At 43.8% G+C, this 67,172-nt stretch overlaps 15 protein-coding genes across 15 annotated transcripts; 7 read left to right on the top strand and 8 right to left on the bottom strand.

Annotated features, from left to right (window-relative positions):
* Nucleotides 1–12,821: 12,821 nt before the first annotated feature.
* On the top strand, nucleotides 12,822–14,034 carry K441DRAFT_674686 (uncharacterized protein; the record flags this gene model as incomplete). The annotated part of the gene is made up of 5 exons (XM_067650780.1): nucleotides 12,822–12,834; nucleotides 12,891–13,034; nucleotides 13,148–13,321; nucleotides 13,408–13,655; nucleotides 13,708–14,034. The coding sequence occupies 5 exons, from the start codon at nucleotides 12,822–12,824 to the stop codon at nucleotides 14,032–14,034; spliced, it is 906 nt and encodes a 301-aa protein (XP_067507526.1).
* Nucleotides 14,035–15,424: 1,390 nt separating this feature from the next.
* On the top strand, nucleotides 15,425–16,625 carry K441DRAFT_703586 (zinc finger protein-like protein RTS2). Its single transcript, XM_067653483.1, has 2 exons — nucleotides 15,425–15,666; nucleotides 15,717–16,625. The coding sequence occupies exons 1-2, from the start codon at nucleotides 15,539–15,541 to the stop codon at nucleotides 16,411–16,413; spliced, it is 825 nt and encodes a 274-aa protein (XP_067507525.1). The 5' UTR covers nucleotides 15,425–15,538; the 3' UTR covers nucleotides 16,414–16,625.
* Nucleotides 16,626–17,351: 726 nt separating this feature from the next.
* On the top strand, nucleotides 17,352–19,215 carry K441DRAFT_654932 (glycosyltransferase family 32 protein). The gene is made up of 5 exons (XM_067647758.1): nucleotides 17,352–17,860; nucleotides 17,923–17,963; nucleotides 18,016–18,130; nucleotides 18,182–18,541; nucleotides 18,621–19,215. The coding sequence occupies exons 1-5, from the start codon at nucleotides 17,582–17,584 to the stop codon at nucleotides 18,813–18,815; spliced, it is 990 nt and encodes a 329-aa protein (XP_067507524.1). The 5' UTR covers nucleotides 17,352–17,581; the 3' UTR covers nucleotides 18,816–19,215.
* Nucleotides 19,216–19,438: 223 nt separating this feature from the next.
* Nucleotides 19,439–20,866, bottom strand: K441DRAFT_341707 (uncharacterized protein). Its single transcript, XM_067641271.1, has 2 exons — nucleotides 20,570–20,866; nucleotides 19,439–20,486 (listed from the first exon to the last, which is right to left on the bottom strand). Exons 1-2 carry the CDS (start codon nucleotides 20,733–20,735, stop codon nucleotides 19,594–19,596), a joined length of 1,059 nt encoding a protein of 352 aa, XP_067507523.1. The 5' UTR covers nucleotides 20,736–20,866; the 3' UTR covers nucleotides 19,439–19,593.
* Nucleotides 20,867–22,005: 1,139 nt separating this feature from the next.
* Nucleotides 22,006–23,171, bottom strand: K441DRAFT_693864 (uncharacterized protein; the record flags this gene model as incomplete). Its single annotated transcript, XM_067652679.1, has 4 exons — nucleotides 22,585–23,171; nucleotides 22,417–22,521; nucleotides 22,246–22,319; nucleotides 22,006–22,015 (listed from the first exon to the last, which is right to left on the bottom strand). The coding sequence occupies exons 1-4, from the start codon at nucleotides 22,864–22,866 to the stop codon at nucleotides 22,006–22,008; spliced, it is 471 nt and encodes a 156-aa protein (XP_067507522.1). The 5' UTR covers nucleotides 22,867–23,171.
* A 1,076-nt stretch (nucleotides 23,172–24,247) lies between these two features.
* Nucleotides 24,248–25,795, bottom strand: K441DRAFT_544934 (uncharacterized protein; the record flags this gene model as incomplete). Its single annotated transcript, XM_067642786.1, has 2 exons — nucleotides 24,248–25,683; nucleotides 25,738–25,795. The coding sequence occupies 2 exons, from the start codon at nucleotides 25,793–25,795 to the stop codon at nucleotides 24,248–24,250; spliced, it is 1,494 nt and encodes a 497-aa protein (XP_067507521.1).
* A 424-nt stretch (nucleotides 25,796–26,219) lies between these two features.
* K441DRAFT_604785 (Serine/threonine-protein kinase) lies at nucleotides 26,220–31,857 on the top strand. The gene is made up of 4 exons (XM_067645352.1): nucleotides 26,220–26,579; nucleotides 26,715–27,213; nucleotides 27,464–28,957; nucleotides 29,023–31,857. Exons 1-4 carry the CDS (start codon nucleotides 26,349–26,351, stop codon nucleotides 31,695–31,697), a joined length of 4,899 nt encoding a protein of 1,632 aa, XP_067507520.1. The 5' UTR covers nucleotides 26,220–26,348; the 3' UTR covers nucleotides 31,698–31,857.
* Nucleotides 31,858–32,127: 270 nt separating this feature from the next.
* On the bottom strand, nucleotides 32,128–33,395 carry K441DRAFT_545931 (uncharacterized protein; the record flags this gene model as incomplete). The annotated part of the gene is made up of 2 exons (XM_067642837.1): nucleotides 32,128–33,099; nucleotides 33,150–33,395. The coding sequence occupies 2 exons, from the start codon at nucleotides 33,393–33,395 to the stop codon at nucleotides 32,128–32,130; spliced, it is 1,218 nt and encodes a 405-aa protein (XP_067507519.1).
* A 2,033-nt stretch (nucleotides 33,396–35,428) lies between these two features.
* K441DRAFT_703582 (ATP-binding cassette transporter ABC4) lies at nucleotides 35,429–40,166 on the top strand. The gene is made up of 5 exons (XM_067653482.1): nucleotides 35,429–36,026; nucleotides 36,081–36,758; nucleotides 36,818–37,582; nucleotides 37,633–39,485; nucleotides 39,545–40,166. The coding sequence occupies exons 1-5, from the start codon at nucleotides 35,628–35,630 to the stop codon at nucleotides 39,900–39,902; spliced, it is 4,053 nt and encodes a 1,350-aa protein (XP_067507518.1). The 5' UTR covers nucleotides 35,429–35,627; the 3' UTR covers nucleotides 39,903–40,166.
* A 413-nt stretch (nucleotides 40,167–40,579) lies between these two features.
* Nucleotides 40,580–41,339, bottom strand: K441DRAFT_674677 (uncharacterized protein; the record flags this gene model as incomplete). Its single annotated transcript, XM_067650779.1, has 2 exons — nucleotides 40,580–40,945; nucleotides 40,998–41,339. The coding sequence occupies 2 exons, from the start codon at nucleotides 41,337–41,339 to the stop codon at nucleotides 40,580–40,582; spliced, it is 708 nt and encodes a 235-aa protein (XP_067507517.1).
* A 130-nt stretch (nucleotides 41,340–41,469) lies between these two features.
* K441DRAFT_341627 (uncharacterized protein) lies at nucleotides 41,470–43,652 on the top strand. The gene is made up of 5 exons (XM_067641270.1): nucleotides 41,470–41,764; nucleotides 41,822–41,899; nucleotides 41,953–42,795; nucleotides 42,856–42,985; nucleotides 43,054–43,652. Exons 1-5 carry the CDS (start codon nucleotides 41,615–41,617, stop codon nucleotides 43,263–43,265), a joined length of 1,413 nt encoding a protein of 470 aa, XP_067507516.1. The 5' UTR covers nucleotides 41,470–41,614; the 3' UTR covers nucleotides 43,266–43,652.
* On the bottom strand, nucleotides 43,592–45,517 carry K441DRAFT_693857 (peptidyl-tRNA hydrolase; the record flags this gene model as incomplete). The annotated part of the gene is made up of 4 exons (XM_067652678.1): nucleotides 44,702–45,517; nucleotides 44,443–44,645; nucleotides 44,091–44,187; nucleotides 43,592–43,619 (listed from the first exon to the last, which is right to left on the bottom strand). The coding sequence occupies exons 1-4, from the start codon at nucleotides 45,400–45,402 to the stop codon at nucleotides 43,592–43,594; spliced, it is 1,029 nt and encodes a 342-aa protein (XP_067507515.1). The 5' UTR covers nucleotides 45,403–45,517.
* A 375-nt stretch (nucleotides 45,518–45,892) lies between these two features.
* Nucleotides 45,893–49,375, bottom strand: K441DRAFT_629892 (uncharacterized protein). Its single transcript, XM_067646250.1, has 4 exons — nucleotides 48,386–49,375; nucleotides 48,017–48,331; nucleotides 46,615–47,960; nucleotides 45,893–46,550 (listed from the first exon to the last, which is right to left on the bottom strand). The coding sequence occupies exons 1-4, from the start codon at nucleotides 49,003–49,005 to the stop codon at nucleotides 46,351–46,353; spliced, it is 2,481 nt and encodes an 826-aa protein (XP_067507514.1). The 5' UTR covers nucleotides 49,006–49,375; the 3' UTR covers nucleotides 45,893–46,350.
* Nucleotides 49,376–49,508: 133 nt separating this feature from the next.
* Nucleotides 49,509–51,134, top strand: K441DRAFT_604771 (uncharacterized protein). The gene is made up of 7 exons (XM_067645351.1): nucleotides 49,509–49,777; nucleotides 49,896–50,102; nucleotides 50,176–50,184; nucleotides 50,268–50,293; nucleotides 50,348–50,385; nucleotides 50,442–50,499; nucleotides 50,566–51,134. The coding sequence occupies exons 1-7, from the start codon at nucleotides 49,727–49,729 to the stop codon at nucleotides 50,690–50,692; spliced, it is 516 nt and encodes a 171-aa protein (XP_067507513.1). The 5' UTR covers nucleotides 49,509–49,726; the 3' UTR covers nucleotides 50,693–51,134.
* A 2,480-nt stretch (nucleotides 51,135–53,614) lies between these two features.
* K441DRAFT_654918 (HET-domain-containing protein) lies at nucleotides 53,615–55,488 on the bottom strand. The gene is made up of 2 exons (XM_067647757.1): nucleotides 55,334–55,488; nucleotides 53,615–55,276 (listed from the first exon to the last, which is right to left on the bottom strand). The coding sequence occupies exons 1-2, from the start codon at nucleotides 55,467–55,469 to the stop codon at nucleotides 53,988–53,990; spliced, it is 1,425 nt and encodes a 474-aa protein (XP_067507512.1). The 5' UTR covers nucleotides 55,470–55,488; the 3' UTR covers nucleotides 53,615–53,987.
* Nucleotides 55,489–67,172: the final 11,684 nt, after the last annotated feature.

Genomic DNA, 67,172 nt, shown 5'->3' with positions numbered 1-67,172 from the left:
ATCTCTGCTTGTACGTAGATGATATCATAATTGCGGCGGCGACGATACTGGTGATCGAGGCCCTTAAGGAGCTCCTGCGGAAACAATATGAGATCAAGGACCTAGGAGAGCTTCGATTCTTCCTAGGGATTCGTGTGGTACGCGACCGAGTCAATCGAAAGATCGCGATCGTGCAGGACGCCTATATGGCGAGGATCCTCGAGTCCTTCAAGCTCACTGGAATCAACCCAAAAGCGACACCAATGGCTACTGGCCTTCAATTGAGAAAGCGCCATCCAGAAGACCTCGCAGATGAGGCCTACAAGAAGTGGTACCTGGAAGCCATTGGATCCTTCACCTGGCTCTCGTGTCAGACGAGGCCAGACCTATCTACGGCTACAGGAAAGCTATCACGATATTCAGCTAATCCACCTGACGAACATCAGGCGCATGTCAAGAGAGTATTTGGATACATCCAAGGCACGAAAGACCATGGAATAATATATGGCGGCAAGCAGTACAACCCCAGGAGACTTGACCTAGAGGTGTACGTCAATACAGCTCACGGTGATGATCTGGATGACCGCAAATCGACTCAGGGCTGGTTCATCAAACTGACTGGAGCTCCAATCAAATGGGCTTCAAAGAAGCAATCAACAGTGGCGACGTCATCCACGGTGGCAGAGTACCTAGCTGTCGATCGGTAGTCCGTGCACCGATTGTAAGGTAAGATTAAGGTGTCAATCGGAAGTCCGTGCACCGATTATAAGAAAAGAAGAACTCGTGTGTCGATTGATCTATGAAGAAAAAGAGGCTATATATACATAAGGTAGATGCAGGTANAGGGGGGGGGGGGTACGTAATAGGGAGTCGGTGACTGAGTCGGTGACCGAGTCAAGGAGTAGGTAACTGAGTCGGCGGCATGACACCCGACTCAGGTCGACACACCCTCCCAGCTTAGCAGCAGTGCTGCTCAAGCTGATAATCAAAATCAAATCCAAATCCAAATCTCAGATAGGATATCGTCGGTAAGGCCATATATAGGCCAACTTTGTTGATAAGGCCGCAGGTCAGCAGCCACGTTGTCAGTCTTCGTCCGGTTAATGCTAGCCGTACTGGTGTTTAGATCCTTGTATACAGTTCAGCAATCGTCCATCTATGCCTAGATCCTCCTATGCTGTCCATTAATTGTCTATCTAATATCCAGCTACGCCGTAGTAGCTCGGTTGTTGTCTTGTCCTTAGCAGTACGGTGCTAGCGTCGATATAACATAGCAGTAAGGTGCAAGCTCTAGGTAAAAGCGGCAACGTGCCAGCTCTGGGGTAAAGCGGCAATGCGCCAGCTTTACGATAACGTAGCAGTAAGGTGCAAGCTCTGGGTAAAAGCGGCAATGCGCCAGCTTTACGATAACGTAGCAGTAAGGTGCTAGCTCCGAGGTAAAATAGCAGTACGATGCTAGCGACTGGCTGGTATCCGTAGGCAAATCGGCGCGGAGTCTTGTCGGTCCTTAGCAGTACGGTGCCAGCGTCTGGTCCTATCTGATACTGGGTCGCTGCCCCACAAGCTTAAACTCTTAAGCGGCTTCGTCTCTGACTCTTGCCTCGTGTCTAGCACCCGGCACCTGCCTCGTGTCTGGCTCTGCTGCCTCGTGTCTAGCTCCTGGCACCTGCCTTGTGTCTGGCTGTCTCGTCTCTGGCGCGCTCTACTAGCTGTGGCACTGTAGGCATCGTCGGTCGTAATATTGGTGGAAGGACGTCGTTTAATGTAAAGGTAATCACGAGTACGTTAATGACTGAAGTACCCGGACACGAGCCTGTAGGAACAGCTGATTAAAAGAATAATTGGCGCATAGGAAACAACCCCGGGCTCATAACTGTCAATCGGAAGTCCGTGCACCGATTATAAGAAAAGAAGAACTCGTGTCTCGATTGATCTATGAAGAAAAAGAGGCTATATATACATAAGGTAGATGCAGGTACAGGGGGGGGGTACGTAATAGGGAGTCGGTGACTGAGTCGGTGACCGAGTCAAGGAGTAGGTAACTGAGTCGGCGGCATGACACCCGACTCAGGTCGACATAAGGACTCTGTCTATTCAAACTATGAAGGAAAAAGACTATATATACATGAGGTAGTACCCCCCATAGGGGTCCCTAGAGAATCGGTAAAACTAAATTAAAACCAGGTTAAGACAAATCTAAAGCTAATATCTAACAGTACCCGTCACGGTCAATATACCCCCCCAGCTTTAAGCTATCCTATAGGTCAAAGCTATATCATAAGTCTTGGTATAGTATTAAGTCAAATTTACCTTTATTAATTTAGATCCTCTCCTTAATATTAACCAGGTTCAATTAATAAACAAATATCTTATACTTCTGCCTTAGTAGAGCTTTAGTTAGGCCATCTACTACCATTACTGCAGTAGGCATCCAATTAATCTTAATTTAATCGTCACGTACCTCTTAACGTAACTAGTAGTAGTATATATCAACATATCGGAGCTTCATAAATAGCTCTAGTCCGTCTTTTATAAGCAGTTAAATCGTCTATAGATTATCATAGTTAATCGTCTACCTATCATCTAAGGTTAATCCGATTTCTTTAAAGAAGCAACTCCACTAAATTAATTCCGTGCCTATATATAACAGAGCCATAAGCTCTACCTTAGTGCTTAACTTTATTACTAACATCTACTTAGTAGAGCGCCAGTTAATTAGTCCCCTAAATAGGGTAAACAAATATCCTTCCGTACTACATCTACTTATTAAGTTATCTCTAAACGCTGCGTTACTTACTCCCATAAAGACTTAACTCCCTATACTATATCCTAAGTATTTAATCGCAAGAGTCCTCATTTAATAGAGGTAGGCAATTACTTAACAAGCTACGGCGTTATAGAGGGGTAAAAGATTTTGTAGAAATTCTAATAGCTTACTTAAAGCTTAAGCTGCATTAGGTCTTATAATATAGGTCATATAAAGAAGTAATCCAATTATCCTCTAGTAGACGTAGGTGTCTTAATTTAAAGCTTCCTCCGGGTTTGGTAGGAGCCTATTAGTACTTATAGGTATACTAACTAAGCGTATATTAGTTAAATAAAAGTTATTAGCAATCTTTTTAATATAGAAGTCTTAACAAAGCTATAGCTTCCTCTAACTCCTATCTCTTAAGACTTAAATTCCTAAAAACTAGGATAGTTTACCTAGGTCCTTTATCTTATATTTCTTTATAAGCGCAGTCTTAAAGCTTAAAAGCTCTAACTAGTTCTCCTTAGTGCTTACAGCATAGATATCATCTATATAAAAGAATATAATTAGCCGATTGTTATAGTAGAGACACAGCTCTCCGCTAACAGGCTTTAACCCTAATTTAGTCAGTTCCTAACTTAAGTTATTATACTAAAGACATAGCAATTATTAAAGTCCATAGAGAGCTCTACGTAGTAATAGACATTTACCCTTAATAATAAATCCATCTAGATACTTAATATAAACTATTTCGTTAATTAAGCTATTTACAAACGCGTTAACAGCGTCGCCCTACTAAACGTCTAAATTAAATACTATAATAACTGCTATAAGAGCCCTAAAGACCTTGGCTGCTAAAGTCACCGCATAGGTATCCTTATATATTAACTCTTATAGATCGCCTCTTATACAGAGTCGTGCCTTAAACTTTATTAAATATCCGTTAGTATCCGTTTTATAGGTAAATCTCTAAGTAGTAGGCACTATTTTAACTAACGGAGTCTTATCTATAACCTTAAATGTTCCACAACCCTCTAGGTTAGTATACTCTTTTATAGCAGTAGTAAGGAAATCTTCCCTATACTAGTGTCTTATAAGCTCCTTCCAGTTCTTAGGCGGAGGTAGTAACTTATTATAATAGATTTTTCTATAATATTTTAGGCCTATATAGAAGGCTACCTAAAGCGCTTTAAAGCTATCTACCTCCTTAAGGTAAGTCAAATAAGCTATATATCGTTTAGGTAGCCTCCTTAATCATTTACCTTTTATAATATTGTCTTCCTTAACAGCTGCGCTATCTTTATCCTTTAAGTCATCCTCTATAGGTATATATTTATAATACAGTCGTTAACGGGTAGAGGGAGCTAAGGAGCTTAAGGATTCTTTAGTAGAAATTAACTAAGGTTCTAGCGTCTTATCTAGGGTAGAAAGGGCAGGTAGAAAATCGTCCTTTAAGGTTTATAAGCTTACTACGTCATCATCTTAATCGGTCACTTAGTCTTAATTTCCACTAAAATCTGCCTATTAATTTCCACTGTTTTCCACTTAAATCTTATCTAAAGTCTCGTTGTCCTTATCTAACGTTTTATTAAGCTCTTCCTAAAGCGTCCTATTAATATATAACATATTAATTACCTCCAAAATTTAATTAGCGCGTTTTTAGAGCAGATTCGCAAGATTTAGCTAACCATTATTATAGAGCAACTGCTTATTAAATGTCACGTCTCTTATTTAAATTACCTTCTTTTCGCTAGGTATATAGACCCTAAAAATATTTATTAACTAGTACCTAACTAGGTATCTAATATAAGCTCTTAGCTTAAGCTTTTAAGTGTATAGAAGGTTATATTTAAGCAGATAAGCTCTATAGCCGTATATATATAAATAAGCTATATTTAGCTTTAATGGCGAGAGCCCTAGTGCTAACTAAAGCTTCTTAAAAGGTGTCATCCAGCTAAGCTAGGCGTTTAGTGTCCGATTAATTAAATACGCTATAGCTCTAATAATCTCTAGCTAGAGCTCTTCTAGTAATTAAGCTTTAATTCGCATACAACAAGACTTAATAATAATTACCCCCCCTAAAACGTTTAGTAGAACCATTTTAAGACTTCGTATATAGAGCCAATTACTCCACCATAATTCCTTTTTAGTTTATCCAACTATAGAAGTCGCCATTAAGGGAGATCTCGCCATTAACTCGGATAACCATAATCTTCTAATTATATCAACGCTTCACCCTGTTTAAATATCGTATAATTACTTACATCAACAATAACTTTCGGGCAAAGGTCTCCACCTCATTTATTTATAGAAATTCGTCATAGAAATATATCATCTATTTATAACCGTTATACGCCATAATCTCCTAGAATAAGTCAATATACACTTAGTAAAAGGGCCTCGTTACCTTATTAGTAGGTACTCTTCTTAATACAATTTCATAAGCCTTGCTAACAGCATAGGATTTACATTTAATTGTCGCTAGTCCTTAAAGCTTCGCATTACCTACCTCCTAAGGTAGATACTTAATCGCGTTAAGTCCTGCATGACCTAGTCTCTTATACTAAAGCCTTCCTACTACTTCTTAATTAGGAAGGGGGTCTCGCGATTAGATTGCAAATAAGGCTTTTAGCTTATTATATTTAAGCATATTTTAGTTACAATATCGCCCACAATAGGCGAATGTCTTATAATCGTCTTTATAATATAGTAGGTTCTTTTTATTGTCCTACTATATATTCTTATCGTTAAACCTATCTAGATAGGCCAAATTTATATAAAACGCTAGTATATATACTGCATTAGCTAGTAGGATCCTCTTAAGTCCTATTAGCGTCTAGATTATAACTACTACCATCCCTATACCCTTAACTAAATCTAGGCCTATTCCGGCGTATATAAAGTTATTACTTAGTTAGAGCTCGTCAATAAATCTCAATTAATCATTAATAACGTATATCGTGGTTCCGTTATTAAGAATAACGCTATTACACAGCTTATAGTTAGAACCTATATTATAGGCGCCTACTTAGTATACAGTAAAAATACCATAGTTATCTTCCTTTTAACTTCCGTCTAGGTTCCATACAGCTTCCTTTTATAAAGCTTCCTTACCTAAAGCCTCCTTCCTTATCTTCTTAATCTTTAACTTAGTCTAATCTAATACACTTACAATCCTTTCCTTAACTTTTATAGCTATAGCTTTATTAGATTTCCAATCCTTTAATTAAACCGATTTATTAATATAAGGACAATCCGGAAACCAGTAAATATCTCTGCAGTAGCATATTAGGGTATCTTTCTTCTTTAATATCCTAAATAGTATAATAGGGACCTTATCCTTAGGAGCCTTATCCTTAAAAGCCTCGTCTTTATAAAATCCGTTAATTAACTTGCCCTAAAAGCCTACTACATTAGCGCTAAGTTAATCCTTTCTCTTTTAGGCAGTCTCTATTCGTTAATAATTCTAATATATTTTAACTAGTCAATCTATAGATATTATCTAGTCACTGGCCCAGTCATATTTATTAAATTTAACCCTCCACATCAAAGCCTAGTTTGGTAATGCTAGCTCTATAGCTAGCAGAAAGTCTCTAATTACTTAGTCGCCATTTACGTCTGGCAATTTAATCTTTTTGCAGTCGTTATATATCTTCTCCTACTACTATAGCCAGGCCTTAAAGTTCTGGTTCTTTAGGCCCTTTTTAACCTTAGTATATTAAGTGGATAGGTACAACTTATATGCTATATCAGTAGGGGCAACCCTCTCCTTAAGAGCCACCAGGATGTCATATACCGAGTTAATACCCAGTATATAGGTATTAAGGTTCCTAGCCACTACACCAGTGATATAGCTTCGTAGGGAGGTCAAAGCTGCCTTCTACTTCTTATATTCCTTCTTTACTATCTTATACCTCTTACAGAGAATTTAAAGCTTGTCCTTCTCGTCCTTAGAGAGAGCTACATATAAGGTCGTTCCTATCTTCACATCTTAAGGCCTAGGAAAAACTGGTTCAAGCAAACAGGGCAACTAATTCTATTTAGTTAAGGGGTCAACATATTCCTATACGTCTCCTATTCAAGCTTAAAGCCTAATAAGGTTAATCCATTCATCCCAATCGGCTTAGTTCGATAATATCACCGTTATAGTAACAGCTTGGGTAGCTTAAGAAGTCATATTAAAAGGTACTTACAAGGACAAATAAAGTATTTAATAAGGGATAGGGTCAATTAAATTAATAGGTGCAATATAGCAAGTCACCCGGGCTCATAACTGTTAATCAGTAGTCCGTGCACCAATTATAAGGTAAGATTAAGGACTCTGTCTATTCAAACTATGAAGGAAAAAGACTATATATACATGAGGTAGTACCCCCCACAGGGGTCCCTAGAGAATCGGTGAAACTAGATTAAAACCAGGTCGAGACAAATCTGAAGCTGATGTCTAACAGTACCCGTCACGGTCGACACTAGCGATCAAATCGGCAGCACAAGAAGCGATCAAGATCACGACCTTCCTAAGAGCCCTTGGCTACAACGGCACGGATCTAGCTCCAGTTCAGATCTACACGGACAGTGCGAACGTTCAAGCACTCACCAAGGGCGAGCGACCGGTGCTGAAAGAGCGCCATGCGGATATCAAGCTCTGCAAGATCAAGGATGATATCGAACAGGGCAGGATTGAACTACACCATATACCGGGCGTGGACCAGCCAGCAGACGGCTTGACGAAGGCTCTACCAAAAGTCGCCCATGAGGCGTTCAAGATAGGTGTCGGAGTCACCAAAGTCTCCTGGGTCACCTAGGCCTAATTAGGAAATCATACTACGACCGGCGGAACCTCGGAATTGATGTCAATCGACTCAGTTCCAAATTTCAAAAGCTTACTAATACTACTTTTCAGCATGGGAGACGTTACCTCAGAAGCTCAGACTAAGAAATCGATTGCGCTGGCGCGCTAATCTCCTTCGGATATTTGATCGATTTCTTGGTCTGAGGCACTTTGGCGAGATTTGTATGGAAACATAAGCATTTTTAGTAAGGAAAACTCACAAACCCCAACAAAATTAATCAACATCCCCACAACATATTTTAAGGTAAAAATTATATCAAATTACTCAGGAGATTGAGCTCTATAGATTATGAGATTTTAGGCTTTTTATATTTTTATATGGGCCCGTACGGGCCTATACAAAAAGTGCTTATGCTTTTAACAACAGGAATTTTAACTTTAACGAAATTAATCTCAGATTCGGGAGGGGATAATGCAATTTAAAGCCCTTTGATGTATAAAGTAGCGCCCTAAAATTTATGTATTAACTTTTAGAGACTTTATTTTATTATGTCGTGGAGGAAATCCCCTTATAAAATTGCCAAAACTAAGATTTTTGCTTATGCTTTTAACAAAACTCGCCAAACGCTCTCAGACGTGATTTTGGTGGATGTTAGTCAACTTGTTGACGGGCCGAAGGAACATCCGCTCCAATCAAATTCACGTCTGAGCTCGCTGAGGTAATGGGAGACGGGCGATCGAGCGTCGTCGATATTCGAAATTTCCATTTTCCCAATTTCATTTCTTACTACTTGTACTACCCCTACCTATTAACCACAACCTTACGGAGTATGGTATAGTCATCCCGGAGGAGTTTCCTATTCGCTAGAGCTCATAGAGCCTGGGGGGGTGTGTTGGTAGGGGGGGGGTACTTGGGCAGTCTCTTTGAGCTCAGCGACGTGTCACGTGACAGCGCGCGGGCCATCGTGTAGATATCTTCTCGGGGCCTTCGAGCCTCTGAGATTCTTCCTCATAGAGTATCATATGTATCATTCCATCAGCCTGCTCAGTGCCCTGACATAATACTACAGTAGAGGCCTTACTTAACGTCTTAATTAGTAAGCACCCTATATAGATATATTATAAAAGACTAGACCTTATCCTTTTTATACTACCTCTTAATTCCTGCCTATAAGAAATGGCCTTTTGCCCTCTTATTAAATCCTTATTACTCTACCGCGTGGCTTAAAAAGTTACTAAAGTTATTCTATAGTTTAGCTTTAAATTAATAAGCATGTAGCTACTACTTTAAGTTATAAAAAGAAGCTTTAATTAGATTAAAATTGGGTAAGTAAGGAGGAAGATATTTAAGCCTAATACTAGCAGTATCGTAGAGGCGTTAAACTTCCTAGGTTAAGTAAGTAATAGTATTAAACACCTATCCTTTATAGATACTATATACCTTATTGCGATAGATTAACGCATTACTTATTATTAGAACTAAATAAGGCTATAAATAAGGCTATATACAAGTAAGAACCTTATTCTTTATCCACTTAATAAACATTAGCCCATTAATAGCGCCCTAGTGTATTAGCTAGCTAGGCATATAGCCCTAATAGGTATATGCTGGCAGTACATCAGGAATTTTTTTTTTTGGGGTCGTTGTTGCGGTTTGCGGCAATTTGCCGCAAACCGTACGATCGCGGCAGATGTATATGGTTGATAGCAATTTGCGTAAAACGCACGTTTTGTAATAAGTTTGCAGCATCTAATAGCAAATTACGGCAAAACGCTACCCTATAAATAAATAGTGCGTAAACTGTACGAATTGTACAAACTGTACGAATTGTAAAAACTGTACAAATTATAAAAACTGTACAAATTGTAAAAACTGTACAAATTGTAACTATATAAATTATAATTATATTATATAATATCCAAATTATCATATATTCCCATAGATTTCTATAATATACTTTTAAATATATTTATATTATAACTATATAAAATGTAGAGCTATCTACTTTAGGCGTTAAGGGGGAAGCCTCTCGCAGAGGCTCTAAATTATCTACCTACCTACCTGCCTGCCTGCCTACCTACCTGCCTTACCTGCCTGCCTGCCTGCCTACCTACCTGCCTACCTGCCTGCTTGCCCTACCTACCTGTCTGTCCGTCCGGTCTATTACCTACCCGTCTTATGCCTACCTATCTGTGTCCCTACCTGTCTGTGCCTACCTGTCTATGTCACCTTGATTCGATCGATCGAATCGAATCGTTTATCGTGTTCGCTGGGCTGGTCGTTTGAACGGTTGTCGTGTGGCTCTGGCGACGGTCGTGTGGCGATGACGAACGGTCGTCTAGCTCTGGCGACGGTCATCTGGCCTCCGGCGACGGTCGTCTGCTGGCTGTCGTTCTGGTGTCTTCCTAGGGTAGGGAGGATGTAAGGAAGGGTAAAAAAATGAGGTGGCTACCTAGGTGTTATATAGGGGTATACTTGGCAGAGGCACGTGTAGAGGCTATCGGGAATATAGGCGGGGACCCGATAGTAGTGTGTCACGCGCACACACAAAGGCTTTGTGTAGAGCTTCGTGCTAGAGCCTCTGTACGCAGAGCTTCCGCGCAGAGCCTCGTGCAGAGCCTCTATATGTAGAGCTTCGTGTAGAGCTTCGTAGAGCTTTGTGCAGAGCTTCGTGTAGAGCTTTCGTGTAGAGCTTCGTGTAGACGCTTCGTGGTAGAGCTTCGTGTAGAGCTTCCGTGCAGAGCTTCGTGTAGAGCTTCGTGCAGAGCTTCGTGGTAGAGCCTCATGCAGAGCCCTTAGTACGCAGAGCTTCGTGTAGAGCCCCGTAGAGCCTCGTGCAAAGCTTCGTGTAGAGCTTCGTGTAAGAGCTTCTCGTGTAGAGCTTCGTGTAGAGCTTCCGTGCAGAGCTTCGTGCAGAGCTTCGTGCAAGAAGCTTCGTCGGCAGAGCTTCGTGCAGAGCTTTATGCAGAGCTTTATGTAGAGCCTCGTGCAGAGCCTCTGGCCATCAGGAAAAAAAAATTTGGGCACGTTGTTGCAAGCGAAAATCGGGGTCTGCGTAAGTCGCAATTTTGGCAATTTGCTATAAACACATAGATAGGCCAGGCGCGTGCATAGGTAGCCTATATGTTTGTAGCAAATTGCCAAAATTGCGACTTACGCAGGTTTTGCAGACCCCGATTTTCGCTTGCAACAACGGGGCCAAAATTTTTTTTCCTGATGTAAGCTCCATCTTTTAGATCTCTTTAATTCCGATATTCCTTTAGCGGGCTTACTAATTAGCGCCTATCTATACTTCCTATCTATTATCTTCTCGTTATAAGCTAATTTGTTAATAAAGATAAACTAATTACGTCTATAGCTATAGATTTAAATAATCTAGTTGTCCCTTAGGCCTAGATTACGCTATTGCGCAATTATCCTTATAACCTTTCTACTCTATTTTCTTCGCTTTAATCTAGCCGACAGTATACTTCGTGCTACTATTATATTACATTCGTCGTATAAAAACTAGAGTATCTCTTTAAAATAGGCGTCCGAGCCATATAAGAGGTATTTAAAGAGGCCCTAATTAGTACGCGTTTGTTAATAAAATTAACATTAATATTACTACCTAACGTTATATATCTAGAGCCTTATCTATAAGCAGTAGTAGCCTACCATTCCCCCTAATTGGTAGATTAATCTAGCTATACCTCTTTAAATTCGCCCTCTAGCGTTAAAGAGTAGATTAAGGAACGCGGGTCTTAATTAGAGCTTATACAATCGACTTCTATTCGGTTGACTAGGCGGGATTGCCCATGGCTTTAAATATAAGATAATAATAAGGCAATGGGTGGTGTCATGCGCGGGTACAGAAAAGTGGTTCAAACAGGTGAGGATTCGGTAAATTTCTGTACTTGATCATGGTTTCTGACATAAACCCATCCTTTTCCGAAGCGACTGTAGCAAGCGTCGTCTTTAGCGAGAACGCGACAGAGTTTAGCCTTCGAGCGTCTACAGCGGCACTATAGCTTCATTATCTACCTAGCAGCCTAGTTAAAATAATCCCTACGACACCCTTTCCCTCTGTCGAACCCAGCTTTCTTACATCACCTGCTCTCAAGACCGGACCGCAGTTAGATTATCTTCGTCCACAAAGGTCGCTACTCCATTTCCGTCCTCATCAGAAAGGTTATATCTGTTCTTTTTCCACCGCCATTCACTGGTGGATATACAATGAGTTCTGGAGACAAGACGTACCCGCCCTTGCCAGACGACTTTGTCTCCAACGCAGTATCGAGGCTATTGGGTCAGCACGACGCAAAGTGGTTCGGGCTAGGAATTCTCCATACTGGATTTGGGTGGTTTGGGGGATGTGGGCCCACACTGGACATCTGTGCAGCGCTTTAAGATGTTCAATTAAAATGTTTAGGCCAGATGTTGAGGGTGGTAGAAGGAGAGGAAGTGTATTGATTGACTAGGTGGACTATTGTACGTGTGTAGTGTCTTATACCCAATATGGACTCTTCAGAAGGTTCTATTAGGAGAGGAGGCTTTCATCATAAATTCCCTAATCTGGTAGACTGTGCATTGACAACCAGACTGCATCGTGTACGGGGCTTTCTATCCCATGCACTGCCAGAATGGCTGCCAAAGGCCGTACCTTGCCAAGAGCTAATATAGCCAATCAGAGAGCAAAGATCTTACATTGGTAAGCGACCTGATTGGCTATATTAGCTCTTGGCGAGCGCACGGCCTTCAGCAGCCATTCTGGCAGTGCATGGAGCAACTAAGGTTTGTGAGATTAGTTGCAGGGATTAGCTGACAAGTATGCCCCGTGTTAGCCTTGTTTCGGCGGCACGTGAACCTGGCGAATACGAGAAAGCCTAACCGCCGGCTGCAAAAGACTCGACGCCATGCTACTGGATTCCTGTGGTGGTGGCTCGGCCTGCCACTGCATTAGAAAATGCCTTGTGTTATCGCCCCGCATTGAAACGGATAAGCCCAGGGCTCTTTAAGTTGTTACTCTGTAAGCCCGCATGGAGTTATCACTAAGACCGCATTTAAACTGAGGCTTCTTTAGTGTAAATTTCTCAACTTCCTGAAAATCCGTCTATTTATAGCTGAAGACTTGAGTGGCATTTTGTCCCTTTCGCCGCATCCTTAGGAAGAAAGTCAGGCTTAAACGCAAGATACTACGAACTCATTGTACCAGGTTGAGTCGCAATCGTTTCGCTCGCGTCCTCGTAACTATTTCTGCACCGTGGATGGGCACATGCGTCTAAAGGCTATGTAAAGACAATCTTGTAGGACGTCTAAAGATGGCCCAAAATGGTATAAGCAGGGTGTTTCATCGCCTTGGATGTATGCGGGAGCTAATTATCTCAAAGTCGAAAATGGGCAGCGCGATGGGAAAACTCCTGGTCGGGTTTCCGCTTTATATTATGCATTTTCGGCCTGGAAGGGGGCATTTCGATCACTTTTGGTCGGACCGTCATGCCAGGATTGGCGTAGGCCGTGGGGTGAGAGAGAAAGTAAGTTTTGCTTTGGGCAGTCGAGTAGTAATTTAACTAAGCGTTATGGACCCAAGTCGAACGTTACCGTCCTGGCTATCCATTATATTCGTCATGGCTCGCTCGTCATCCAGATTATCAAAATTTTCGCCGCTTTCGGACCACTAGAATGAGGATGCTCCTTGCGAAGCAGGACGAGATATCAAAGCTTGAGTCACAATTACATGCCATAGATCAAGACGAGCCGGCAGAGCTATTTTTGGGGAGTATGCGACTTGACAAAAATCCCAATAGAAAAGATGTCCTGGGTAGGCTTGATACGGCATTTAAGGAATATGGTGGGCCAATATTCAAGGGTTGCATAACCTGGGAATGCTAATTTTTGTCCGCTTAGATGATTTCTTATTGAGAACGAAGGAGATCCTCAATGTACCGGACTCGACTATAGGGAATTTGAATGCGATGGATATATGGCTGAGCAACACCGGTTGCATAGCGAGAAGCGAAACTGAATACGTCAAAGCAGATGATTGGGATCTTCTTAGCCTATGCAGCGTTGGGGAGCCTATATACAACGACCATTCCATCCTCGCGAACCGCATTAAAAATGCCATAGGAGAGTTCCGTAGGCGTCAGAGACTAGTAAGTTATTGCAATGACTAGGTCTTCCTAAAGAGACTAAACACTAGCGCAGGGCACTTCCTATAAGGATCGCGGCATAGATATCATTAATGTCCCAATAAGACTGATTCGGTCAATCATGAAGGTTATAACGGCTGCCATAGCTATTGCCCTACTGCTAATGCCAATGGTGGCATTGAACGTGGTCCGCACGAATGGAATCCGGTTTCTCGTTATCTTTTTCTCGACATCATCCTTTGTCACTGCTCTTATATTCACCACTCCAGCTGGTATGCTTGAGACACTGGCTGCAGGGGCCGCTTATGCTGCCGTGCTCGCTGTCTTCATAGTTGGGAATGGCGCTGTCGGGCAAGCGATGGATAGAGCACCGGCAAAATAGAAGATTCTGCACGGTTCGAGCATGAGGCCATTACCTTTATCAGACTCGCTGATTGGCGCCGTGGTCTTGAGCAGCGGCTGATGCGTCCTCTTTGTCCTTTGGCTCTACCAGAGCGATCCTGCTGTACGTCCCTACAAGATTAATCGCAGCAGTCGAGTTCTGTGAGGTGATGAGGATCGATCTATTAGTTGTTTAAGGAAGGAAGCTCTTCAGTGCAACTTCCTATGTTTCCGAATAGTCCTATGGAAGAGCCTCTTCGCCCGCGCTGCTATTGTATAGAGCTCCAGGTCTTCCCTTCCTTGCCGCCGCGTTATGCTGGCTTTGTTTCTCTAGTACGTGTACGACTTCCTTAGGGCCGTGAGGTTTTCGTTCCACCATCTCTTTAAGTACGGGGAGGGCTTTTAACAGGGCTTTCCTGGTGGCTATAGCTGTTTAAAGGGAAGGCTGGCTAGGTTGGCTGTGCCAGGTGGGCCATACAAGGTTGTGTAAGCTGAAGCGGGCGCCTCCACGTGTTTGGGAGCTGACAAGCTAGAAACCCATATTACGATTGAGGAGGCTACGGATATTTATTCGGAACTGGTTAATGCGGTCGTAAATATCCTTTGTAAAAAGCTTCATGGTCTTTAGTAGGAGACGGTTACCTTTAGCCTATAGAAGTTAGATCTGAAGTTTAAAGGCGTTTAACTCTCGTAGGGCTATAAGATAACTAGCTAATATATCCCTCTACTCTGCCAACTAATAGAAGGATTATCGGCACGATTAAGAAATAATAAATCGCGAAATCCGCACCTAGGGCGGGTTATTCTTCTTACGTCTATCCTTTCGTTGGGTCGCGCTCGAAGCTCCGCCGACTATTTTGCTCGGCTTCTTAGTCTTCATCTTCAAGGCATGGGTGTAAGGCGTCAGGCTCTACCACTGCTTCATGGGCTAGGGCTTATTGACGGATACAAGACACTTAACTGCCGGGGGATGGGATTGGCCGAACGCCCTAATGAAGGTCACAATGCCAACGGTGGATGAGGTTTCAGGGTGTTACACACCACAGCGTGGACACTATGCCCGCCGGACTATAATGGGTTCTTTGGGGTGACTATTATAAATCTATGCAGGTTTTATATATATTAGCTGGTGTTTAGTAAAGTTATATAGAGGTCTGCTGTCCTTAACAACGCGGGTTTTTTTGACGAAAATGATCACAACTGAAAATACCTGTGTGATAAAAATGATATGTTCTAGAAGCCTAGGTTCTGTTGTATAATCGATGAATCTCAGCAACGCGGATATCGTTTACAAATTTTGCGAAAGCGCCTCAGACGTGGTTAGCGTCCCTTGCGGACCGATTGAAAATCCGCACCAACGGAATCACGTCTGAGCCTGCTAAAGGTGTTTTGCCACTTCATTCTCAGCATTCGACGCGCTACCTGCCTCCTTCCACTGACACTCTCCCTAGATGGCCTGAATCAACTAAATACACGAGTCCCAGTTAACGCCTGCAACCGCTAAGATGCCGCGCGCCGAAGTAGGTTCAACTAAGCACCTTAGCAATAAGATGAAGTCCAAGGGTCTTCAAAGATTGCGATGGTATTGTCAGGTTTGCGAAAAGCAGTGTAGAGACGCAAATGGCTTTAAATGGTAAGTAGAAAAATTATCCTGTATCTATGACTCTTGCTAATAGTCTATAGTCACGTACAGAGCGAATCGCACGTTCGTCAAATGCAGGTTGTCGGCGAGGACCCAAAGAAATACATTGAAAAATACTCAAGGGAATTCCAACACGACTTCCTTCAACTATTAAAAACCTCCCATGGCGAAAAATCCATCGATGTGAACCATTTCTATCAGGAATACATCTCTCACAAAGAGCACATACATATGAATGCAACAAAATGGCCGAGTCTGACGGAATTTGCGAAATATCTTGGTCGCGAAGGGATTTGTACCATCACTGAAGGGGAAAAGGGAGGGCTTCTCATAGCATGGAAAGATGTCAGCCCAGAAGCTGTCAGGCGTCGGGAGGCTATTCGGCAGCAGGAGTTACAGGATGCTGGTAATGAGCAACAAGAAGAGCGGCTAATGAAGAAAATGGTGGAAAGAGCACGGCTAGAGGCTGAAGCAAAGGCTGCCGAGGCCAAGGCTGCCAAGGAAAAGGCTGTGGCGGCCAGAGAAGCTGGAGGAATCCCTTCAGAAGAACCCCAGGCTGAAGCGAAGGAGATGCCAAAAGCAGACAGGGAGAAGGTCAAATTGAACTTCTCCATCAAGAAATCAATTATATCGACTACTAAAGGAACGCTAGGGACTATGAAAAGCAAGAACGGTATCTTTAAACGCGCTCGGCTAAACAATGGGGAGGAGAAGCCCAAGAAGAAGCTGAAACTTTGAGATAAGCCGAACTGAATTTTTAATGCAGCATAGCGTGGAGTTCTGGCGTTTGGATAGCAACTGAGACCGATAGAGGCTATTGCACTTAGGGAGATATTAAATGCTTACGAGATCTATAGTAGAAGGCTTGTATATAATTCTAAGCCTCAGAATTTTCTCTTTTAAATCCATAGAAACATTTTACTCTGTAGATTTGCATTGTCGAGTAAGACCAAGAGGGACTTTTGTTGGTTGGTAGAGGAGTAACTAACAAATGAAGTATCCAGGTCAATCTCTACCCCGTCATCACCCACCAATAACATTTCGATCATGTCTCTTAGGACACCAATCTACCAATATCTGCGGTATGGTGCACCAAACTAGTTTCTTTCCTTATTCGTACTTTCAAGCCCGGAAGTATTTTGCTCGTGAAGTCCAGTTACGGAGTAAGTTCCGTGTAGCTCGTGGATGCCACCAAGAACCTCTAATTGGTGGTCTGTATTCCAAAACACAATAAAAACCCACCCAACACACTCTTGAGGTAGTAGTCGCTTTAGCCGGAGCAAGGCGGAGTTCCTCGGCATGGGCGCGGCAGCTAGCTTATGGTCTATGATTACCAAAAGGAAGCATGGCAGAGCTGGAGTTCTTCAAAAATACGCGAAGCATCGTCATCAGATGCGGGCGGCACGGCTGGAGAGGCTGCGCCTCTCACGCAATAGATAAAGACAGATGGAGAGACTAACGTTTCTCGCAGTCATGTCCGCTACAACGGCTAGGTGATTCGAAGGCTTCCCACAAGGTGCCCGCAAAAGCATGCGTGGTAGAGGTGATAATGGCACCACATCCGATCGGGGCTTATTCTCCAGTCGCAAAGGTTTCCTGATTCTGTCCGTTGGTGTGGCTGTTCCACGGTCTTCTAAGCGGGCGAGGCGTCTTGGCCAAAGCGCTGGCGCGTCTTCCAGAAACCCAATTTCCGTCCCCTAGCCCTTAACAACTCTTACCCACCATCACCATTTCTTTTCTGTCACGCCCGACTTGCGCTGTGCTGTACTCTTAAACTAATTCTCTATGCCTACCTGACCGCCTTCCTCGCACCCCTCTTCCCCTGCCTCTACGTCTCCCGGTTGCTACCTCGTGCTCAGCCCTCCTTACGTCGATTCGCACTCCTGGAAAGAAGCAGATATTCACTATGCGGAAAGGCGTACTCATCTTCCTGGTAATAAACATCATAATCATCGGTTTTCTCGTTCACAGCGTCTGGACTCTCCTTACCTTGCTCTTCATCGATGGATCCGAGGATCAGATCTCCCGCGCAGAGCTGCCCGCTCCCAACTCAGGCAAAATTAGCGAACGGCCGCGATTAATACCCAAGATCATACATCAAACCTACATTAATGAGAGCATACCTGAGCACTGGCAAGCCCCGCAGCAGAGTTGCTTAGACTTGCATCCTGATTACGAGTATAAGGTTGGTGGCGCGGCTGACCTGGATCTGATAACAAAAAGACAAAGGCTGACGGCGTGTCACAGCTATGGACGGACAAGAAATCGCGAGAGTTTATTGCTGCAGAGTTCGAGTCGCTCCGGATACTGTATTTGGATTGTATAGCTAACTGTTCATAGATATCCGTGGTTTCTGGAAACATTTGATGGATATGAATTCCCTATCCAGCGAGCGGATGCGATTCGATACTTTGTCTTGGCCCACTTCGGAGGAATATACATTGATTTAGATGATGTATGTCCCTCAATTGTTCGAACCTGTCTCGCATTCACCAATTCGTATTAGGGATGTAATCGCAGCCTTGATCCGCTCTTGGCCTACCCAGCCTGGGTGCGACGCACTACTCCCACCGGCATCTCTAACGATGCAATGGGCGCTATACCCCGCCATCCTTTTTTCCTTCGAGCAATTGATTCCTTACCAGACTATAACCGCAACTGGATTCTACCATATATTACTGTCATGGGTTCAACTGGCCCCCTCTTCTTGAGTATAATCTGGAGGCACTACAATAGCGCGGGACCAACGGATCTAGACAGAGTGCGCGTGCTTTTCCGAGATGAATATAACAACCATCCTTGGAGTTTTTTTACGCATCATCGAGGCAGCAGCTGGCACGGTAGTGACGTTGGGTTTATTTTCTGGGTGAGTTTCCCCTTTAGTACCAACCGCTTTCCCGGAACCTTTCCCGACAACCCCCAACAACTGTACTGATTTGTAATAGATGGCACAGCATTGGATCTTCCTTACCGTCTGCGGCTTCACTCTCGGCTTCGCCGCCATCTTCTTCATCTGGTGGTTCTGCGGGCGCGTCGTGCTCTCCGGCACTCCCAAAGGCCGTGCCATCACCAGCCGCATCCCCTACTGGAAGCGCGTGAGCCACAAAGACTATGAGCTCGTCGACCGTCATGAGGTCTAACCTATTACCTTTTAAAAATCGTCTTACTTTTAATGAGCAAACGCCCTCGCGAGTTCTGTTGTTGTATTACTGCATTTCCACGGCGTATCCGGTTTCCGGTCTGGGTTTGAATTGTCGATGTGCTATTCTGCAGCTTCAACCTTCTACTCTATTTTGATTCACTGACAATATTTCGATATGGCCAGACTATGCAGTGGCACGGGGTGTGCTCTGCTGGCACCTTACCTATCACTTACTGCAGAAGTCGCCCGGTGCAGGCGTTCTGGATATCTTTGTAATAATCCCTTATTGCGAGCAAGGGCATTGTGGAATGGGCAGGGGGTGGAGAAGCAGGCTCCATCGTTGTTAGGTTAGAGGAGAGCACTGCATTGGATTGATCTAGGCCTCTTGGATAAGGCGATCGGCACTCGATTATGTCAATATGCGTGTAAGCTTTGTAAATAGCTGCTGTGTCTGAATGCCGAACCATCTGAAGTTCGCAGCATGGTCTTGATACAATTGTTGGATATGTTTGCGAACCTGTTTAGTGAAGTTATCGATACGCCAAGAGGTAAATCAATGCCACAGAGAGACCGATTTACTTATCCGAGAATAGTCTTTTGAGCTCGGCGACGCGAGCTACATTGTAGATATCTTCTCGAGCGATCAAGCTCCATAGATTCTTACTCAGTCTCCCATACATATTCCGCGCCATGCCTATTCAGTGATTTGATATTACAATGCCATTGTACCCGCAACCATTATTACAACTCCCATTACGCCTCCAGCAATACCAAGCCTAAGCCAGCTCCATCCTCTGCGACATCCTCCGCTCCTGCTTTTGATACACCGGCAGCTCGTACGCGCTCGGCTCCGTATACGCACCCGGTTGGGCATACGCGCCCGCAACCACCTGCGCTCCCAGCTCCGTCACTTGCGGGTAGCCATTCGTGTCGCTGTATCCCGCCGCGGGCCTCGCCTTCTCCGCGCCCATCAGCTCGACCATCCTAGCATCGCTAGCCGTGCTTGCATTCCCCTGGCTTGGCGGGGGTCGCGGCGCCGCTGGGCCGGGGATGTTAGGGGTGTTCGGGTTGTCTCGCGTCCGCTTTTTCAGCAGCAGGAAGACGATGCAGGAGATGACGGCTACGGTGGCGATGGAGACGCCAACGCCCGCGCCGATGGCAGTGCCGTTGCTGTGGGATGTTTGCGTAGTGGCGGCGGCGCTTTGGGTGGATGCGGAAGGTGCGTTGGTGCCGGAGAGTGTGGATGCGGGGGAGACTGAGGTGGCGAAGGTAGTGCTGCCGGAGTTTTGAGCGGTGGATCCTGTTGCTGCTGGGATGCCTACAGCTGCGCTGCTGGTTGGCGAGGTTGTTGCTTGGGCAGAACTAGCACTGCTTTGCGCCTTGGGGCTGCTCGTTGAAGCAGCATCTTGGGAGGAGGAAGGCGCCTTTGTGGATGCAGCAGCCTGTTCAGTTGTAGAGGCTGTTGCGGTGGATGAAGCTGCTGCTCCACCCCAAGTCGTTTGTGTTGCAGCGGAAGTAGTAGAGAATTGGAAGTAATCCCCGTTTCCGCCAGATGAGTCGTTCTCAAAGGCAAAGTGACAATTGGCACCATTGATTGAAGGCTCAACGTCTTTGGTAAACTGGAAGATGCCTGGAGAACTGTCGTATGAATTTTTAGCCAGGTAGAATGCTGTGTAATGTTAGCATCATTCTAACATGTTTTTAAACTACTAGAGGTATGAGAGGGTTTCAGGTAAGATAGAGGACACTTACTGCCTGTGGGCTCATCGCAAGCAAAGTCTATGGTCACATTTTGGTCCGCGGGTGACCATTGGAGTAGTATTGAATCCCCGAGATGTACAGGGCCAATGTTGGCGGCTATGTCTGAAGTTGCATGAGTTGTCCCTGAGGGAAACACCCACTGAATATCGGCAGTCATTTTTTATCAGATAAGATGAGACTGTCTATATCCTTTCGAACTCCCAAAAGGGGGATCCGGTAGTTAATAAATGTCGAGCCAGTATTCCTAGGCGTCACTCCTTTCATGCGCATATTTCGAAGCGTCAAACCGAGTGGTTATAATGTTGTGGGGGCCAACAAAAGATCTCTGGCGTAACGCGGACGGGCTCCAATCTCAATGCTCTATTTACGGATTTTCGTGTCCTCGAATCTACGATAGTCGGTAATGTAGGATTCGCAAGCATGCTAGCCAGAGAATCTTGTGGCATGTGGAGCCAAGATATGCAGGTACCATTTTTGTGGTGGCTTTTTCGCAAGGCTGCAACCTTAGCCGTAGCGCTATGTTTAGGATTGAGAGGGAGTGGTGAATTGGAGTGTCAAAGGAAGACTAGAAACATATTTCCTTTAATTTTCACCAGGAATAGATATTGAAAACGGTGTTGTTTGTTTGGGGCGCTCAACCTTGAAACACTCAGCCCCAAAATGGGATGATAAACGCACGTGGACAGGGAATTAGAAGAAACCGGCTGAAGGCAGAATCTAGTTAGGGCCCTAGGTCCCCGCCTGTTCCTCCAATAAGGAAAACACGGCTGAAATTGAGGGACATTTCGGCTGCCTATGCTTTTAGCAATCCGCCTATCTTTCAGACAAAAATGCCGATATGTAGGGCTTATTGGAAATTGGTGGTGGGCGATTTCTAGTTGCTAGAGAGTTGACAGGAAATTAGCGCGAGGTTTGATTCGTTAAATTACCTCCACGTGTCAAAATCAAGATCAAGAATGAAAACTCTGTCCCTTTGAGAGCCTCTATATATACACTACCCTGGCGCATCCGGTTGAAAGCGCGTGTTGATCACGCTAATCAAAATACGTAGATTTATACCTAAAAAAGGTAAAAATACGTTAAAGTGGCTGTGCGTATTATTTCAAAAGGTATAAACTCTGCCGTTTGATCACCAAGATCAACACACGCTTTCAACCGGATGCGCCAGGGTGGTGTACAGTCAAGATCAGCTGCCAAGACACCTGATCTATACCCAATATAGGAAAGCGAAGCTGATGGGTAGTCACGGTACGCAAAACGTCTGAAAGGCTCCGAGAGACTTTTCAGAAAAGACTTTCTGGACCTAAACATAGAAAACTTCCTTTTTTGCTCTGATGAATAGTAACACACTTCTATTATAGTTTAACGAGCAATTTGTCTATTTATTACCATGCGATATACGATATTTTTTATACTTCTAGAGATCTCTAAAAGAGCCTAAGAATAAAATATATAAGTGCCCTTTGCCGCTTTGAGCTCTGTTTAACGTTGATACCATATATCCCACTCTGGAGTTGTTTACGGGTTTCTCTAGAAGATATATGACGTGGCAAACATTGCGAAGAGCACCTTAAGGTATGATGGTTTTCAAGGTTTTCACGAAGATTAACTATTTGAAGACGGTTCATCCACTCTATACATTCTCCAACATTCTCTAAACAACCTACATCCCAGCTGCAGATTCGCACAGCATCTTCGCGGTAGTAATGCAAGCACAGAACTCCTCCACATTCTCCATATTCTTGACGAAATGTCCAATTGCGGCCCAGTCTCCCTCAGAGCACCCCTTCATGACCCCGAAGGTCTCCTCAACATCCCAAGCTTCTCCTTCAACTCACTGATCTGACGCTTGAGGTTCCCCTCCCGCGTCTCTCCTTCGCCGGCGTCGTACTCGCAGTCCAGCTTGTGACACAGGCGCCGCAAGTGGGACGCTGCCCGTCACACTGGTGGGAATTAGTGAAACCGATCATGGCATCTAGAGAGATAAGTCCGTTGAGAGAACTTACTTTGCTCTTGCGTCTGCGACAGCAGCCGCACGCGGAGGTCACCTGTCTGTGCTTTGGTTTCTCGACCTCGACTTCGGCTTCAGCGTAGAAGAAACTCACAGTTTTCTTGACTTTCGGAACAGTAAGGGTATCAGACAGCTCCTCAGCCTTCAGAAGCTTCCCCGGCTTCTCGATCTTAGTGGTTTTCTTGAGCTTCTGAATTCGAGCACCGGAGACGGCTTGCTTGGCCTTCTGAGTCTTTAGGGAAATTATGGAAGATGACCTAGAGCGAGTGAATGCCATTTTGGTATGTTCTTGGCAGTGTGAGGGTATTTAGAATCTGTCTTTGTGAAGTTACGGAGGTGGGAGTTTGAAAAAATGAAATAGATGTAGAGTAAATTGCGTCCAGCACAGATGAGATGAATGATGAGATGCAGCTGAAAGCTAGGCGTAGAAAGGAAGGATTTTGAAGGATTATGGCCACAGCGCGTAGGAAACTGAGAAGACTGATGTAGGTGGTTGAGGTTGAAGAGGTCCAGAGGGTGCAGCGTGGGGAATTATATACATCTAATTCAATAATAGGGACAATTGAGACCATTGTTGGAGGCCAAGACAATCGAAGAATATAACAATAGACCATTGTGAATATGCTGTCAGTGTGTTTAAAATTTGAAAATGAGACTTGTGGATATGGCCGCCTGGATCCTGTGGGTCGCGGTGCAGGGGGGGGGGGGGGGGGGGGTTGAGAGGAGATTGGTCTTAGCTCTTGTGTCACAATTGTCAGTTAATTTGTGTTTCTGCGGGACGGCAAGCTTAGGAAACCCTGTAGGATCAGTTGATATTTGACGTGCGGTTCACAAAGCTGGTGGAAACAGACCCGTCTTTCAGTTATTGCCAGCGGAACTGCTTTTCCGGAGTGTGAGCAGGGCTGGCATTTTGGCAGCGCGGTCCTACCATTAGGTGGCGGCTGATAATTTCCCCTTTTAATAAAAGAGGAGGCTGGAGGCTCGTGCATATGGCTGAAGGTGAATGACGTTTGAGCGCGGAGTTTGGAAGGCAAATAAGGACACAATGAAGTGTTTTGACGTGGCATGAAAGACAATAGCCAATATGCACAATAGAACAGGTTCTAGAAAGAAAGAAGTTATTTTATACTGCTAGTCTAATGAGCGGTTGTGTTGCATGTTGGGTTCAGCGGAGTATGCTGTTTGTGAGATATGTAGAGGATTGATTGCAGCTCGAGGATGTGAAGAAAATCGAAGAAAATTTCATCATCAATAAGTGTTCGTTTAGCCCCATTCATGTATGAGTGTTGAAGATATGATGAGGGACATGAGAATAAATACTCTGATAGGAGTATTAGCAGAAAAATGGCAAAGCCGAGTGATCATTCAAGGCTTCCTTAATAAACTACTTCCTAAACACCAGCAAACGACATCTGACAAGTAGACCTGAATAGGCACTGGTATCAAGAAAAATGGAGAAGCACGCTTCGCTTAATGCAGTAGTGGAAACCCCATAACTCGAGTATCAGCTCTGTCCCTCCAAACGCCAATGTTGCATGAAACCTTAGCCGCTGAATGATGTTCCTAGAAACGCCGAACCTTGTGGAGATAATAATGAGACACCTGTGACGCCGGTCTATGCCTCGATCTCACAATAACGCAAGCAAAATGAAATTGCATCACGTAGATGCACCGATTTCTTTAGCCCTCCTACGAAGAAGCCTCTGTTTTGCTGCCTCTTTCCGGCCAGCTGAGAGACTTTCTTTCTCCTCGCCAACTCTAGAGACCTCCGAACGGCGACTGGGCACGTCAGGGCTTAGAGATGGTTTAGTCTTGGCCGATGTGTTGGACCGCCGATGGGGCTGAAGCGGTGCACTAGATATGGGTAATGCTAGTCTATCCACTTGCACGGGACTTGATGTGTAGTCTAGCGTCCAGGGGTCCGGTGATTGAGGTTGGCTTTGAGTATGGGATTTTGGGGGGATGTTTTCCTTGCTGGAGATTGACTCTCGAACGCTGAGAGGAGCCTTGTTCGTCTGTGGATGAAAATCGGGAAATTGATCAATAATGTGGGATTGATCTGGTGCTGTCGCCTGGCGTGGCCGTCGAGGTCTACAAGGGGAATGCTCTCTGCTTGCACAAGGGTCTCTAGCCGGGAGAGTTTGTCTCGAAAATATGGTCGAACGGGGCTGCTCTGCTGCATCTTGCCCGACGTCCTCATGTATGCGAATGGCGTTACTGCTTTTAATTTCCGTGGTGTTGAGCGAATGCTCCAACGCTGCCACGCGTTGCTTGAGGGCAGCTATGTCAGTGCTTGCCCTAAGATTCTCTGCCATAGACTGACGCAAGCGTTCTTGGTACTCCTTCGTTTGTTCTTCCAGTGTTTTTTCTCTCAACTTGTGCCGCTTCCGCTCTTCTGCAAGTTTGGTCGCAAGTTCCATAGCTTCTGCGTCCTTCTTCTTTGCATAGTTTTTTGCAAGTTGCTGCTTTGTCACAAGCTTCTTTACTTCTTTTTGGCTTCTTTCTGAATAAGATAAGTACTGATCCTTCCAGTACTTTCCAGATTCTGATCGAGGTTCCATGACATCGAGAGTGATATCGTTATCGTCTTTAGCTTTTGGCTTGGAGGTTAGCTTTGGTCGTGCTGAATCCCGCACATCATATAACGCGGCGGTGAGTTTAGTACGTGGCTTGTCCGTTAAAAGTTCCGTCCCTAGAGTCCACGGACTTGGGAACTTGCCAGGGCAGTCATTGGGTAGCCCACTCTTTCCAGGGAAGCTAGCCCTCTTGCCTTCATTATCCACAACATGAGCACCGAATGAGACGGTTTTCCGGCCTCTAGTAGCGGTTCTAGGTGTCATTAAGATACCATTAGGTTTTGTTGGCGACGACAACAGGTTACGCTCGGCTTCTACGCCGGCATCCATGGCTTTCCCATAAGCTGTCTCCTTCACAACGAACTCATTAGCTTCGCCATTATCCTTAGTTCCTGAAGTTTTCCCCTCTACTTCGTCAGCAGGATGTGGAGTTCCGAATATTGCATGCTTAAAAGCTCGAACGGCAAAGACTGGCGCAGGTGTCTCAGGTGGTTCGAGATACGTTGCGTCCGCAGGATCTAGAGACTATAAACTTCATTTTCGTGGGAAAGCTGGTAATTCTTAGGGCACACCTGATTGAAGGTCCTCCACTACGTTTGTAATCCGAGGACCAGTAATCCATGAGAACATTGTGCTTCAAGAACAGTGCTAGGTAGACTGCGAAAATTGAATAAATGTTCCGTAGGTGCTACAGCAACTGCATTGATGCCTGAGCGACTGTGGTGACACTGTGTTGCCACGCGACGTCTGTGTTTGGTGGGTTGTTTACAGCTCGATGCGCGGGGTGTTGGTTCTCTCCGTAGATTGGTGGCCACTGCGCTGATAATGAAGGTAGTGCTAAGCTTCTATATGAAGAAGTGGCTCTTGCTTAGATCATTTGCCAGCGTGAAAGACAGGTAGGTGCAGTTGCGGAGTGGTGGAATGAACGGTGCATTCTGAGTATCACGGAATTAACGATGGACGCGAAGTGTTGCCAAGCACAATAACGCACAGACCAATAATTGGAGAGTCATTGAGCCGGCCATCTCGAAGTCGGTGAGTGAAAGAAACATCCCTCTGTAAAAACCACATAAATCACTATGAACACTATGTCCGCCGTGTGAAGGGCAGCAGCTTCGGCTGCGTGTCTCTTGGTCTTCCGTTAAATGCGTTGACCCATCAATCACTCTCGACACAGCCCACTATGGCACCACCGAAATCGCCGTGGAATAAGATAGTAACTAGTACCCCGCCTGCCCAGAATGCTTTCCCTTCCATGGGAAAGAGTTCCGCAAACGAGGATAACTCGAGAACCCTGGCTTCTCCAGTGCAGGCCTCGGAAACCTACGCTAAAGCCCAAGATGACGAAATAGAGGTATTGCAGGCAATTTATATGGAAGACTTTGAGGATATTGAACTCAAAGGAGCATGGAGCGTGAGTGTAATTTAATTCATGGCATAGCTTGTGCCCCTTCTCAGTGCAGTGCATCAAAAGGCTATGCTTATGTTATCGGTGTTGCACATAAACTTGAAAGCATAGCCCTGACCAGGTCGCTAACGATCTCTATAGAAAACCACAGATCGTGCATTCAAATTACGGCTAAAATCTTTCTCAGACGATGAAACTTTTGCGGTTCTATCTGTAAAGTTCACTGCTACGTACCCGAAGACTCTTCCTTTGCTATCGCTCGAAAATGTTACCCAGCTACGGCAGAAGACTCGTCAGAAGATTGAGAAACTAATCAAATTCAAACCAAAAGAGCTTCTCGGTGAGGTAATGATCCACGACATTGCCACTTCTATTCAGGATATTCTTGAAGACGAGGTGACTGCTCGTGAAAATGAAGAGACTTTACCAAGCCTTAAAGAAGAGCGAGCTGTTCAGGAAGCAGCAGCGAATTTGTTGGCGAAACAACAGGAAGAAGAAATGCAGAAAAAGAAAGACGAAGAAAAAGCCGAGGAGGATCGTGTATTGCAGCAGATGGTTGATGAAGAAGTAAGACGAAAGGGAATGATGATGAAGAGAAGAAGCAGACCGTTACCCGTGCAAACCCTAAGCTCGTCAAATGGTATGTGGATTTGCATTTCATCTATTTACCAAATCTCCCCAGGGTCCCAAGTGGGACCCAATGAATGCCTTAGCTCTGGATTAAGAATGTAGAGGGAATTTCAAGAGCACTTGCGGCACTTCTTGGTATCTGATTCCAGGTGCTCGATTAAATGAACATATTTCTTTACCCGTTGATTCTAGGTCTTCCCCATCACCTTAAAGTAGATATGCATTTGTATTAGAAAATAGTGCTGAAATAATCTATTTAGGTTTCCATCACGAAAAAGCTGGAGAAATATCATTTGACCGGATGATTACTGTTCAAGACGAAGGCACGAATTTTGTTTTTAGCGCAGTAACGGGCCTGAAAAGACACGCTCCAAAGGGTTCCGTCACGGAAGTTTTTACCGTAGATCCCGTCATTTTACAGGGTGGCGATTTTGATTCGTATCTGATATTAAAACGAGCCCAAGTAAGCAGTTCAGCATCTAACGAATCTCGTTTGAAGAAGGCAATTCTGGAGTTCGAGGATGAATTGGAAGAGCTTAAAAAGTTGCGCCAACCGAATATCATCAGTGTGCTCGACTTCAGAATAGAGAGGCCAGATTTGGAGTTAACAAATGGCGGAACCTGGGAAATCAATATCCTCATTGAGTTCGCTAGTAGAGGTCCACTTAGTGAGAAACTGGAAAACGACGGGGCTCTCGCTGTCGACAAAGTCCGTTCATGGTCAATAGAACTACTGGAAGCGCTCGACTTTTACCACCGCAACGGCATTGTCCACAAGCGGATCCATGCAAACAATGTTCTCCTGTGTAGACCGCGGTCTGGTGGATCGTATTTCGTCAAACTTGCCGATGCTGGGTATCAAGAAAGTTTGCATAATCTTAAAGACATGTGCAAAGCAACCGCAAAATTCACCTCGGCAAGATCAGCTTTTTGGGTCCCGCCAGAGCTGTCACAACAAGTGTCGATGTCAAATCGTACAAGGAAAACCGATGTGTGGGATTTGGGTGTTGTTTTCCTACAAATGATTTTTGGGCTTAACACGCCACAGAAGTACAGCTCACCTACCGCCCTTATAGATAGCCTCAGACTCTCGGAGCCTCTGGAAGAGATCATTCGTAAGTTCTTCAAGCCCGATCCCAAAAAACGACCGTCAGCATTCGACCTCATACCCTGCGAGTTTTTAAGAAACAACGTACCTGTCCATTCTCGCCCTGCCTCGCCTATTCGTTCAAGACTCTCTTCAACTTCCATGGCAACTCACCCAGATCGTCGGATTCGGCGCGAATCGTCGACTGGTCTTGGGGGTCCATTCTCACGATATGCAAGCGAATGGGTTGAGTCTGGACGACTGGGAAAGGGAGGTTATGGAGAGGTTGTCAAAGCGCGCAACAAACTCGACGGGCGTATATACGCTATCAAGAAGATCAAGCAGAACTCTGCGTCGGCTCTTACTGAAGTATTATCGGAAGTTATGCTTCTTTCTAGGCTTAATCATCCATATGTTGTGCGCTACTATACTGCTTGGCCCGAGGAAGAGATTTCTAGCATTTCCGAGACCGAGGAGGACTCATCAAATACATTTACTGGAGATATCTCATCGATTTCACCAAATGGGGGGGGTTCAAACATTGACTTTGGCCATAGCACGGGTGGACTTGACTTTATTAGCTCCAGCCGGTTCCCAAAGATCGAATTTGGAGACGACTCCGACGATGAAGACGCAGTTGTTTTTGAGTCTGATGGTGAAAGCACTGGTGAGCCCAAAAAAGAGGCGACTCTTGTCACGGAATTATAGAATTTACTAATAACAATGATCCAGAAGATGACGAGTCTGGATCATCCGGAGGAAGACCTCCGCTAAATTTAAAGAGAACTACATCGAGCTCCCGTCCTGCTCGGCCTATTAAAACCACGCTTTACATACAGATGGAGTATTGCGAAAGACATACTCTTCGGGATCTAATTAGGAAGGGCCTGTACGAAGATCCAGAGGAGTCATGGAGGCTGTTTCGCCAGATTCTCGAAGGACTTGCACACATCCATAGCCACGGTATAATTCATCGGGACCTGAAACCGGATAATGTTTTCATTGACCTTACAAACAATCCACGCATTGGTGATTTCGGATTGGCTACGAGCGGACAATATCACCGTGCAGACAAAGCAACGCCTGCTACCAACTTCGACGGAGATATGACTCGTAGTATTGGAACGGCACTGTATGTTGCACCAGAACTGCGATCGAGTGTGGGCGGTAGTTACAACGACAAAGTTGACATGTATTCGCTTGGTATTATCTTTTTCGAGATGTGTCACCATCTGAAGACAGCAATGGAGCGCGACCAGGTGATCAGGCAGCTACGAGAGAAGCAACACACATTACCCCCCGACTTCCAAACACCAGAGAAAGCACTACAAGGAAGCATAATTGATTCTTTGATTAGTCATCGCCCAAGTGAGCGTCCTAGTAGTGCCGAACTTCTGCGAAGTGGCAAAGTGCCTCTTCAAATTGAAGACGAAGCTATCAAGGAAGCGTTGAAAGCTCTCTCAGACCGGAACTCCCCACACTACCAGAAAATGATGGCTGCTGTTTTCTCTCAGGGCCCGGACAATCAAGTCAAAGACTTCGCATGGGACATGGGAGTTGGTAGTAGCGCTCATGATCTCAAAGCTAATGACGTACTCCTTCAAAGTCTCATTAAAGAGAGACTTTCCATGATTTTTCGTCGTCATGGAGCCGTCGAGATTCAGAGGCAGCTTCTTCTACCCCGATCAGATTACTATACTAACAACAACGTCGTTAAACTCCTAGACACAACCGGCACACTGGTTCAGCTACCATATGACCTCACATTGCCGTATGCTAGAAGCATCGGCAGGGGAGCACCTACCCTGGAGAAAACATTCACCGTAGGAACTGTGTATCGAGACATCTACACTGGAGGCGCACCTCGTAGCAATGGAGAAGCCGATTTTGATATTGTATCATACGATACCTTGGATCTTGCGTTGAAAGAGGCCGAAGTAATTAAGGTCATGGACGAGGTTGTTGACGAGTTTCCGTCTCTCGCATCGGCTCAAATGTGTTTCCATTTGAATCACTCAGACCTCCTGGAGTTTATCATGGCTTTCTGTCGGATCAACATACCGCAAAGGTCAGTTGTGAAAGAAGTCTTAAGTAAGCTTAATATCCAGCAATTTACGTGGCAGAAGATCCGCAATGAGTTACGCTCTGCTACTATTGGCGTATCTCAAACCTCTATCAATGACCTCTCGCAATTTGATTGGAGAGACACGCCTGAGAAAGCCTTCACAAAGATTCGAAATATATTCGAGGGCACAGAATATCTAGATAAAACGCACGCCATCTTTGCCCACTTGAGCACCGTCGTAGGTTACATGAAACGCCTCAGCATCCACCGCAAAGTCTACATCAGCCCTCTAAGCAGCTTCAACGAGAAATTCTACACCGGTGGCATTCTCTTTCAGTGCCTCTATGATACTAAACGGCGCGAAGTTCTCGCGGCAGGTGGACGCTACGACCGACTTATTGAAGAATATCGGCCTAAAGGGCAAAGCCACCTAACTGGTTGCCATGGCGTCGGGATGAATTTGGGGTGGGACCGCCTCATGAGCTCTATGGCCCGCTACCACAAAAACATCGCCAAGTCCGCGTTCCTGAAGAAATCTGCCGAAGAAGATTATAACGGTATGTGGGCCCCGCGCCGCTGCAATATTCTGGTTGCGAGTTTCGACTCCACAGTCCTTCGCTCTACAGGCGTCAAAATGGTCGCGGATCTCTGGTCGCATGATCTCTCTGCTGAGCTAGCAATCGATGCCCGTTCTCCAGAAGAGCTTCTAGCACACTATCGTGATGATAAACATAGCTGGATCATCATTATTAAGCACGATGGTCCTACAAGCGGGAAGCCTGACCTGAAAATCAAAAGCATGGTGAAGAAAGAGGATACGGACATTCGCAGCACAGACCTCCTGTCTTACCTCCGTGCTGAGCTGCGTGATCGGGACCACCGTGAAGGTACCACCGACCGTCAGCGACCTTCCCTTGCTCGCACAAGTCGTGAGCCTAGTACAACTTCTCCATCATCATCGAAGGCCAACGTTGATGTCTTGATATCTGCGCATCGCTCAAAGAAATCGAATAAATGGGGTATTATTGAAGCCGCTCAGACTCGTTCGCGCGAATTGCTTAGCTCTTTCAACTCCGCGCCCATTGCCGCCATTGAGGCGAAGGAGGAGGTTATGGATTTGATTCGGGAGACGCGGCTTAGCGACCCGGATGGCTGGAGAAGGGCGATTCAGAGCTTGCCCATTGCAGAGAGAAAATATTTGCAGGAATTGTTGGACTTGCTGCATAAGTATGCGGGGCAGTGGAGGGATGAGGCTGGCTCGAGCAAGGGTGGGGAAGGTGGGAAGGCTTTTGTCTATAACTTTCGGACAGGCGGGTGTTTACTATATGATTTGAGTGCTTGATGTGTGAGGGCGCAGAGTTAGGAGAGAAGTGGTTAGCGAGTCCAGAGCCATGGCTTATCGAAGATGTAGCCTAACATAGATTTCCGATTTCCGATAGACTAGTCGAATTGACATTAGGAGCACTTGAAGAGGGAAAAATAGGTTGGCAACGTCGCTTTCTCTGAACCTGTATGGCTCATTTTGGTGGTACTTTTGACTATTCTCGTCCTCCACATAATTCCTATTTGCCAAGCCCTGGCACTTGTCTACGGTTCTTATGACTACAATACAGATACAGGCCTCCAACTATTATCCCTGGAATGATCCTATGAACGCTTCTCCTAGGTGTAAAACGGTAGGCTGGCAGTTCCTAGATAGTTGGGCAACTTCGAAGCACCTAATCAACGGTCGTTATATGGCGTCTCTTCTCGACAATTGAAGACGACATGTTTCAGTCGCTGTCATCATCGCTACCGTATCCTACCAAGGGCCCTGCGGCAGGTGCGGGTTTCTTCGCCGTTGTAAAAGTGACCCCTTTAAGCGCAGCGAGAGTCGAGTTTGACAATATGCCATTTCCGCCATTTCCACTAGCATTTCCGCTAGATTCTCCTTGCGGTGCATCTTCAATCAGTAACTGTTCCTCTGGTCCATCCAGCAGCTGCGCATCTGCAGCAGCTTCTAATGCCGCTTTCTCCTTCGCGTACCATACGTCATCCGGCGCATCATATCCATGTAACCCAAAACTTCCCTCGATCTTTCTCCTCTTTTTCTGATCAGGATCTCGACCTTCAATTTCGGCGACGTAGTCCGCGGGTAGCGCGCGTCGAATAGCCTCCGCCGCTTGCTCCTCTATCCGATGTGCCTCCCGCTTTTGCGCCTGTGGATTCGGGTCTACCGTCGCCCAGCGCACATTCAAAATTTCACTGTGATCCAAAGCTTGATGTGCCATAGCCTCCTTTGCAAACTGCGAGTTCGCCTCATTCGTGTATGTTACGAATGCCACACCTCGAGCTGTCAGAACACGAATCCGATCAATCTGCCCCCACTCCTGGAAATGCCGCGCGACGACTTCTTCAATGTCATCCGTTACGTGGATACGGCCAACGTATAAAGTGCGATTCTGGCGCATGAAAGATCCTACACCACCCATATCGTCCCGGTAATCGCTATGTTTGTCCCGTCCAAAGCAGTCGACGTTGGGGTTAAACAGGTCATGTATGCCCGGCAGTCGGTGTAAATACTCGCACTCTTGGCCTCGGGGGCAAAGGCCACGGGCGAAGAATAGGCAAAAGTAGCTACCGGGAATTTTGTCGGCGCGTGTGTACCCACTGTCCCTTGCTATGTTACAGCGACTCGGCGCGGCGGTTTTGGAGAGGTATTTGTCTTCTCGATCACCTCCGCTCCATTTATTATACCAGATGTTCTAGGTTGATGTTTAGTATGATATTCCTTTGTTATAGGCGTGAAACGTACGAATATGGTACCGGTCGGAGGAGGGGGCTCATTTTTGAAGGTGCTGGGATCGACCTGAGGTCTCGCGGGTCGCCTCTTTTTGCGGATGATCTTCTTAATCTTTTTTTCTGGATTGGTGGTTGTTAGGGCAGTTGCGGTGGCGGGTTCATTTGTAGCTCCTGGAGGAGATAGATGAGAGGTAGCGGCGGCAGGTTCTGTAGACACTTGTTCTGCTCCGGTAGTATCTAAATCTGTAGATGCAGTCATTGTTTCTGCGGGCATGTGCTGTACTTCTGCCATAGTGAGAGCGTCCTGAATTGTGGATTGTTTGGATGAGGCTGGACCTATGAAAGTAAGAATGCCGACTGTTCTGCTTGCAAGGTCAAGCCTTTAGTGAATCACGTGATTGGTATTTCCCTCCGACTCCAAAGCCATTGCGTTCCAACTCTGCAGGCTCAAGTCTTCTCTCGAAAGTTCCTATCAACCCTTGGATATGTTACCCCAGAGCAGCAGGATTAATGTTCTTCTCTTGAATTATGCACTGGGTATGATGTGGCTTTGTGTTTGCATGTCTGCGATGGCTGGGCTGGCTTACGGCGGTGTGTCCATTGCTTTTCACCAGTGTTTTCAGGTTCATAGCCCCTAGCGAATCTCAACAGCGGCACAAGAGCATTATATCAAAATGCAGTCAAATCTACTTTGAGCCACAGTCCCTTTATCAGAACGGCGCATTACTCTACTCACGGGATCCTATTACCGCCAAGAAACCGGACGCTAATTACTACACTAGCAGTCCACCACATTAATAATCATCTGCAGTCGTTTCCCTATACTACCCGCTCCCCTACGTGTTAAGGTTCTGGTCTACAGTCTGTACAGGTTCCAGTGTCCCCCCTGTGTGCGCGCGCAACACACACAGCAATTTCGGTAATCACTAGTCAAGCGCACCATCCAGCGTAGATACTGTGCGCGCTTGCCAAAAGTGCTGTGCACCCGCAAGAAAGGCAAAGCCTTAATTTTTTAAGCTTAGTTACAAGTGTTGCGCGCGCACACAGGGGGGACACCGGAACCTGTACAGACTGTAACCGGCAATTAGTATCCCCAACTTACTCTTGATTTTACCTTGCCGTAGTCCCTTATGGCTAAGGACGTTGTTAACCGCGCCCAATTAATTGCTCCTACTGCCGCTCCGAGGCCTAACCTTACACCCTTTTGCTTAATATTGCCGAATTACCTAGGATGCTGCTTGTGCTAGATGCCCCCGCGTTTAACTCTAAGCCCGTTGAACGGCAGCTTAACTATACGCTTGGATGTTTTAAGAAAGTCTGCGAAACATGCGTTAGTGCTACAAATATGTAAGGCTAGGGCCGCGCCGTCGCCGTGGGAGAGCGTATCCGGGAATTGTGGGCGCCATGTGGCTTCTGGAACGCACGTTCGCAGTGGCCCGTTCATAACTCGCGTAGTCGTGCCATTGGAGCTTGCAGAAGCGGGGACGTTGCTCGCAGCTCACGCCATGATGGACATGTCTTGAGCCGTTCCGGCGACCAGCCACACTTATCGTTTGGGACCAACTTCTACTCCAAAGAGGGTCTTGACCACGTACGCCCGGGTTCTTCTACAGGATAGTTACGACCTGGCCTTTACAACTAGCGAGTCCATCCAAGTTTGGATGATGCATCGACCATACTGCATGCAATGAGAGCACAAAGCATTAGGTCCAGGTCGACTGAATCGACGGTGGCCATATTTCTTTTAAACATCTGTTCCGTCAAGAGTTCTAGAAAGTGCAAGAAGTATTGCTGTTTAATGCTCGTTTCAAATGTTGTTCCGCTCGCCGAAGATCCCTGTCAGACTACGGACAACTATCATTCGTATCTGTCCATATTAGGTGATCATGGCAGAACGGACTACGGATTTGATGCGGAATATGATGTACAGGTAAGAGATGATGATGTCGGTGTCGGCAAGATCTACTGCCACCGATACCGACATGTTTGAAGCAATACACTACACTAACTTGATGACTTTCCTCTTAACGGATGGCTGTGCGTTCTGTGCGGCTCTCTTTGGTCAGGAAGAGACTGGGCCGAACGTTGACCTGCTGTGCCATGGCTGTCCGGTCTGTCTTTCGGGCATGTTCTGTGCCCACGAAGTGTATCTGGCCTGGTGGAGGAGGCTTCCATCAACGGACTACGGACTTCTTCTACCGATATAATATCTAACGTTCCTTTCCTTAAAGTCCTTCATGCCATTTATTAAAACACTTTCCTTTGGATGTCGTCATACATCTCTGTAGCATTCGTTGCCTTCTGAACAACCTTGACCAAGCAGCCTTAATCTCGTCATAACCCTGCTCCTATTCACAGCGCGAAGAAGCGCCCTTCCAATTCTTTAAATCGGACATCGGCAGAAAGGCTTGATCCAGAGAGCACACAGTCACTCCATCTCAAATCATAATAGGACCCAGAGTCTGGGATCTACTAAAATTCTACCGCCATCATGACCGTTACTGTCGAGTATGGCCGTAATCGGACGTCCACCTATCCAGCAAATCGGGCCACCGCGTATTCAACCTACTTTAGCTCATTCGAGTTATCAGATCTCTACGAAACCGTTGCCGAAGAGGAGAAGGCTTCAGCTGGTCAAGAACCATTACGTCCCGCAGACTTAGAATTGACGCCTCTGCCTACGGAACCTGTCCAAAAGAAAAAGGGAGTTGACCCGATTGATCTCCTCCCAGAGAATGAGAGGGAGGTTCTCTTGCGGCAATTGCAACACTCAACTCCTAAAGTGACTTACCTTAATCTCTATCGATATGCATCAAAGAGTGAACTCATTATTGTATTTATTTCTCTGTTCGCTGCGGCCATTGCAGGAATACTGGTACCAATGATGACTGTATGTAAACGGGAGACCTAAGGTTTTGCGCTTGTCCAACTAACCATATCCTAGGTCGTTTTCGGTCAACTCACATCATCCTTTCAAGCCATCTTTAGACACGAAATGGAGTATGACGCTTTTATCTCCCAATTAAAGAAACTCACCCTTGACTTCGTATATCTTGGCATTGGCGAATACATTTCAACCTATATTTGCACCGCTGGGAATCTCTATACTGGAGAACGCATTGCGGGTAGGATCAGGGAAAAGTATCTCGAAGGCATTTTGAGGCAAAACATCGGTTACTTCGACAAACTCGGCGCTGGGGAGATCACCACCCGCATCACGACGGATTCAAACACTGTTCAAGAAGGGATATCTGAGAAAGTCGGTCTTACCGTTAGCTCTATCGCGACATTCGTTACCGCATTCGTTGTTGGATTCATTAAATCCTGGAGACTCACATGCATACTGTCCGCAACAATCGTCACCATTGTCCTAATCATGACTACTGGTTCCACATTTATCATGAAGTTTACCAGGTCATCTTTTATTGCCTATGCGCGAGGTGGTGTCGTTGCCCAAGAGGCACTTACTTCAGTCCGAACTGCTAAGGCCTTCGGCACTGAAGAAAGATTGGCCCGCAAGTATGACACTGTATTAAACATGNCCGAGGGATGGGGGAGAAAGAGCAAATTCGTTATGGCCACCATGCTTGCATTTATGATGACTGTGGTCTACCTCAACTACGTAAGTCGGACCTTTGAGGAGGACATATTATTCGCAATTTATGAGACTGACAATGTTAGGGCCTCGCCTTCTGGATGGGATCTAAATTCCTTGTCAAAGGGGAGATAAATGTTGGGCAAATCGTCACCACCATGATGTCCATTATGATTGGCTCATTCGCACTTGGACATGTTGGACCCTTTATTCATGCTTTCCAAACAGCAACAGTTGCGGCATCCAAGATATACGCCACAATCGACAGAGTGTCCCCCATGGATCCGACATCGCTTACTGGCTATAAGCCGCCTGTTATCGAGGGAACTATTGAGCTACGTCGCGTTCGCCATATCTATCCTTCTCGGCCGGAGGTTGTGGTAATGAATGACGTTGACCTTGTTATCCCCGCTGGAAAGACCACTGCTCTTGTCGGAGCGTCGGGGTCCGGTAAAAGTACTATCATTGGCCTTGTGGAGAGATTCTACGATCCTGTTGGTGGAGAAGTTCTTCTAGATGGTCGTAATGTTCAGGGCCTTAACTTGCATTGGCTGAGACAACAGATCTCTTTGGTACAACAGGAGCCGGTCCTCTTTGCCACAACCATCTATAAGAACATTCGCTACGGACTCATTGGGACCCGGTATGAGTATTTACCGGACGAGCAAACCAGACAGCTTGTGATACAGGCCGCCAGATTCTCGAATGCGCACGATTTCATTGAGGCACTTCCAGAGGGTTACGAAACCAATGTTGGAGATCGTGGATTCTTGCTGTCAGGAGGGCAAAAGCAGCGCATTGCAATTGCTCGCGCCATTGTTAGCGATCCAAAGATCCTACTCTTGGATGAAGTAAGCCAAATTACCTATCTTACTACAAAATATTTGCTAAAGTGTACCAGGCGACTTCAGCTCTTGATACAAAGAGCGAAGGGGTTGTTCAAGCCGCCCTCGACAAGGCCGCTGAAGGACGGACTACGATTGTCATTGCCCACCGACTCTCTACCATCAGGAACGCCGATAATATTGTTGTAATGACAAAAGGCAAGATTATGGAACAGGGAAGCCACGAAGACCTGCTCGATAGACGCGGAGCTTACTGGAATCTCGTTGAGGCTCAGCGCATCGGTTCCAATGATCCTCGAGATGAAAAGACAGATTGGCTAGGCGACAACGATTCCGAATATCACGATACCGTAATTACGGATGAGCAGAGTATGACAGAAGTTGATCCCTACGACCGTGACCTTGCGAAACCAAATCGCAGAAACTCGATAAAGTTAGTATCCAGTATGGCCCTAAAAGACAAACTGCCAGATAAGCTAAAGGAGTATTCGCTATTTACCATCGTGAGGTTCATCTTAAGTTTCAACAAGCAAGAGTGGTATTTCATGTTGTGCGGTCTTTTCTGGTGTATCATTGCCGGCGGAGGTACTCCAGTACAATCTGTCTTTTTCGCCAAAACACTCAGTTCTCTCTCTCTTCCTCCAAGACAATACGACAAACTCCGATCCGATGTCAATTACTGGTGTGAGATGTACCTGATGCTTGCAGCTGTTCAATGGATCGCGTGGGCAGCTCAAGGATATTGCTTCGCGTATTGCTCCGAGAAACTCATCCACCGTGTTCGCGACAAAGCCTTCAGAACAATGCTACGTCAAGACGTTGCCTTTTTTGATGACGAGAAGAATACCGCTAGTAGGCTTACAACCAGATTGGGCACGGAAGCTACATTCCTGTCAGGATTAAGTGGATCGACTCTCGGCACGCTTCTCATGGCCATTACGACACTCTGTGCATCATTGTCCATTGCTCTCGTTATTGGGTGGAAATTGGCGCTTGTCTGCCTCGCCAGTGTACCTCTCCTGATGATTGCCGGTTTTTTGCGGTTTTGGCTCATCGCTAAATTTCAGCAAAGGGCGAAGGTGTGTTACGAAAAGTCTGCCGCCTTCGCTTGCGAGGCGACATCAGCTATCTTGACAGTTGCTTCTCTGACCGGGGAAGAGGACGTCTCGAAGCAGTATCATGTACGGATTGCTTCGCAGAACAAGGACAGTCTCAAGTCTATTTTACAGTCCTCAGCGCTCTTTGCCACCACTCAAGCGTTCAACTTCTGGTGCACTGGTCTCGGGTTTTACTATGGCGGCACGCTGATGGCTAAGGGCGAGTATGACATGTTCCAGTTCTTTGTCGTATTCTCTTCTATCATCTTCGGTGCACAGTCCGCCGGTAGCGTCTTCGCATTTGCCCCCGATGTTAGCAAGGCCCAACGTGCTGCTGCTGATTTCAAGACGCTATTCGAAGCCCGCCCCGAAATCGACGCATGGGCTCAAAGTGGTGAGAAAGTTCAAAACTTAGACGGCTACATCGAGTTTAAAGACGTCCATTTCCGTTATCCTACCAGGCCTAACCAACCCGTCCTTCGTGGCCTGAATATGTCCATTAAGCCAGGCCAGTACGTTGCCCTTGTCGGTTCTAGCGGTTGCGGGAAGAGTACCACTATTCAGCTTCTCGAGCGCTTCTATGATCCACTAGCCGGTGGCGTTTATGTAGACGGCAAAGAAATTTCCAGCTTGAATATTAACTCCTACCGGAAGCAAATTGCTCTTGTTGGTCAAGAGCCGACACTCTACTCAGGAACGATCCGAGATAATGTCGTGCTTGGTGCTGAACGGCCCGGTGTCAAACTATCAGAAGACGCTATTATCAAGGCGTGCAAAGACGCTAACATCTACGACTTCATCATGTCTCTACCGTAAGTTTCCTCTTTCATATGCTTGTACAAATTGAAGCCCCCACTAATAGCATATCTAGTGAGGGCTTTAACACTGCATGCGGCGCCAGAGGTGCTCTTCTCTCGGGTGGGCAAAAGCAACGTATTGCCATCGCACGTGCTCTTCTGCGTGACCCTAAGATCCTGCTCCTCGATGAGGCTACTTCCGCGTTGGACTCAGAGTCCGAGAAGGTCGTGCAAGCGGCGCTGGACGCGGCGGCACAAGGCCGAACCACCGTCGCCGTTGCTCATCGTCTCAGCACGATCCAACACGCTGACGTTATTTTCGTGTTTGATGCTGGCCAAGTTATAGAGGCTGGGACGCATAAGGAACTGATTGCAAAGAGAGGACGCTATTACGAATTGGTTAATCTACAGAGCTTAGAGAAGGCTGACTAGATGCCTCGGCAGTGTTTCATGGATGGTCTTTCTGATGCATAGCTATGGCGTTTTTTATTTTATTTTGACTTATGACCTTTGTTCATATTCCTCCCCTATTAGCAAGAGACGCTTTTGGGGATAATTTCTTGGACATGACTTCTTTTTCTTCACAATCGTTCGACGACCCTTATTAGGACGATTCTTGTACAATTAGGTGTCAGATGTGAGTAGAGGAAGAAATCTAAAATTCTAGATTAACTTCACATCAAACTCCATCAAAGCCGCATTCCCACTCTACACCACTTCCAAGTCGTCTTACCGCATTTCTCATTTGCATTAATCATCTGCAACAACCCAGAACGAATAGGATACCATTAGCGTGGAATATTGATGTCAGAGACGGCCGCGCCGTTGTCATTTCCACACACACGGTAAACTGTCCCAATCGGAGATTAAATCCTGGACAAGGAGGCAAAATCCTGCATAATACGGTCACAAAAGAGCGGTTCCCAGCGCCGAAAGGCTGGCGCCACCACGCGAGATTCTCCACCGTATAAGCAACTGGCGATATCCGTCGAGAAAAAAAAGTCCGTAGCGCAGGCACCTTGACCGAGTCGTGCTAAATGCTTTCAAAGGTGGCCAATCAGTGAGCTTATGTCAGGCCAATCAGGCTACGGAAAGCAGTGGCGCTTTTCTCAGTCCTTCACACCGATCCCAAATTCTTCTTGCACCTCGACGATCCGCACGCCACGTGCGTCGGCAATTAACCCCATCAGCCCTTGTCCGATATCTTTAATCTCGTTGTAGGTGTGAAGAAGCTTGATGTGCTGCGCTATGATGTTCTTGGCGGCGCCGAGAACGGCAGTATCAGGAGGACTGCTAGAGATAACCGAGGCGCTGGCTCCGGAGTCCGTGTCGGTGAGTATGGAAGCCGTCGGTTGGTTCTGGGCTTGGAGGAGGGATGATATGCTGGGAATAGAAGCGAAGGAGCCGAGAAGGGTAGCACGCTGAGCTGTCAGGTCTGCGATAGTTGTTGATGGGGACTTTAATGATTTTGGTGACTTATGAGTGGGAATTAGTAAAGCCAGGTGATGGAAATTCTGCAAGATATACCTGGAGTTTATGTCCTCCTTGTGGAGAACTGGTCTTACTTTTGCATTCTGTTGCTGATATTTGCTCTGGCTTCGTTGGCGTACCATTGAACTGAGTGTTAGTTGCTAGTTCCTTAGGTGAGTCAATGGATTTGTGGCAATCTTTTGTGTTGAGCATGACCTCTTCTGTGGTCTTGAAAGCTGCCGTTGCTACATCTTCGAGATCTTGGTGACAAGGGTCATCAACTTTGGCCGGATTTTGCCTAGTGGGACGGCTCACGGCTGATTCTGGAGATGATGGCAAGACTTCCTCCTCAGAGTCTGGTATTATTCTCAAAGCTTCCTCTGAAGTTACATTCTCCATGTTGAGCTGTGGTGATCCTTCTGAACCAAAAAAACCCAACTGGGTAGTCCGCGATGTCGTAGCGTCGCTCGGCACCGAGGGGCACTATGTACGTAAGCAAGCTTACGTTGTTTAGGGTGAAGCCCTCAACGCAGGAACAAAGCCAGCGCTGCCGAAACATCGAACGACTCCTTTCGCGCCGATCTCCCTCCAGTGAACACGTTATCTGGATGTATTTACTCCTCTGAAACCTCCTACTCCGGAGCTATCGCTTTTGTCGTCTTAGTTTCAATACCATGTTCGACCCGCGGAATGGAGCGGAGGCGATATTTAAAGCCTGGGGGACTCTCGCCATAGTTGTTTCCTGCTTTGCTGTAAGGACAACTGCGCATGAACACCATATGGATAAGATCGAGGAGGGACAAGCCGTTTCGGCAGATCCTATTGTATGTCGGGGCAGAGAAAAGGGATGAGTATAGAAGCGATGCTAATATATTGCTCAGGATACAATACTATGGGTTCATATCCTCATACAGACGCTGGCTTGGGGCGTGTTATTTCCTACGGGAATGGTTCTTGGTGTACATTTCCTACTATATGCCTCATGGCCTCCTATCTAACCCTCATTTTCCAGATCATACGGTCGCGATGGCATGTTCCTATGCAAACCACTGGCTCTGTTCTAGCTATCGTTGGCTACTTCCTTGGACACAAACATAAGGGTCGCCAATTCTCATCGAATATCCATTCTGCGTTTGCCCCAAGCTTAATGCTTATGTTGGTAATTCAGGTCGTCATGGGTGTATATCTAAAACTCCACCTTGAGAAGGGGATCCACGGCCGGATACGGAAGATTGTTGTCAAGGCCCACGGCGTCGTTGGAAAGTTGATGCCGATTGCCACTTGGGTTCAGATGGTATTTGGAGGAATCACGGCACTAGGATTCTGTCGAGGCGATCATGTTGGACAATGTCTGGCTCATTTTATCATGGGTGGCGCCTTCATCGCTTATGGTATCCTTCTGACCATCCTCTTGCTCGTTGGGCAGCTTTGGCTCAGGCGTACTGGACGGAGTCAGGAATTCTTCGACTCGCTCGTTATTGCGGCATGGGGCTGCGTCAACACATTCACGGAGCACCGATGGGGGGCAGCATGGGTTCACAACGACCTTCAACATACATCGATGGGCATAATTTGGTGGTGTGCTGGATTGGTCGGAATATGGCTGAGCAGGAAGAGAGACGGGAGACCGAAAAGGAATCTTATCCCCGGCATTGTCATCCTTCTCACTGGATACGCCATGTCTGCTCACCCGCAGACACTCCCGCTGTCAAACATGGTTCATTCAGTGTTTGGTTACACACTCATGGGCGCAGGTCTCACTCGGATAATTGAAGTATCCTTTGTTCTAAGAGATGCCAATGCTACTACGCATGATGGCTCTGACCCGAATAGTTTCCAATATCTCCCTCCATTTGTAAGTCAACTTAGACATAACTCCCTAATCTCTGTAGGATGATATTAATGTTGGTATTAGCTTCTCTATGCCTCTGGCTTCCTCTTCATGGGTGCCACAGAGGAGCAAATGCAGCTTCTCTCAGATGCTCATGTCACGCATGTTGCCTACGTTCTTATCCTTTATAGCATTGCATTTCTTCTATTTCTTTGTAAGTTACCCGTGTTCCTTATAACTGCTCTACCTTGAAATTACTCATTAACTGACCCCGCTCCTTAGTTGTCAATATGCTTCTCCACCTCTACGCTGTCCACGCATGGAGCGAGGACTCAAAATCGGATCCAGAGGCGCCACAAGTCAATGGCACAGCAAATGGNCATGCTCGAGGCTCTGACCGAAGAGTCCGTGATGCTGAGGAATTTGAGCTCGAAGGTCTTATTTCTGAAGATGAAGAAGCGGAGTCACCTATTGCTATAAAGGAGCACCGCTAAGCACATCCTATCCCTTGCAATGATACAATTCGCCCTCAGTTGTCGATAAGATCCAGCCCAATAGAACCAATCGGATTAAGTTGGTACGCCCAATTGTTATTTTACCAGTGCACGGATCACTTGATGGTAGGACGCTACCGTCGCATGGATACCTTCTACCTTTCTTATGGGCATTTTTAGGCGTTTAGTTAGCTAGGGGTGGGTCTTGGGATTATAATTCTTAAAGCTTGGGAGTCGTGGTACATTGACATTAAAGGAAATTCAATATATCCCAAATTCAAATCAATCCGTCTAACCTTGATATGAGCGTTTCTGCATGTGCAACCCTATCTTTTCAGGATCGTCTTCCTAAACCTAGGACATGTTCAGTATAATGGCGTTAAGGGGAAAATCCAATCAGATTCAGCTCTTAGCTGTGAGATATTCAAACGCTTTTCCCAAAGCTGGGCTCGATTCAATTACTCTGCCTAGCTCCTATATGATACAGATGTTTCATAAATGAAATGTCAAAATCAATAGTGAAAATGTTCTTAATGCAAATATATGGGCTGACAGGTAAATTCTCCATGATTGAGCGTTTGCATCGCCTCACCGTGCATCAACACGTGCATATACGCTGCGGTAACTGAAACAGTGTTCGTCCACTTTCCGAATGATAAAACGCACTGAAGTGCTTGGGAATATACAAATGAGATCAGCATATCTGACGCGGGAAGTGGCGCGGCCAACATAATCATCTTAGAACAAAAAGGGTGTGGTAATCCCAACCATTGATTCCATTACGCCGTGTATGAATAAAGCAAATCATCAAATAGTGCCACTCACCGTGAGCAGTCCACCAAGTTGCCTTCATTGACTGGGTCACCAGATTCTCGATCAACTATAGCAAGAATTATTTGAAGCGCCTTGTGTCTCTGCACAACTAGAATACATTTTACTCATATCTTCTCTAGTGCCATCACCTTCCAGACTAGAACAGCTATCCCGGCCAGCTCATGCTCTATCCCTAGATCCTAGAGAGCGGTCTCGGGCGCCTCTGACGAGGTCATTGCAACGACCTGTCTCATCATCATGACACGGCTCGGAGACATTCTAGCCTAGGCGGGCGTGCTTCTACAGTTGTGGCTTCGCATCACCATTTTCTTAACCAATCCTTCACCAGTCCTTCACCTCTTACCCTCCGCGATATCCCTTAGCAGCTCAATCACTTCTCCAACGTTGTCCTCAATAGTCGCCAACTCATTTGGTGACATCTTCTTCAATACATATCTTGCGACGGCATCTGGCTCTCTGCTAATTGGCCGCCCAATTCCAATGCCTATCCGCACCCATGGCGTATTCGGTAGGGCGGCCTGAACGCTCTTGAGACCGTTATGACCCCTTTTTTTCCATTAGCACTATTCAATCCTTCGCGCCGAGAAGCGTGGAAAACCCACCTTGCACTCCCACCTCGCCTAAAACTCACTTTCCCCAACTCCTTCTCCAACTCATCATGTATCACAACCAAGACGCCACCCTTCCCCTGACTCTTCTCCCACGCTCTCCACGCAGTTCCCACCGACTTCCCGCTCACATTCATGAGGCTGGGACTCTGCCACAGCGTCCAGTGATCCTCATCGGGCTGCAATTCCCATTGCTTCTTGCCGCTTCTCACAAACGGGATAAACGAGAATGTGGACGTGGTAATGGGAACACTGACGAGCCCGCCGCTGAGATTCTTGTCTTTAGTGAAGGGCGTGAAGGGCCGGATCAGGCGGATGCGATTGAGGATGGTGTGGCCAGCACTATGCAGCGTATTGGTGTAGGCAGGCGCAGGGTTGCCAATTGAGGCAACGAGAAGGGGAAGATTGGCACGGGACATAGGGCGTGTTATTGAAGGCGTCTCTATCCTGGAGATGGAAACGGGTACAGGGACGGTGGCGCTGGTTGAGGATTTGCGGGGCCGGCGGCGGGTCAGAGAGAGCTCATCTGTCTGTGACGCAATTCTCGATAGAGGAGAGGTGAGCTCGGCAACAGAATTGCGCCGTTTCCGTGCCTTGCGTTTCTCGCGATGGCTGGTTGGTGTTGGTGTCGGTTCGGTCAGTTTTTGCTGATCGCCACGGCTCGGACCGCTCAGCGGCGCGTTTGGGCGCGTCATGGTGACACTTTCGGTCGGTTTCTGGAATATAAGGTTGATTCTGAGGCCATGATGAGCTGAAGTGAATGCATGGTACTTATTTACCCGGTGAACAGCTCTGACTGTTCAAAGGATTGGTGCTCCGCCACGACAAAGCGAAACGCCAGGCCAATTTGTCAAGGCAGATGCGTCATTATGCATTACTCAGCGCGAAGTCACCAGCGTAACATTTTCAAACATGTTTTTGTATCTTGATGAGTCTTTTTATTTATTAATCGGATTTTAAATACAATGATTTAGAAGTATGATAATAACCTACGTCACTTTAGATGGCTGTGACTTGTGTCTCTCTTGTCCGCCAGAGCCCCAAGACTTCTATTTTGAAAGTCCATAATTTACGTCTTCGGATTCTGAGGTCTAACTTCCGTAAAATTTAGAGCGTCTCGTGGGGGAATTCAGGATTGTGTTGTGATTTGGGCTACCTTCCAGTGGTTCAGGGCGAAATGGTCATAGGTGTGAAACATATTGCTTTACCTAGCGTCTATCTAGGTACCAAGTCCACAAAAACCAGGTATCTGTCTTCTTGCCCATCCATGACCCCTACAACAACCCATAAACTATTTAGATAAGAAGCGAAAGCGCTTACCCTACCCAAATCCGAAACACTACCCGCTCGGTTTCGTTATCCAAACCCAAAAAAGAACTAGATGGCATTGACTACAGGCAGGTATCAAAACAAGATAAGGATGAACGGCGTATGACATGGAAGAAAGCCTCCACAACACGCCAGTGTGCAAAATTAGAAGATATGAAACAGTGTGTAAGACACCTCCTTCTAAACCCTTCCCCTTGAGGTCGTATCGTCGGAGACGGTCATAGGCGCGTAATATCGAATAAGCGAAAACGGTCTCATTCAGCCGGCTCGATGCCGGACTCGTGTCCTCCGTAGTGTGGCTATAGCTCGTGACTCTACCTGACGTTGGTAGAAACGTTCACAAAATGATTGCCCGTGGAGACTGGCATAGAAAATTTCAGTTCTAAGCTGTCATCCATTAGTGACATGCCAATGCCACTATCATCGTGGTCCTGCTCTGGGTGAGATGCATCCAGGCTCAGGTCTAGTTCGAAGGTGGACCGATCGAAATGTTCGTGAAATTTCCGATCGTTCACTACCAATCTTCAAGTTAGTCAACCCCTCAAAGCCTCACCAGCAATACAGATGTTGGAACTTACTCTCGTTTTCTGAAGGGCCGGTACCCTGCATAGTATCATCAACGGTTGTCATAAAGCTTTGGTTAGTGGTGAAGTCGGCACCAATGCTACTATATCGACTATCGTTATTGCTCCCACTACCGCCATTCATCATCGCACTATCAAGAGGGCCATCGACGACTCCTGGGGAGAGGGGGGGATGGTTGAAATTAGGCGGCTTATGGTCGAGAAAGCCGCCTAGTGAAGCCAACCAAAGGCTCATTTCATCAACAAAAACTTTAGTGATCCACCAGGAACCATAGCTCATACCATTCTCTACAGTTATCTCGCGGATGGCTGCGGATCCAATTGCGCTAATGCACTGGAGTAGAGTGCGCGTCTTTGCATGCGGAAACCTAGCAGGAAGACCAGCGAGAAAAGCAGCAAGCCTATCAATGACGGTCTCATTTGAAACGTTGCCATTGCCTGAATTTGATGCAGATTCTTGATAGTATGACCCGTTATCAAGCCACGGCGTGTTTAGGGGCAGAAGCAGCCCTCGAATTTCTTGAGTCAATATCTTGTACACCTCTTCGTACCCGCAATCAGGTAGTTCGCTTTCCATAATTCGCTTTGCATTGACGAACATGACCCAGTCGCTCCACATTTGATCGCGGTTCTGGTCAACCATAAGCATTACTGCTGCGGCGTGCGCTGTTGAGTTAACTCGTAGCATCCGATGAAGCAAATGCGCAAATAGTGTGGCAGGTTCGAGTTTGGCCTCAAGAACATGAAGGGGAAGGCCTTGGAAGACCTTGCTAATGTGTGTGTGCAGCGATTTCGATATCGTGTCAAGAAAGCGCAAAACAGTCGGAGGCGCTACTTGCAATGTAAGCTGAGAAACGTTGCGTATCATCTTTTGATACATCAGCCAGTCGCATTCTTTGATCCATGGTGCAATATCAGAGTGCGCAAAGAGCTTCTGAACAGGGACTGTCAATGTGCCGTGGAAAGAGGTGAAAAGACGGTAGAATTGCTTTTCCTTGCAGTATCGGATAGAGTCGATCAATGATGTGCAGTGAGTCCGGTACAATGCAGTTAACGCATTAGCAGCGTCCACATCGGTTTTAGGTGGTACATAATTGCGAATATCCGGCAATTCGATTTCTACGTTCTCCTCAAACGAGTCATGTCCCACGGGGGGAAACTTCAATTCTTGCTCATACATTTGAGATGTGGCACCTCCATGATGGAATCCTTGTGCGTAAGGGTTGGAGAATAAATGACCTCGCGACGATGCAGCGCTCTGGAATTCGTTGTTCTGGGGCTCAAAGACATGGTCATGAGGAGGGAATACTGCGGTATCTGCAGGTAGCCGTGGCATCGTACTGATGATAATGTTAAAATCATAATTGTAAGGGCAGTTGCATCGCTAAAAACTTACTTGAAATCAAGACGGGCGCTAATGGAGTTCTGTAGTGCTGGCTGGCTCGTTGCTCGGTTTCCATTAGTAGGCCTGTCTGTCTCACTACTATCTTGGTTGTCATCCGCAAGGGCTAGATCCACATAATGGTACTTTGATTCCCCCCTGACACCTAACCGCCTCGTCTGTATCCCAGGGAATATGACGCGCACAAGTTTGCCAAAAGATGCAGGGTTTAAGGGCACGACTCGTTCTGTTCCGCATCGTGTCGCATAGTGAGAATAGACGCGATTGCGAGGAACTGAAGTTTTGGCTGTCCTACATACTGCCTTTAACCTATTCGAATTGTGAGCCTTGGGAAACTCCATTGACCATTTAGAAAACCCTTACCATAACATTGCAAAGAGTTGTTTTGACTTCTCTGCTTTTGAAGTTCTTTCTGTTGCAATTACCTCTGCGGCCACTTCTTTCAACGCACGGCCTTCATTGCGTACGAGCATTTCTCGAAGCTCTTTATCATTTGTTGCACTAGACGCTGACCCCTTCTTCTTCTTTTCTTCCACTTCAGTTCCAGTAGGAGCGGGAGGTTGTGATTGACTTAGTGCTGCTTCCAAAGCCTGGTATATGGGCTGGGTAGACTGGACATGATCGAACGAATGAGCAGAAGGATTCGGGTCATTCTGTATGCCTTGGGATGTCATACTATCCGTCGCGGAAAGCGCGGACAGATTAAGAGACGGGTCAAGCGGCATGCTATCTCGCTGGCTAAGATGATGCGCTGCTTGCAGCAGAGCGGGTTCGAGCGGAGGGTATGTTGGGTGGATTTGCTGATGGGTGTATACATTTTGAGGCTGGCTGTTTGCTGGTTGATAGTGGGATGCTAGATTATGTGTTGGGTCATGTTGATCAAAGGACTGCAAGCTCGTCGTCGAGGCACGAGAAAGGGGTCGTTGTGTACTCTTAATTGACCCAGATGTAGTGGATCGTGACCGTCGGCCTGGGTTGGGCATCTTTATCGCTCTTTACCAAGCCTATGCTAACCTGGAATCGCAAGTTTGCCGTCAGCGTGTAATGTTTGGGTCGAGGTAAACAATCCCAATGCGCAGGCACGAATGCTGTAAACTAGGCAAGAGACTGACGGATGTGAGGACACTCGATCTGTAAGTATGAAAGGGCCTTCGAGCGCTGGACGTGCTGGCCGTGTAGGAGTCCTTCAAGCCGCGGGTTCCAGCTGATAATGGCGACGATTTGTTATGACGGAAGGTGGGCTAATCCGGGATTTCAAACATAAAAGAACAATGGTCATAAAATATAACTGAGTTAAAGTGCTAATAGAAGTAAGAAGTCGTCGCGGACGGCGTTTGGGCCTCGGATTGTGGCCAGGCGGTCTTTGTTTGGAAACGGCGGGTGGTGTTTATGTTGAGTTTCTTTGGCGAGACAACCGGGCCAGTGGTCACGTGCCTAACAACACAAAACGGTGAAAGGAAAATCAGTCAAATAGGGCAAAAATACAGGCAGAATTCATGGGGGCCTACCGTGCTCAGCAAGAATCGCCTAAATTACGTCGCTCCTACTTCGTCATTTTGTGGAACAAGCTTATTCTCGATTTCCTCCCACAAACACCGTTCATCTTTCTTTCAACAAAGACGCCAGCCACCACGCATTACACTCTCCAAACCTCCAGCATTTCTTCTTTTGAACCTCGAGCAGCTCCATAGCTATCCTCCAATCATGTCCATCCAAGAACGCACCCAGCATCACCTGTCGCAGCTCGACAAGGAGGTAAGCCCGTCACATGTGTCTGCCTTCGCCGGACTTGCGTTCCGGACAAATTGCTAGTCCTTCAAACGCCATGCTTGTAGGGCCTGGTCAGGAGGTGCTGACTATTGTGCCGTTATAGCTGTCGAAGTATCCTGCCCTCAACAATTTTGAGAAGCAGACGTCCATCCCGAAGGTCTACATGATTCTCGGTCTTGGCGCACTTTACTTCTTCCTAATCTTCTTCAACATTGCTGGCGAATTTCTCGTCAATATTGCCGGCTTTATCATCCCCGGCTACTACTCATTGGCGGCGCTTTTTAGTGCCTCCAAAGTTGATGATACTCAGGTGAGCAAAATTCCGTGGTCCCCACGGCAATTGTCGCTGTTTCCTTATTTTTTTTGTGCTAACTCAATTGCAGTGGTTGACGGTATGTCTTTATTCGAATTTCTAGAAAACCCCTCATTGGAAGCTCCACACGCACGTGATTGACTTAGCTGACTTGAAATCCAGTACTGGGTAGTTTATGCATTCTTAACGTAAGTGATTTCTGTACAACAGAGAAAAAATATACTTGCTGACCATACTTAAAGTGTTTTCGAGAGTGCTGTCAATGCCGTCTATTGGTTCCGTAAGAATTCCCGCAAGTATAGAGGACTTGAGCATGCTACTAAAATCCCACAATAGCATTCTACTACACGTTCAAGTTTGTGCTTGTGCTCTGGATGGCGCTTCCTCAAACCAGGTAAACTCAGTTCCCAGTTCTTTATTTTGTACCTCATGTATACCGATATTAAAAACTCCCACATAGTGGTGCCCAAATCATCTTCCGCTCCTTCCTCCAGCCGGTTTTCTCCCGCTATTTCTCCAATACTGGCTCGACATCAGCGAACCTACGCGCCCAGGCCGACCAGGCCGGCAAGCCTCACGCCATATAAATTGACAACAATGACTGACGATTCCAATGGAGTCTGATGAATTGGTTTGCTCTGTTTGCAACCTCTCACGTTGGTTACGGCTTTCAGGTCTTGGTCTGGTGCACAAATGATAGGCAAGGTGGAAATTTCTGGTGGATTTCTTCGATTGCCGCCTTGGATGACATTGACTGGTGGGTACGAATTGATGGAACTGCGAGCGGGAGTCTCTATAGATTGTATGGGAATAATGATACAATGTTTCTTTTGTTTCTGTCTAATATTCATCGTGTTACCCTTTAACATGGATAGTGAAAGGTTTCCAAAATCTACGCACCTCTCCTTAAAGTACACCTCACATGAAGCGCACTTGTGAATTGTGCATGCAAAAGGGGACCATGTCAACCGCTCTTACTCAATGACTTATTTCCTCTTAAACCAACATTATTACTCATACTGATTAGCCTCTTTGTTCTTTCAATCGCAGACCTTGCGTCATAGCCAAAAGCATCTAACGAAAGTGCTGGTCTTCTACAGTTGACTTGTAAGCCCTGGTCATTCCCGGATTTCCCTTATACCGATAAATTCTCAGACTAGCACCAACCATTGGATTCGCAATCAATCATAGCCGAACAACGGCCCACTATTGGAGTCACCAACCAAGATTGTAGACGATCAACTCGCAAACTCGACTAGGCCCCTAGGCGTAATATAGTAACAACTAATACCCTAACGGCCAGAGCCGCCAACACAAGCAGCTAGAAAACCTTTAACCCCCTCGGCCCGCCCAAAGAACCTCGACTGACGACGTACGGCTAGCTACCACAAGATGCGAACGGATCAGTCCTAAAAATAAGCGTGTATTACTCTACATAGACTTGGCTTATGAGAGTGCAATAGTTCGTACCTACTGTCAAATCTACGACGAAGCTTTACCCATGATCAACACTATCCTCCGCAAGCCTATAATCCCTCGCTTTCCTATGGATCACGAGCATGTCTACTAGCTACCGAGCATTCTTGAATTCTTTAGAGATGCACAGAACAGAATTTTTCCAGAAGCCATCCTAAGATGCTAAGGAAGGACTGGCCATTGCCTATATGTAGGTGGGCGCTACAGTGAGCATATGGTGGCCCATAGATTTAATAACTTAATCAAAAAATTCTTTAATAGATTGCAGCAAACGAAGCGGGTGGAGATCAGATTTCTGTTTGGACTCATAATGGACGGCGTAACTCCCTATGTCTACTATTACATCACAGAGGGTGCAGTGCGAACTTGTTCCCTTTGGAGAAGCACTATCCACAACAGCAGTTCATGATCACTACGGGGAGTAAGGGTCTGTCTCTCCGCGGGCACATTAAATAAACAGGGACAGACTGCGTTGCTCAGGTCTTCCGATTTTTTGCCTTCCAGGCTCCCGCTGAGTAAGGGGCTAGCAGGGTCACCTGTTATGTCTATCAGAAAAGGAAAATTTATCCAAAACGGGCAATTGTGGTTGCAACTCCAAGCCTTAATTGAGCCCAGAAGCCGGATATGTGGACATCCAACTGTTCTCGTAGAATAGGGGATCTAATTTTAAAACCACTTATAAAGATGTAAGCCAGTCAACCATGTTATGCATATGCAATTGTTCTTCGAAGGGTTAATTGATTGTGGATGTCACTAGCATGTTATGCATATGCAATTGTTCTTCGAAGGGTTAATTGATTGTGGATGTCTTTAGTCTCACGGTGGGTCTTTAAAGGTATAGGCGTCAGCATATTTGCTAACCGTGCAAACCAGCCCATAGAAATCATCAGATCAAAGCCTAAGCGCCGTGAATTCATAAAAACCTCAAAGCTGCAGCAACACAAACCCAGTTATAAAAGCATTGGCCGGGAATCGATAAGAGCAAAAAGGACGGTAAGAGGCAAGCTTTGTACTATCAAACTTTCCCGCGTCAGGTAGTAAATAAATAACCTCATCAATTAAATACATCACCAAAATGGTGCGCAACCGTATATCCAATGATATAGATCTTGTGCAGCCTACTCAATACATTGTTCCCAAAAATCGGGTCGCAAAAAAGCCGTCGCTAGAGCCCGAACCACTACCTCCGTTCAGTCCTCTCCCTATACACAACGAATACGAGTATGGTGAGCCAAGTCTTTCGGATTATATCATTAATAAGGATCCCTGGCAGTTATTTAACCTATTTTGGCTGAAGGAATTAATTAACTGACTTACGGAATATACGAATAAGAATACAAAGCTTCACCCACCTTCGGAGGATAAGGACTTCCTACCTTAGATAATTCTCTCCTTATAGTAAATTTCGGAATATAATTAGAGTTAATCCGTTAGGTACTTACTCTACAGTCAGATCTTATTATTGCGTTTACCTATATACCTAGCCTATTAACTAGTCCGCCGTAGTATCTACTATAAGGCTTTATTATAGTAACAGCGAACTACTACTCTAGGTATATGTTATAGTATAATATAAGATTAAGGGTATTTACTATATAAGCGCACGGTATCTAAGCTATGATATGATATTATTATCTCTTTAGCTACTTCCATTAAAATCTTATATAATAGCTCTTTTATTACTATAGTGCCTATTACTTAGAGATAGTACCTAAAAACCCCCCAAATACCCTTATTCTATATACTACTTAGCTTGCTTCTTAGCCTAGCCTTTTATCTTAACTTCTTCTATTTTTACCTTTAATTATATATTTACTAAAAGCACCTAGCCTACGTATAAGCACTCTATAGCTTAGGCTATATTAGGTTTTAGCTCCATATTTATAGTAGTACGGTCGCTTTCTTCTTAGTTATAATTAGAAATACTATCTATTATATTTAAACCCTCTACTCCCTTAAACGCCTTATTATACTCTAGGTCGCTTACCTCTAACTTAAACGCGGAGTTTAACGGGCTTTAGCCTACGTTTATAGCGATATCTAGATAGTTAGGGCCAACAAAATTTATTAGAACTATATCACCTTAGCTAGGCCGAGTATTACGTTCCTTTTAGCGTCTTTAATATAGTGGAACCGCGGCTTATTAGGGGGTAAATGGCGGAAGTAAAGGCAAGGGAGTAACCTTTAGCTTAATAGGTTAAAGATCGGGGGAGCGACGAAGCGTATTATTAGAGTTATAGTATAAGCTGGACATAGAAGGACACAGAAAAGCTAAATGTAGTCGGTTAGGAGGTATAGGTAGGAGAGGGGATCCTTAGGAGTATTCGCTCATTAAGATCGGCTTGTTGTTCTCTAGCGCCTTACCCCGGCTACCAGGGATACAGATGGTGAATGGTATCCTTGGACTCACTCATTTCCGCGATAGACCTCGGGGAAAGATTGCCGTAGGCAGTCGTTGAACTTCTCGCGATCTCCTAATCCCATTGCTAACCACAAACGAAATGCTACATGCCATCCCCCATGCTTTTTTGGTTCGAATAAATCAAGCTTCGCAACGTCCAAAAAGACTTCCAAGTTAGACCGCTTATAATTTACCACAAGGTTTTCTTTCCATTGCGGAACTAGCTCACGGAAACCGTAGACTTTGTCTTTTGGAAGACTGCATTCGTGGTGTTGGGCGTATACCCCAATCACTTCATCGAACACCGCGACGTCACCCCGCTCTGACATCTTAATGCTCATTAGACACGGGGCCTCTCCTCCCATCTCCCATTCCACCTCCCTTCGTCGTCGGTGCCCGCGAATCGCTTGGATGGTGTTCCATCCCCTCGTATGTGGTTTCAGCATCTGATAAGTCCCAGTATCGAAGCCTTGTTCGAATGAGCCCCAATCGAGGCTAAGCCCATAAATGTCGTCAAAATCAATGGATTTGTCTCCACAACAAACAACCACCACCTTTGCCAGGACAAGCTCCTGAACAATCCAGACACGGCGCCAGTAAGGCCGCACATACAAGGGACAAAGCCAGTTGAATTCTTCGTGCAACATGCCATCGTCCAAATCGCTGTGTTCGGGTAAAGTACCGGCTTTGTCCTGATAGATATCGCGAAACAGTTGCCTATGGAAAGAAAGTTGTTCAGCAGCGTCGAAATCGGTCGGAAATTTCGCTTCTCTCTTGCGATCCCGAAACTCCTGCAGAACATCAAAGACGCAATTAATTTGGCGATCTGCTTCTCCTAGCCAGGCATGGACCCTCGTGGCCCTGCTGTATATCTCTCCCATTATTGGCACTTGCTCTGACTTTTCGTCTAGGTCTTTTTGGTTGATGCAGATGGCATCGACCCAGAGAACTCTCGGAGATTCCTTGTAACGCAAATACCGCAATGCGCATTCCAGATTTTTCGTGATATGGTACGGCGTCCTCTCAAGAATCATAGGCGAAGTGTCCTTGGCGTTCCCCCAGACGTATGACAAGGCTTCGTAGGCATGCCCAGCGCTAAGGGAAACTTGTTCAAGCTGGCAGTGAATAGGGTCGTTGAATAAGCCCGGTTGAAGGGTTAGAAGACGGATGTTGTCTCCAGTAAGCGGTCGATGAGTTTGCGTGTCTGTTAAGAGGTCCATGTTATGTCCCCAAAACCAGCTTGCAGGGACGGTGTGATTCCACTCATGTGGATGTAGTAAGTATACATAGTCCCCTGGGTGGAGAATTTCAGCCAAGACATTCGGGTGCCATCTCGGGTGGAGAGGCTAACCAATTACATGCTCAGGCGATCTAGGATCACAGCACAGCCCCGTAGAGGACGCCGCAACCGTTACGGCGTGGGCAAAGGCCTCCGTTATGATGTCGCGTCTGAAAGGAGGAGGCAGTGTCGCCGTGTTCGAAACCATCGGAAGCGTAGCATCGTGCTTGTAATAAGATCGCGATAACAGGAAAAATTTTCAGACGGGTAGACGCAAGGCTGAATTTGTCCTACCGTTATCGATAAGAGCCAGCCAATAGAATCGATAGGATCAAGCTCCGTGATGGAAAATAAGAGGACGTGGAATCTGCCGATTTCCGTATACAATTGCTATATACACTCAACCTTTGGAGTTAAGTTAATTAATACAATTGATTGAATCTGTATACGGAGGTCGCTGCCATAAATTCTTGCACCTTCCTAATTAGGGAAGTAGCCTTGACCGCCTAATGGCGGAATACTTATTTCATCGCAAATCGATTAAAAGCTGCCCAAAAGGCTTTAAATAAAATGCGATATTGATGCGGTTGGTTTATTAATTAATTAGCCACGTATTTTGAATGTCGCGAGCTCTGCGCGACCGTACAATCCTGCCCTGAACTGGCTTCTCTACCGAATCTATGAGCCCCTCTGGTTGAGAAACCACCTCTCGTCGCTGCCGTCTTCTTCTTCTTATCCTAACTTCCGTCCCTAGCATTACGGGTATAGCTTAATATGCTATAATGTCTGATTCTATAGTCTTAGCCACCAATATTAAACTAAGATTCTTTAATATGTTCCCTTCCATTTATAATATCCACTCTAATTATAAAGGCTTTTAATAATCTCTTACTAAGTACTCTCGCTATTAATTACCCTCCGTATTAGTATATTTTTTTAAAACTATTAATAAAAGAGCTATTAATTACGCACTAGAAACTTAAGTGTATACTATTTAAACCTTTTAAATTTATTTAAATTTATTTATTTTGGATGTTATAAAGTTATAAGCTATTTTATAAATGTTTAAAATCCCTTTAAATATAAGTCTTCTAATAATAAATACCTTATTAACTAAAAATTATACCTTTAGCCTATATATCCTCTAGTAATTTATCTATACTTGTATAGTCTTAGGCCTAGTACTTAGTAATAATATTGTTAAACGTAGCTAGAGCAGCTAGGTTTAGAAACTTTCCCTTAATATATATATTACATATTTCTTAGTCTAAAAGCTCCTTATATAGCTTTAATCCTATTATTATTTTATAAAAGGTAGAGCTAAAAGTAAATACCTTACTTCTTATAGAGATTCCTTTAATCTTAGGGTGCTTATAACTCTTAGAATCTTGTTGTTAGGGAAGACGCAGCCGGATTTGGAGGTTCCTACCCCCCGTTTTAGGAGGCTGTTTCTCCTCGCTTAGACCCATGTCTGTCGCCGCTTTTGCAACGTGCTAAGCATGCCAAGGCGAGCAGGGTCTCCCTCACTCACCAAACCTAGAGGCGCGCGTGCAGCCCTGCAACGCACCTCTCGAAGCTCCCAAACGACCCTCGGCGGCTATTTAAGAAGCCATGGACGCCGCCTACCTGATCCAGTTTCTACCTTCGTCCTTATCCTCCGCCAAAAGCACTACCCTCACACGACAAAACCTCCCTTCTGCACTACGCTCCGTATGCATTTTCCCCTGCTATTATGTCGTTCACTTCTAATACTCGATTTCTAGGTTTCTACTCACGGGGTTTTTTTGCCCTATCCCACTCTTAAGAACGCCTATCTCCCGTAGAGCCTTTTTTAGCGTTCCCATTAACAGCAGTCGCTCTTAAGCTAGTTTCTGCGTGTTAACTGGCAGCTGCTAAAGCACTAAAACACTACGCGTTTAACTACCATGCCCTCTTAAAGTAAGAAATGGCGAAATATAGATTTAGCCTTTAGCTTAGACCTCGAACCGGGCAAGCTGTCTTATTCTAAGCTAGCTTCGGACTTAGATTTAAGCTCTAACTCTAGAGCTAGGGAAGACACCGATTTTAAGGGGGAATATTTACGGCAGAGGATTGCGTATTATAAGGACTAAGGAAGAGCAAAGTTAAGACAGAAGCCTTGGTCTACTTCTCTTGTTAAGCATAAGTTCTAGAAGTAGGAAAAGTTCGTTTATATTTAAATTAAGATTTACCTTATAATACTAACAATTTATATTTAGGTTTTACCTTAAAGTTAAGTCTAACCCAACCGAGGCCCTTTGTTAGTGTGTGGCCAATACGTTTAAGACATACCTTAAATAGCGCGTAAAGAATTCTTGAATTAAAAAGGAAAGCGTAATTAAGGCGTACTAGAGATAAATGCTGTGCAAATTTATAGATATAGTAGGCCACAGTATAAACAATGGCGTAGAACTTAATATACAAGATATGGGGCGATCTTTAATTTTTTAAAAAAAACTTGGCTAATTTATTATAGTGGATTCTAACCTACTTAACGCCAATATATAAGCTAGACACGTTAGAGAAAGAAAAGCATATAATATATATATAAGACTTATATGCAATTATCGATGCCTATTAGACAATAGACGCGAAGCCTTACTATAGTTGTTTTTAAGTATAAATAGGAGCAATCCTCCTCCTCTCCGGTGCCACGGCAATAAGACCCTAAGCTCTTATTAAAAGTTTAAGCGCGAAAGGCTCTAATAAAGCGCTTTTATATAAACATATCACAATCCTAAAAGTTCGCAATATAAAAAACTTTAATTAAACCACAACTGTCGCCCTTATAAGTCTTATATATATTAAGAATTCTAAAGGCAAAGGCAGACGGTATATAGCGACGCCAATTAAAGACGGCGCGAATGGCGCTAATAGACCTGTAGTAAGAGGTTTATTTTCCGTCTTAAAAGTATCCTAGCTTTTTATATCCTATCCTATCTTATAAGCCTTACTATCGCGAATAATACATTTTAACGCCATTATACTTCGCTAGAAGAGATTTTTAGACTTAAAATCCTAGCGAATAAAGAGAGTCTTAAAGTGAAGTTTAAGAAGGAGATAGAGGAACGACCTATCTTTTAAGATATTAAGATAATAGCTAGTTATAGGGGAGTGTCGGATACCAAAGCATTTCCTTACTAGAAATGCCGCGATTACTATATATAGTTAGGCCGAGTAGCCAGGTTTAAACAATTGCTTAAACTTTACTAGCTACAACAAGCGTCTAAAAGGAAATTAAATAGTAAGTGTCTAATTTAATATAAGTGTATCTATTAACTAACCTTTCTAGGTACCCTTACTCTAAAAGAGCGAAATTAGATAATAGGTTATTACGGCAATACCTACCAACGGTTTTATTTACCTAATTTAATTAAGCGCGATTTCCAGTTAATCTACTTCGGAACTCTATCGCAGGATAACCTTATCTAATATACCACACGGATGGGGATCTTAAGGGATAAGCAGGCCCCTATAAGTCTAACTAATAAGCAGAAACTTAAATTCTAGTTAAAACTTAATCAATACCCTAATATTTTATAGCTTTATAAGAAATAAGAGCGATATAAGCAAAAAATTAGGAGCCGGGGATATCACCCTATTAACACCGCAAAGGGAACGAAACTATACAACCGTTACGACAAAGCTAGACGTAAACTTTATAGTGTTATAAACGTCCTACACAAACGAAAAGAGAATTAGGTTATTCTCAATTTTTATAACGCCATTAATAATTACGATATTAAAAGACAGCTTAGTGGTAGCGTTAGGACGGACATTCCCACCCGTTTAGCTGTATAGTATAAATTTCGCAAATATACTGCTATTGCTAAACTGCTATCTTAGCCGCTAAATAAACTTAAAGAAGGGCACGCTATAAAACTCTATATAAAGTTTATCCGTAATCTTGCTAAGTATTATAATTAATAGGAGAGCCGACAAAATAGGATCCCAAGTAAGGCTATTGGATTTTAACTTAGGTCTAAAGTAGACTAAAGTGTAATAGGCGTAAAAAGAGGTGCAAGTAATACCGATACTGGTACCTATTAATAGGCAAAGCGGCAGAAAGAATAAATTAGCTTAGACTCGTCTTTCTAAGAAAACCCGGATAAGACGCGGAGCGCGGTCCTAATTAAGGAAGAAGGTATTAAGATAATATAGCTGCCGTATCCTATAACGTTTACTAATCTTATTTACCTTATCTACATTAGCAATAACTAACTCTTAATGCTAAGGCAAACCCACCTATTTATAAAGAAGGATACACTATAGAAGTATCTTAATAGTCACGTTACAGAAGGAGTGTTTAGGTAGGGATTCCACTATAAGCATCCTTATTATTTAGAGTGGATTAAAGGACTTAAGCATTTTAAAAATCACGTAGCCCTTATATATGGCGTATGGCATCCGATTAAGAGGTACCGCTAGGTAAGTCGCCTTACTTATACGAGAATCCTATGCTAACCCTCTGGTACTAATAGAAAGGCATATAACTGGTAAATTTAGAACTATGCGTTCCTTATATATGGGACCTTTTCCTAGTCATTACGCGCTTATCTTATTATTCTTTATCGCTTTTTATTTTATTTTAGTCTATTATTATCTAATCCTATTTTAGTATTTAATAAAATAGATAGAGATCTTACGGAGCTAGTATACCTTAACTAGCGGATTAATCTTATCCGAAATTTTATAAAATTATACTTACATTAAGAGGCTCGACGACGAAATACGCCTCCTAACTCGTTAAAAGGGATGGCTATAAAGTAGGAAGATTTAGCAACGCCTTATCTATTTCCTTTAGAATATAACCCTCGCTAGTGTCTATTTTATATAGGTAATAAGCGTTTACCTTACCAGCAGAGGATTTTCTATTAGAGTTGGCTAGCTAAGATAATAAATTATATTAAGGATAAACATCTCTATTTATTTGCACTAGATATAAAAATTCCCTATAGCTATCTAGTGTGTAAGGAAAGGCATATAACATTAAATGGCGTTCTATACTTTAAAAGCCATGCTAGCTTCCAACCCCCTCCATTCTATCCATATCATCTATTACTGTCTATATTTCGTAGTATAATCTACGTTGGTTAAGCAATTCAGTATAACTTCCCCTTTCTTTTACCTCTCCTTTTTCCAAGAAAATAATTTCATCTGCACCCTTAACTGTGCTAAGACGATAAGCAACAGTTAAAATTGTTCGACCTTTCCCCCGACTTTTAAGCGATTCGCGAATTAATTTCTCCGTTATATTATCTATAGCAGATATGGCTTCGTTAAGAAGCAAAATCTTTGAATTTTTGAGAAAGGCCCTCGCGATAGCAATGCGTTGACGCTCACCGCCCGAGAGTTTAATGCCTCCTTCCCTAACTACTATATTGTATCTAGCATTGCAATATATAATCCGTTTATATATAGAAGCGGCTTTGCAGCTTTCCGCAATTTTAATATCATTAGCATAGAGCCTATACAATACGATTTCCCTAATTAACTTATTTGGTACTTTAAGATTTTGGGGTACGACTGCTATATTTTCTCGCAGACTTCTTAGTATAATATTGCTAATATTTTAGCCATTAATTTTAATGCTCCCTTTACTAGGGTCGATGAACCGCTTTAAGAGATTAAGAAGTGTAGACTTACTACTCCCGGTTAATCTAATAAGCGTAATAGTCTTTCCGCCCTCGACTATAAAACTAATCTTCTTCACCGTTAGCTCGTCGTCGGCGTAAGAAAATAAGACATTATTAAATTTAACGCGACCGGCGGTAACCTTAAGGTGTATTACTCCTTTTTTATTAACGATAGATGGCTTAGTTTAAAGAAGTTTGGAAAAGCGTTTTTCTATACTAAGGCAACCTATTAGCATATCGTATATTTGTATAAGATAGCCTATAAACGTAAATATATTTAGCTAGGAACTAATTAAAATAAATAAGCCGCCTATACTTACGGTATCCTACGTAAGGCAAAGAAGCAAGACTAGTACTAAGATTGCTAGGCCAATTGCTTTTAATCCCTGCCCCGACAGACTAGCAAAAAGTTATAAATACTTTATCCGTAATCTTAGTTTGTTGCTATCTACTAATATAGAGAAATATCCGCGCCACTCCTAATCTTAATAATTGGCTATTTTTACCAGATCCTAGTATATAACTATATTGTACTTAATCTAGCTTTCCTTATATCTATTCGTACTATAGTCTTAATATATTTAAAAAAGCTTAGGATTCTTAACGAGCTTAGTCTAAATATAAATGACGATTACGTCTATTATAATAAGTCCTATATATATATTGATAAAGTGCGAGAAATAAACCACGAAGGTAATAATATTAATTGCGGAAGGTATTAAATTGAGGATTAGACTGTCCGTAAGATAAATATACTATTCTCCTAAGACTATAACCTCCAAGACTTCCCTAGAGCTGTTATTACTATAGAAGTCTATTAAGAGTGTTATAACATATTTTAAGGCGTGCTCTTTTAGGTTACGTATTAAACATTCTATAATGTGCCCCTTTATGCATAAGTTAAACCGGTTTAAAACGAAGGTAAGTAGCGCTATTACCTATAAGATAAATTCTTAAACAGGAATGGAACCTTTAGCGGTTAGTTAATGCTATTTAGAAAGGATAAGAATATAAACCAGATCTATCTATAGTAGTATCTATAAGTGCACCCATTTATATTAATGGTAATATCGCTAGTAGCCTAGCTAAGACTTACAGGACACCTACTAGGTAAAGCAACGACTATGTTTTTAAGTCCTTTAGTTATAGGTATAGTATAACTACTAAGAGATCCTCTATACAATCCCGCTAGCTTTTAACGTTACTAGCTTAAGGCTACTCAAGTAGCGGTTCCACTTTACTTACTAGGTAAGGTGTTCTATATAGGATAGAGAGCCTAACTAATAGAAATATCCTTAAAATTAGTATTGTAAGGCGCATAACTTAATAGACGTTAATTGATTGGCTAACGGCGAGGATAATAAAATGGGCAACTTTGAGGGTATAGGTAATTAGGCAAGAGCCAAATAAGAATACCTTAAGTAAATTAATTTGAGTTAAAAAAGGATCTAAATAGTACTCTATATAAGTATTAAACTTTCTATAAAGACCTAAACGTCTAGTTAGTATAGAACTACAATTCCATATAGGGACGTTATATATATACGTATAGAGTAATTTGCTAGTATATGACCTAGAGAATACCTTCCGTACCCTAACTATTATTAGATATACCTATAGTTGCAGAATTTAGACACTTATATAGCTGGCCACAATTCCTGCCACTATCTACAATATATAAGTTGGCCGCTTCCTATATATAACTAGTAATAACTACAATCTTATAGATTACACGGTATAGGAAAGGAAAGAAATAACCAAAAGGACTAAATAAATATAGTTAACAGTCTTAAATAGCTGCATAATTTGTGGTTTTATAGAATAAGATATATTTACTATTATAATTTTTTAAGTAAGTTAAATATGAGAAGGTTAGCTTATTAGAAATTTGACTCTAGGTAGTAGCCTATTTATATATCAATTGCTAAAGCCCTAGCATTTGCGCTATCTGGTCTTATATCCTCGCACCTATTAGCTAGAAAAGAGAAGGACGTATATATCTACGTAGGGAAATATAGGTTAATCATTAGATAATAAGAGCCGCTAGAGTGTTTAAGTGCAGTATTCTAGACTACCTAGTTAAATTGTGCTATAAAAACAATATAGCAAATAAGTTAGCTTTTAATGCGCGCGATATCTATCTTTATATATTAAGGCTTATATATATACTAAATATTTTCCCACTACCTCTCTATTTAGATAAAGCTACATTGGGAAAATATTCGCAGGATGAGATTTAAGTAGACTTTGTTTTTCGCGTTTCGCGTAATTGACATGCAATTTGACCAACTCGACACGCAATTAACTAACTTGACACGCAATTAACTAACTTAACATGCAACTTAACTAACTTGACACGCAATTAACTAACTTAATATGCAACTTAACTAACTTGATACGCAATTGACCAACTTAATATATTTAAAAGTTAAATAACACGCAGTTAACCTACTTAATAACTTTAAAAGCTAACTGCACATTCCTTAACATGTAATTGACTAACTTAAAATTTAAATGACACGTAGTTAACTAACTTAATAACTTTAAAAGCTAACTGCACATTTCTTAATATATAATTGAGGTAATGTAATATATTATTTTAAAGTTGTATGCTAATTGCGTAAATGAATTTTTACTATTTTCTTAGCCTGTAGTATGCTAGCTTATAATATATATTAGGATTAAAATAATTTTATACAATCTTTTATAATCTTATATAATCTTATATAATCTTATATAATCTTATACAATCTTATACAATCTTATATAGTCCCATATAGTCTTATATAGGTTCTATACTAGCTTAGCTACTTTTACTATTTGTCCTAGCTTCTATATAATAACGCGATACGGGTTCCTTTTTTAAAAAAGTTGTCTGAGTACAAAGTATTATATTGGTCCTAATTAATATAATTATTAATGTAGTATAAATCTAGATAAGAAGTAGCGGCTAGAATAATATGCGCGCTTTGTAGAATAGATGGCATTAAATAAAAGCGATTACCTCTAAGTACTTGCCTAGTATTTACGCTCAAGCGCGGCTACCTTTTTACCTCAACTATGCCGTGTATTAGATACGGCAGTCCATAATTTAATAGCTAAAGCAGCTCTACTATAGCTCCAGTATACTGCATATATACACTATACTTATCTAACCTTTTAATATCTAGAATAGTAATAATTAGCTAAAGCTAGCCTATAAGTCTTCTACCTAATAGTATGCGGCCCTTTCTAATACGGTCGTTGTTATCCATATACTCTTAGACCTATACGTAATCACGCCTTTACTAGTTAGAATATTGCCAATCTAATACGCAACGTACTACCTTACTAATTTAGGCCTTAAGGTTAGTTGCATTTTTTCCGTCTCGTTTCTAATAATAAATAGATAGATGTATTTTAATAAGTAGGCGCTTAACCTATAAAGGATCCTTCTCTTTCTAGTCCATATTGGAGTTCTAGGCACATTTGCCTTATAGTTTTCGCCTGCACTTTTGGATAAATACTGTAATGCCGTCTAGAAACCCTGGGATTTTATAGTAGTTTACTATATAAGATATATAAAGCTACGTCTTTAACCTAAGACGCCTTTAGATAAGATCCGTTGCCCTATTTATATCTTCTAAAGGCCATTAAAGCTTTACAACTACTAAATATTATATTAGTTAAGTAACCTATACCTTTAGACGCTAAAAAGACTATAGTACAGAATTATTATTCGTGAAAGCTATTTCGTCTTCTATTGCTAGTATTACTACCTATCTTAAATTATAAAAGCAGATTTAAGATAGCGAATCCTATTTATTTATTAAGTTATAAAACGCCTTAACAATATAACGGTGTCTAGCTTCGCTATTTACATCAGTATAGTACCTATCTACGCATCCGTATAGGCGGATATTTTCCTTAAAATGTATAAGGGCATGGAATTTTAGTATATTAAAATAGCCTATATTAGAATCCTTTACCTTTAAACGGAAACTTTAAAATATGCCTTTAAGCATATTAATTTAATATAGGGCGTAGTGTATATATCGTAGTGTCTCCTCATTATAGGTGCAATATTAAGCTATAATAACGAAGTTATATACAGCTCTTATAAAATGTATAGTATATAGTTCCCTAGATAACAGTAGTGGGGCTAGCATAGTAACAAGTTAACGAACTATAGCTTTTTATTTATCACCTGTCTATTAAATAACTTTACTAAATAATAGATTATTAAACCGTTTTAGCCTTGTAAAAGCTGGGATTTATCTAAAACGCTAATTAAGCTAAGCCTCCGTAGATATATTTGTTATAGTTATCTTTATCCCTCTTCTCTTTCTTTTTAGCTAGATGATATTGCCTACTAGTTTCCGTACCTATTTGATAAGTCATATAGCAATACCCTTTAGAAGCTAATATAGAACATCTACTATTATGCCCTTATAGATATTAAATAGGCGATAATACCACGCGAAACATTCTACTAGGTGTACCCAGTTGTTTAAGAATAAAAGAATGTTCTCTAGTTACTAGTGTTTAATCTATCTTCTTATCTCCTTATAGGTGCGTAACAGGTATTATTTCTTAGTTAAGTTCTCGCGCTTTAAAGGGGGGACCTAGTATATAGTGTAGTGCTGTCAGCTTTTAACACCTGTGAGTAGCACTTATTCTTTATAGTCTGCTATTATTCTATATATAATTAGATAACATCGTCATATAAAATTATCCGCATATTAAAGGTCTATGCCGCTTTCTATAAGATGTTTAATTGCTATTATATTTTAGTTTATAGAATATAGCGTTAGAATACTAAAGCAGGACTTACGTTTAAGTATAGTTCTTATCGCCTTATAATATGCTTTACTTTTTATATTATTATCCTTTTCTTTAATAATTGGTATAAAACTAATAAGAATATTTACAGGGGATATCTATTGGCGTTAAACTTATCGGTTAAGATTACTAATAGTAAGATATACCGGCTAGGCCGATTTATTGCTATAGTGTATTATTAGCTAGGTCTTATTAACTGCTATAAGTATAGGAACTATTATAGCACCGCTAGGAACCTTGCCTTATATCTCCTACTACTAGTTACTACTATATAGCTTATTATAGACTTAGTGGTTGTCGGCATTATAGAGTCTCTTTAGTATATATGCTAGTGCATCTTTAAAGGGTTAATAGCTAATTAGAAAGGTAATTACATTTATAATATCCTAGTAAAGAATATAGTATTTCCTCTACTTAGAGCCTTTAATGTTTAATTCTACCTTATACTTTAATTGGAGCCATTGTTCGTCTTATATACTAAATAAAATAGCGGTAATTAGTTCCTCCTATTAATTTATAGATTAGAAATTAAGTAGGCTATAAAGTGGGCTAAGGCGGGTGTCTTTAAGTAGTATGTTAACGTCTCCCTTTATACAGCGAATGCGGTATAGCTATATTAAAAAGGCGTAATCAAACTCTAAATAAAAAGGATTATATGGTATACTTTGGCTATTATCGTGTTATTATATAGTAATATCTAAAATTGTCTAGTTAACTTACTATATATTATTATTGGTCTCGCATAAAATTGGTTTACCCGCCTTTATATTCTTAGTTACTTTAAATATCTCTACTTTAAGTGATAATAATAACAATAGGACGCTTTTCTGATATAGTATACCGTATGGAGGCACTAGGTAGGTATTCTGCTTATATTCTACCGCTACCGGAGCGTACTTATTAGTATCCGTGTTTATACCATCTAGTTATAATTGCGTATTATCTAACCAGTTAGAGTGGTGGAATTAATTATAAATTATAAGTAGTCGGGCTGTAATAAACGTGCGAGTATTATATCTCTCTTTACGTGCTTTTTTATAGACATATTAGTGGCTAGGTAGCTGCCTTTTATAGTACTATAGGTATTAGTAAAAGCCGCCGTAACTCTTAGGGGTATAAGAACACTATAGATAGCTCCGCTGTATTGTCGCTAATTATATATTAAATAATATGGTATTGTTTCCAGGCGTAAAGAGTGCGTATTATAGTACTAACGGTTAATTACCAGTATTTAATCTAAGTGGCTTGGCTTTATAGCTGCTAAGAGTATACCTCTTATTTTCTTGCTAGAACTAGTTATACTAAAGCGTAAGTATAACTAGCTTAATACTGAGTTTAAGGACTTAAGAGTCTAAGGTAACTAAACTAGACGCTAAAGCGTAAGTATGACTAGCTTAATACTAAGCTTAATACCGAGTTTAAGGACTTAAAAGAGT

This window comes from Cenococcum geophilum (assembly GCF_001692895.1).
Source record: "Cenococcum geophilum 1.58 unplaced genomic scaffold K441scaffold_8, whole genome shotgun sequence".
In the NCBI taxonomy this organism is placed as follows: domain Eukaryota; kingdom Fungi; phylum Ascomycota; class Dothideomycetes; order Gloniales; family Gloniaceae; genus Cenococcum; species Cenococcum geophilum.
Note: the sequence above shows the minus strand (reverse complement) of the source record. Positions and strands in the feature narration are given on the sequence as shown.

Bases quoted from the DNA above. Each gene is read 5' to 3' on its own strand.
- K441DRAFT_703586 (XM_067653483.1), top strand. From the start codon at position 15,539: ATGCCGCGCGCCGAAGTAGGTTCAACTAAGCACCTTAGCAATAAGATG. The intron at 15,667-15,716 runs GTAAGTAGAAAA...AATAGTCTATAG, and splicing joins GACGCAAATGGCTTTAAATG to TCACGTACAGAGCGAATCGC.
- K441DRAFT_654932 (XM_067647758.1), top strand. From the start codon at position 17,582: ATGCGGAAAGGCGTACTCATCTTCCTGGTAATAAACATCATAATCATC. The intron at 17,861-17,922 runs GTTGGTGGCGCG...GGCGTGTCACAG, and splicing joins ATCCTGATTACGAGTATAAG to CTATGGACGGACAAGAAATC. The intron at 18,131-18,181 runs GTATGTCCCTCA...AATTCGTATTAG, and splicing joins TATACATTGATTTAGATGAT to GGATGTAATCGCAGCCTTGA.
- K441DRAFT_341707 (XM_067641271.1), bottom strand. From the start codon at position 20,735: ATGACTGCCGATATTCAGTGGGTGTTTCCCTCAGGGACAACTCATGCA. The intron at 20,487-20,569 runs GTAAGTGTCCTC...AACATTACACAG, and splicing joins TTGCGATGAGCCCACAGGCA to CATTCTACCTGGCTAAAAAT.
- K441DRAFT_604785 (XM_067645352.1), top strand. From the start codon at position 26,349: ATGGCACCACCGAAATCGCCGTGGAATAAGATAGTAACTAGTACCCCG. The intron at 27,214-27,463 runs GTATGTGGATTT...TAATCTATTTAG, and splicing joins AACCCTAAGCTCGTCAAATG to GTTTCCATCACGAAAAAGCT. The intron at 28,958-29,022 runs GTGAGCCCAAAA...ACAATGATCCAG, and splicing joins GTCTGATGGTGAAAGCACTG to AAGATGACGAGTCTGGATCA.
- K441DRAFT_629892 (XM_067646250.1), bottom strand. From the start codon at position 49,005: ATGCCCAACCCAGGCCGACGGTCACGATCCACTACATCTGGGTCAATT. The intron at 48,332-48,385 runs GTAAGGGTTTTC...CAATTCGAATAG, and splicing joins CAACTCTTTGCAATGTTATG to GTTAAAGGCAGTATGTAGGA. The intron at 46,551-46,614 runs GTAAGTTCCAAC...GAAGATTGGTAG, and splicing joins CGGCCCTTCAGAAAACGAGA to TGAACGATCGGAAATTTCAC.
- K441DRAFT_604771 (XM_067645351.1), top strand. From the start codon at position 49,727: ATGTCCATCCAAGAACGCACCCAGCATCACCTGTCGCAGCTCGACAAG. The intron at 49,778-49,895 runs GTAAGCCCGTCA...GTGCCGTTATAG, and splicing joins TGTCGCAGCTCGACAAGGAG to CTGTCGAAGTATCCTGCCCT. The intron at 50,386-50,441 runs GTAAGAATTCCC...ATCCCACAATAG, and splicing joins CAATGCCGTCTATTGGTTCC to CATTCTACTACACGTTCAAG.
- K441DRAFT_654918 (XM_067647757.1), bottom strand. From the start codon at position 55,469: ATGGTTTCGAACACGGCGACACTGCCTCCTCCTTTCAGACGCGACATC. The intron at 55,277-55,333 runs GTTAGCCTCTCC...TTCTCCACCCAG, and splicing joins ATCGCCTGAGCATGTAATTG to GGGACTATGTATACTTACTA.